This window comes from Nanorana parkeri, unplaced genomic scaffold (genome assembly GCF_000935625.1).
Source record: "Nanorana parkeri isolate BGI_ZX_2015 unplaced genomic scaffold, ASM93562v1 scaffold9, whole genome shotgun sequence".
NCBI lineage: Eukaryota > Metazoa > Chordata > Amphibia > Anura > Dicroglossidae > Nanorana > Nanorana parkeri.
The window spans coordinates 4,517,401-4,586,217 of NW_017306277.1; the positions used below are offsets into that span (position 1 = coordinate 4,517,401).

The 68,817-nt window shown below is 43.2% G+C and overlaps 1 protein-coding gene across 1 annotated transcript; it reads left to right on the forward strand.

The window, feature by feature from the left end:
* Positions 1–16,447: 16,447 nt before the first annotated feature.
* Positions 16,448–58,861, forward strand: LOC108785484 (monocarboxylate transporter 2-like). The gene is made up of 5 exons (XM_018554568.1): positions 16,448–16,520; positions 26,302–26,547; positions 52,959–53,102; positions 56,122–56,958; positions 58,427–58,861. The coding sequence occupies exons 2-5, from the start codon at positions 26,331–26,333 to the stop codon at positions 58,732–58,734; spliced, it is 1,506 nt and encodes a 501-aa protein (XP_018410070.1). The 5' UTR covers positions 16,448–16,520; positions 26,302–26,330; the 3' UTR covers positions 58,735–58,861.
* Positions 58,862–68,817: the final 9,956 nt, after the last annotated feature.

Genomic DNA, 68,817 nt, shown 5'->3' on the forward strand with positions numbered 1-68,817 from the left:
TGCAAGTACCCTAACTATTAACAAGAATGTGTATCTTATTTGTGTATCACTCGGCTGTAGATCCTCAAATCATCTTCAAATTGGGGCAGACACTGTCCTTCTGGAGGGTGGCTGCTTTGGTTCCCCATGGTCCCTGTGTGTGTCTGTAAAGTAGCCACCGCTCCACGCTCACTCCTGTGGTGGACTACAATCTCATGTTACATTCATATGTAATGAGCTTATAGTCCATCCCAGGAGTGAGCTTGGAGCAGTGACTACTTTACAACACCCATAGGGACCATGGTGAACAAAAGTAGCCCCCCTCCAGAAGGAAGGACAGTGTCAGCACCAATGCAGAGATTTGAGGATCTACAGCCGAGTGATACACAAATGAGATACATTTTTGTTAATAGTTAGGGTACTTAAATGCATTTTTGAGTTTAGTCACTTTTAAAGCAGTTTTTGTAGAAGCTTTTAAGTAGGGATGCACAGATATCGATACTAGTATCAATATTTGGGCGAGTACTCGTACTCGCCCAAATGCTCCGATGCCTAGCCCGATACTTGCTGTATCGGAAGTGGCTTCTTGCTCTCTCGTCACTTGTGATGAGAGAGCATGGAGCCGACTTTCAGGCCAATCCGGAAGCCATGCAGCGTGTAATGACGCGCTGCCCGGCTTCCTAAGTGGTCAGGAAGCTGGCCAATCGGGAAGCCGGGCGCTGTGTAATGACGCAGCGCCCGGCATTCTGATTGGCCGGGAAGCCGGGTTCATGCTTCATCTCATGATGGTGCATGGAGCCGGCCAATCGGAAAGCAGGGCGCCGCGTCATTACACGGCGCCTGGCTTCCATGATTGCCGGCAAGACTGCTCCGGCTGGGTACCGGAGGAAGGCCGCGTTCTGGCTGGAGAGGCCACGGGGTGACAGGCTGGACATGCCGAGGTAAGAGGGGACAGTCTTGTTAATCAGGAAGCCGGGTGGCGAGTCTTTACACGCTACCTGGCTTCCTGAGTAGGACTTCCGTTACTCAGTAATTGGTATCGGCAAATACCGAAAAATTATCAGTACGAAAATACCGGTATCGGTGCATCACTACTTTTTAAGCATCATTCTACTCCACTATGGGGGAGGTTTTACACAGATCTTCAAGGGAGCGCTGACTGTCATTTTCAACAAGCTGTTAGCTGGCTCCTGTAGGTTTCAGCACTACTTGAAAACCTGAAAAGACCTACTAACCAACTTTCAACAGCTTGTTAGAAGTAGAGCAGAATGGTGCTGTGAAAGTGACTGTCAGCACTAGGTTGCTTTTTACCTAATGGGTCACATATAAAAGAAGCATGGATATACTTTTCAGAGCTCCATGCATTGAGAAGCCACTGCTTCTCTTCTCCCTAGCCTCTGCAAGTATTGGACCGGTCAGCTGTGTCAAAAAGGTGCTCCCACTGCCGGCCAAGTCTACTGGCTCCTATGTGCTGTAGTCAGGTACGAGCAAGTATTCGAAACATCCAAAGTGTAAAATACCTGCAGCGGTTGGGGTTTGGAGAAGTGGTGGGTTTTCAATATATGGGTCGCCGGAAAGTATGTCTCGGCTTATTTCACAGGGAGCTCTTTGGCAAAAGTGACCCTGTGGTGATGACCAAGCTTGCGATGAGCATTTCTGTTATACAAGCTGAAGCCCATATGACCAAGACCTAAAAGATTTGTGTGAAGAATGAGACTTTTAGATGAAAGTGACTGGAATGGGAGATCTTAACAGGTTGGAAGCTTCTCCCTCTTGTTCTAAAAAAAGAAACAAAACTGGAACTTTTGGAATAGAATCTGGACAGCAATCCTAACATCAAATGTGCATTGAGTGAATTGTATAATGTTAACTACTTTTTCATTGATCTCTCTGCAGATGAAAGCCTAACTCCGTAAGAATTTTTCTTTCCACTTTAAATAGGGAAGATTTTACTCCTGTCTGGCCCCGTTGGGAAAGGTCTCTTGTTTTTATTCACTGCAACATCAGGTCAAGAACTGAGAAAGCTCAGATCATTCTTTAAAGCTGAAGGCACATATAAGAAGCTCTTTAATCATTAATGCATCATAAAAAGTATTTTTAAATGCAAGCAGTGTAAAGTACCAGCATTTGACCTGACAGCAGCCTCTTGCAATCTCTGTACAGCTGGGCTAGAGTGTAAAAGAAAGGAGCCAATGAGTTTGTGTGCTGAGCAGAAGCATGGGGGAGGAGTGATGGAGAGATGAGCTCATTACTGTGCTGCTCCTGATTTCACTGTCCAGTTCTGGGCTGGGTCCATAATGACCCATGTTCAGAGGAAGTGGGTTAAACGATGAAGGCCATCAGACTTAAAAGTGGCGCTTAACTCAGGCGTTAAATCTTAAAAATGCATTCAGGTACCTTTTTAACTATTACCAAACAATCTCATTTGTGTATGACTCGGCTGTAGATCCTCAAATCATCTCTGAATTGGTGCTGACACTGTCCTTCCTTCTGGAGGGGGGCTACTTTTGTTCCCCATGGTCCCTGTGTGTGGTGTAAAGTAGCCACCGCTCTAAGCTCACTCCCGTGATGGACTACAATCTCAATACAAATTAGTAAACTAAACATGAGATTGTAGTCCATCACAGGGGTGAGCTTGGAGCGGTGAATACTTTCCACACACATGGGGAACAAAAGTAGTCACCCTCGAGAAGAAAGGACAGTGTCGGCACCAATTCAGAGATGATTGGAGGATCTACAGCCGAGTAATGCACGAATAAAATACATTTTTATTTAATAGTTTGGGTACTTGAATGCATTTTTAGGATTCAACTCTGGAGTTTAGGGTCACTTTAAGACATCTAGGGGCAGGAAAGAATTGCTGTGAGGAAATCTCTGGATTGAAGTTTGCAGCAAAAGTTGGTTTTTGTTTTTTTATCTTTGTAATGGGCTGATCATTTTTACTTTGGTTTAGCTGGAGTTCTAATCTTTCCTCACCCCACCTAAAAATAGTGTTGGTTGCTGTCCCTTTCTATTTGAAGGGTTTTCCCATGACTTCCTGTTCCTTTGATCCCCCTATCACTGGGATAGGGAAGGAGGAGAGATATTCGGCAATAAAAACCTGGCAGAGGTTTTACCGCTTTTCCAAACTATTATAAAAGTAAAAATTCTGCTTTTGGTTGGGCTTTCAAGTGACCCCATCACTATTCAAAGCATACCCAGGGAGGGGGTTTGTTGGGTATCCTCTGTATAGCGACAGGGTCACTCTAAAAATAAGATCAATGCAAATGCATTTTAGTGCCACCTCCTTTTCAGGCAATCTTTTCCCGAAAGAAGAATACCATGGCCAATAAATATACACACCTGACCCAGCTTTAAGAAAGCTGACCTCCAGTGAGGGTAGTAGTAATTACAAATATTTTAGTTTTTCATAGCGTGTACATAACATTTGTATTGCCCAAATCTTGCACAAATAATACTGTGAAAATTTAGCGGGGGAAAAAAAAAAGCCTTGACAAATTGCATACCTCATCTCTTTATTTTATCTTTTGAACGTTGTATATGCATATTGAATTCTCTGTATTTGTTGTGTAAAATGCCCGATTTTTCGTTTTCCTTTGCTCTATTTAGTGGCATCTGCATAGTAGTGTTTGGAAACGACCTTCATCATTTCTTTGCAACAAAGTAGACGTAATGCTTGCAAGATATGCCGTGTTTTGCTGAATCTTTTAATTCCATTGCTTGTACAGTTTTCACAGAATTAATTTTGCTTCTGGACAATCATCGATTCACGGTCATAACTCCCATCTGCTTGTTCTCTCCAGTCGTACTTGAATTTTGTGATTTTATCATCTGAGACTACTTTGTAGCAAATGTTTTTATATACATTTCTTTTTATCGCAGCATGATGTTATAAATAAGAAAAGGAGTTGACTGTCCATCGGTGGTCTGGAGTGCTTGCGATAAGTTATCCTTTTTATTGCTGGTCATACATATGCAGGTCTTATGGCATAGGATCTAAGAGTAGCTTAGTCTCTTAAGTTGCTCCCAAACAAGAGGCAACATGCGCGGTCATCTTTTTGATACCTGCCGGCAGCCTTCTTGGTGATGGACGCCGCAGGGAGTGGAGGTTCACCTGGCCGGATAAGGTATGCCGCCGGTTGCCCTCTCTTCTGCAGCTGTCGGGCTCTCGCTCCATGACTGAGTGCCCGACTTTTCAGAAGGGGTGACGCCAAAATGACTCATTTTGATGTCACCTGGGTGCGGACCGCACACCCCCCCCCAAATATTCATAGTGGCCACAGTTACCACGTCCATTTATAATTTCATTTTTCCCTTTTACAGTTTTACCTAGTGCTTGACTATCATTGGTTGAGTGGTGTAAAAAAAAAATCCAAAAAACACATAGAGCATTAGTTGAATGATGCTGCTTGATGACCTCCTATGGTAAACGCTAAATTGTTAGGCTTTGATCTTTTGCCCATAAGGAGTAGTAGTTGTAGAAAGTTGATGGGCCTGTAGATAATTGCTTTGTTGGGTGAGTTTGAGTCACCTGAAGGTGTATGCAGCAAATCAACACATAACAACAAAAGGATAGATGGATTTTAAATTTGTGACATTATCTTAAACTTGTGTAGCCAGCTGTTTCAAAGTCAAGATTGTCTTAATAAAAACATAAAAGAAAAAGCAATGGGCTTATGTATGGGCAATCACTACTCTTTGGCATGACCAACATGACTGTATATGGCCAAATGTTGACGAATACCTGACCATCACAGCTATAGCAGCTTGTCGGAGATTCCATTCTAAAACCATGGGCACTTTTATATGGAGCTGCCTCTCTTCTGGGGAAAACTTCCCACAAGATTTCGGAGTGTAACTGTGGGAATTAAATGACAGGTCTGCTGTAATGTGAACCCAAAATCTATTTTCAGTATGTTTTGGTATCACGCCTCACTGTATACAGATTCGTAAGCAATTTTATTTATTTTTTTGTAAATCTGTTGCAAAGTTTCTAAATTGGAGAACCTTCCTGTAATGGCACTTCATGTTTTAGGCTGACGGTGCTAAGCTACTGCCTTGTATTTGGCAGCAGCCTTGCCAGCCTGCTATTTGCACTCCTTTCGTTAGCCATTGGTCTGCATATCTGATAGACCTGATGGGCAGCCCAGTTGCCTACCGAAGGGAACATACACGGCAGGCTGATATGCTGCTGCTAAGTGGCTTAGCATTGTCAGCCTCAAACAGAAGTGCTGTTATTGGCAGGACCTCCAAGTAAGAAATTTTGCAACATATTTAGCAAATATTTGCTTAATATTCTGTATCCAGTATGTCTGGCATCATGCTTCACTAAAGAATAGGTTTAGGCTTTACATACACATGTAGTTTAACAAGACTTTGGCAGCTGCTCCATTATTTTGCTCCAGGTTTCAATAATTTGTTCTATAGGGCTGTTTTACCATTGTGTCCCTGCAGCTGAAACAAATTTGGGGTAAGAGGATGTTCATGTGACCATTTAGAGTAAAGGCAGGCAGTTACTTGGTAGCTGCATGGGTGCTGTAGAGCAAATTCATCTCTATGGGGAGTCCCCAGTCCTAGATATACTATCTTGTCCATACACTGTTTTAATCCAGTTGCTAGATAACCCGATTTTATGTGAAGAAAAATCAACGAAGTGGACATTATGAGGTTTTTGGTAGATGCACCCCTTGATGGTGTCTTCCATCTCTTGGGAACTCGGTGAGATCTGTGTGTTGAGTTCCCAGCTCTGCACACCTACTGTGGTCACTAGGAAGGGTTCCCGCTCTCCCTGTAGGAGCTGGAACACAAAAAGGTGGTCAGGAACCCCTAAAATGCCCAAGAAGACTGCAACACAGCTGGGAATTATGGCAGTAAGATCTGTTGGAATGTCCAAGATATACAAGAAGCCAAGGTGCCTGTAAGTGGACTGGTCCAAGAAAAAAATTGAGTTAAGGATGATTAATTAATGACTAGAACATGTTCACATTGCATGGGAATCTTCACTTGGCTTACAGAATGGTGAAAATTCACTTCGGAAAGTAAACATGCTTCTAAACTCTATTGTGTCCACCATCAACTTCAATGTATACAGGTTTATGCAGTTTCCATACAGGTCGAATCTTTCCTTGGTGCCCACGATGATGAGATGCCAACAGAATAACACCCCATAGGTCTCTATTTACTGCCCTGAGCCACTTCAAATTTATAACACGCCATTCTTAACTCTCTGCTCTCAGACTCCCTGTACTTCTAAAAGCAGATATATTTCTGAAGTAGGTAGACATCTTTTACGCTAGTGAACTATATTACTATGTAAATGGCTTGGCTTCTTTTTGCATTTCTGTATATAATTTATTCTTTGTTTTTAACTTGTGATCTGTTAATTCCTTTACACTTCCAGAATTCTTATAATACAGTTTAACAAGTTGTATGTACTGTTCTGTACTCAGGTATGTTGAAAAGTACTGTAGTGCAGGTACATTTTTTTATTTTGTTTTTAATTTTTGGGCCGTTAACTTATTTTACCGTGTTTTTGCCACCCTTGCACACATTAGCATTTTACTTGATGTTTTTGAGGTTTTTTTTCAATAAATTGTTTTGACCTTTTGTACTTTGTGTACTGTGTGTCTGTTTTAGATATTGTGTGTATACACAACCCCAATTCCCAAAAAAGTTGGGATACTGTAAAATCTACATAAAAAAACAAAATGCAATGATTTGCAAATCATGAACCTGTATTTTTATTCACAATAGAAAATAGAAAACACATCAAATGTTAAAAAAAAAATTAACTTAATTTTTTGTTTTAATTCTTTTTCAAAACTTTTTTATTTTTCACACTTTACTTTTATTGCGATCACATTGCAGGCTAAATGCCTAAGGATGTGACAGGTTTTCTTAATGTAGACAGGGGGCTTTAAGACCCCTAATGTCAACACCTAGGGACCCCCCAACGAAGCTGATGAAGCAGAGATCTGCTTCACCAGCTTATCTCTGGCTACAGAAGCTGGAGACGGACAGGTGAATGCGAAAGGGATGTAACATACATCACTCCTGCATTCGGAGACCAAGCAGTTTAAAAGATGAGCATTTTTCCCGTCCAGCCGTTTTATATATTGTCGCCGGACAGGAAGCGGTTAAAGTGGAACCACAGCCATGTTTTACAATTCCACTTTGAATGGAGAAGTGAAGAATGAGGGAATGGTCCAGGTTTTTTATTTTTTACTTGTGTTTCCATTGGGAGCATTTTACCCCTTTTCATATGGGTGCCAATGACCACACCGGAAGTGAGGGCGATCTCTCTTAATCGTTACACAGAGAGCAATAATGCCGTTATAAAGGCTGAAACTCTCACGTACTAGCAGTTACAATATACTGAGTGCCTAGATTCTACCGACAAATCATGCCAAGGCCCAAGCTACAAAAAAAAAAATTTGAATTGTTTAAATAGTCCTATTTGTCTGTAGCACATATTTGTCATGGCTGGCTCATTTCTGCCACCCCTCCTATATTTCTGTTCCACAAGCCAAACACTAAACCAATCAAACCAAGGCAGCAACTAAAAGCCATATAATAATCCATTGAAGTGCTTTCTTTCTGTTGGTACAAATCATCTGTGTTGGGTTGAGATTACTTTGGCATTGCATTTCTAAGCAGAAATGTATCTTATTTGTGTATCACTCGGCTGTAGATCCTCAAATCATCTCTGAATTGGTGCTGACACTGTCCTTCCTTCTGGAGGGTGGCTACTTCTGTTCACCATGGTCCCTGTGTGTTGTAAAATAGCCACCGCTCACCCAAATTCTGCAGAAATGTATATTTCCGCAGCCATTTTCTGCAGCCAATCCAGGTGAAATGAGAAGGTCAGCAAGTGAATACATTGCTCATAATCTCCATAGTCTCTGTCCTGTCTACTGCACAGAGTGCAAACTGTCGTGGATGGGGATGGTTTAACGTCTACAGGAAGTGTGGAAGAAGCTAATGGAAAATGGGGATGATACTAAAGGATTAAATTGATACTAAAGGAATAAAGACTGTTCACTGAACTTGGTAAACCAGCTGAAGTTGCATTCACTTTAAAGCAGAATGTTGGGGAATTTTTTTAAATTAACCCTGTGCTAGCTATAATCCAGTTTTAATGTTATTTACTGTAATGTGGACAGTGAACATACACTTTTAAAAGTGAATATTCACTTTGCTATGTAACTACTATAATGTGTCACAATATCTATACAAGAAACAATGGGGTTGATTAACTAGAAGAGTAGAGTGTTCACTTACCATAGTGAATAAAGTAAAGCTTTTTGTGATCATCCCATCACATGCGAAGAGCAATCCTGTTTTCTGTCCCTTGCACATGATTTGTTATTAAAAAGTAACGCAGCTTCCTTTTATTTACTAAGCTAAATGAACATTTACTTTGCTATGTGAACAGTCTCAATTTAATTCTCAATTGTCAATATTGTTCTCTTTTATTGGTATTTATACAGCGCCAACAATTTACACAGCTCTTTTACATAGTGCACTTTCACATCAGTCCCTGCCCTCAACGAGCTTACAATCTAAGGCCCCTATATCGTACATGCATGCATACATACAGGGCCGATTTAGAGAGGAGCCAATTAACCTTCCAGCAAGTCTTTGGAGTGTGGGAGGGAACCGGAGTACCCAGAAAAAAAAACCCACTCAAGCACAGGGAGAACATGCAAACTCCATGCAGATAGTGTTCTGACCGAGATTTGAACCGGGGACCCCCAGTGTTTCTTTTCCTTCCCTGGCCACCTCTGGGATTAAATGCAAAAAAAGAACTGCCAAAAAAAAAAAAACTGCTGAGAGGCAGTGCAAGTGGAGGAGTCACCAGATTCACTATAGATCAGCATGAAACTATTTTCCCAATTCATGTGTAGACTGTAGAGTCCAGTAAATCAGTAAATGGCATATAGAACAGGAAGCTTGCAGATTCTTTTATTTTTTTGCACACCAGTTGAAGGGCTGCAGGTCACAACAACGATGTTGGGCTGTCAGCTGTTCCCATCGCAATAGTCTCGGTCAGGCTGCCAATATTATAAACCCTGAAGAAGGGAACAGTAAGGGGGGGTTATAACCCTTGTTGGTTTTTTTTGCCATCTGTGTCCCATTGGGGACATTTTCTTTCACTTCCTGTCTGATAGCCACAACAGTAAGTGAGAGGAAATTCCTCAGAAGTGAGGGAAATCCCTGATGGTCAGCAGGGTCAACAGGACTAGTGTCCCTGTCAGGATGGGCATCACAAAAGGGAAATGCAGGATGTTAGACAATATTTGATTAAAAGAACATAAAATGATTGTTCCAATTTCCCCTTCATCCCTATTGAAAGATTTCCCATCTTACATAGTTACATAGTATTTGAGGTTGAATAAAGACACAGGTCCATCAAGTTCAACCTTTGTATGTCTGTGTGTGATTGTGCATGTGTATATGTGTACACGAGTCCCTGTGTGGTCTTGTTTTTAAGCGTACCTGTACCCCTGTGTGTTGCGGTCTCTGAGGAAGGTATCTAAATGCTTTTTGAATGATTCAATACTCTCTGCTGATACTACTGCTTGTGGCAGCGAGTTTCAGACTTTAATCGCTCTAACTGAAAAAAAGCCCCTACGCCCCTTGTGGTTAAATCTTTTCTCCACCAGTTTTAGGTGGTGGCCTCTAGTCCTTGTTTTGGAGTTTACTGTAAAAAGTTTATTGCTGATGTTGCCATCACCACTAAACATTTTGTACATCAAAATCACGTCCCCTCTTAATCTCCTCACTTCCAGCGTGAGCAAGTTTAACTTTAGTAGCCTTGTCTCATAGCTTAGGTCCTCCATCCCCTGAATTAGTTTAGTTGCCCTTCTCTGGACTCTCTCCAGCTCCAGGACATCCTTTCTGTGGATCGGTCACCAAAACTGGACCGCATACTTCAGATGAGGCCGAACCAGCGATCTATAAAGCAGCAAACTCTATTCTGGTTCTGATGAGAACCCAACATTTTGGATTTTCTTTCCCTTTTTAGTGGTCACAGTCCCCAGGACACATAGAGGGGGTAAATCTCCAGTGAGGGTGAAACAGGAACACAGAGAGCAATACAAATCTGACAGGTGTTCTAATCCCTCTCCACTCCATCCAAAACTAAAAACAAATTGGCTTCAGTTGAACTTTAATATTTGTGGCTTTTACTAATAGTTTAGTGCTTTTTTGTTGTAATGAGTCCCAATCTCTCTACGCACCATTTAACCAAAATAATACTGTTTATGTTTTACTATCACTCTTTCTGCCAACTTTACTCGGGACCTTTGTAACAAGGCTGTTTGTATTCTTGTGATAAGAAGGTATTAATTAATTTACTGTTAATGGATTTACTTGTAGGTATTTGTGTTCATTAATCCGTCGCAGCTGAGGTCAAAACTGCTTGTTAGGAAAAAAATTAAAACAAACAAAAAAGTAATATGTTGCCTTTGTTATTATACAGGATTTATATAGCGCCAACAGTTTGCGCAGCGCTTTACAATATAAGGAAGACATTACAATCACAACACAATTCAAGACAAGATGGTAAGGAGGGCCCTGCCCCTGAGGGCTTACAATCTGTTGTTACAGGAAAGGATAAAACTCCTTCCGTGTACAAAAAAAAGTTGAGAAAAAAAAAAGACACTGCAAGGGTTAATCAAATTTTTACCCGGAGGTCTTTAAACAAAACCTCAATCATTCCAAATCAAACCTGAGATGTATGGAAGAGCTGATTCCTGAGAGCTGGCGGGTGACCTCTCTACTTGCTAGACATGTGCGATTTGTTTCGACCCGAATCAAAATTCGTACGAATTTTCGGATATTCGGACACATCCGAATTTCCCAATCCCAATGCATCCGAATTTCCGTTTCCAAAATTTCGAATCCCGCCCGAATTTCGTTAAAAACGAAATTGAATATTTTTTGGTTTAATGCATCCAAATGGGTCTTAACACGAATTTTCGTTATGGCTACATGGGAGCCATATACAGTATATACATATAACACTGAAGCTGAGGCTCCTAGACCCGAATGGCATCCGGGACCCAAATTTCCACATTGCATTTGGGAGCTCCCTAATGCCGTTCGGGTCTGGGAGCCTCAGCTTTAGTAATATATGTAAATGGCTCCCAGACCCGAATAGCATTCGGGAGCTCACGAATGCAATTCGGATCCCAAATGCCATTGGGGTCTAAAAGATTCAGCTTTAGTATTAATAGCTGTATATGGCTTCCTGCGGTAGTCCCACCGAATATTCATGGATACCTTTACATGGATAGAGAACTGGCTACAGGAACGTGTCCAGAGATTATTGATAAATGGCTCTTTCTCAGGTTGGCCTATGGTGAAAAGTGGAGTGCCCCAGGGTTCTGTGCTAGGCCCAATACTGTGTAACCTGTTTATTAACAATATCGGGGAGGGCGTGAATAGCCAAGTTTCTGTGTTTGCTGATGATACTAAAAGTGGGAGGGTAATAGACACGGACTTAGACACTACAACATTACAGGAGGACCTGGATAAAATAGGGGAGCGGGCAACTACATGGCAGATGAGGTTTAATGTTGAAAAATTTAAAGTAATGCACTTTGGGGTTAAAAACAGGCAAGTGGAAAACACATTAATGGGAACTCCACTAGGGAAGTCAGAAATGGAAAAAGATTTAGGGGTCATTGTAGACCACAGATTGAATAATAGCTTGCAATTGCAGGCTGTGGCAAACAAAGCTAGTAGAGTACTGTCTTGTATTTAAAAGGGAATGTACTGTAGAGACAAGGCGATCATTTTTGCCACTTTATAGGCTGCTGGTTCGGCCTCATCTGAAGTATGCGGTACAGTTTTGGTTACCAGTCCACAGAAAAGATGTCCTGGAGCTGGAGAAAGTCCAGAGAAGGGCAACTAAACTAATTAAGGGGATGGAGGACCTAAGCTATGAGACAAGGCTACTAAAGTTAAACTTGTTCACGCTGGAAGTGAGGAGATTAAGAGGGGGCATGATTTCCGATGTACAAGATGTTCAGCGGTGATGGCAACATCAGCAACAAACTGTTTACGGTAAACTCCCTAACAAAGACTAGAGGCCACCACCTAAAATTGGTGGAGAAAAGATTTAACCACAAGGGGCGTAGGGGCTTTTTTTTCAGTTAGAGCGGTTAGGGTCTGGAACTCGCTGCCACAAGCAGTGGTATCAGCAGAGAGTATTGAATCATTCAAAAAGCATTTAGATACCTACCTCAGAGACCATAACATGCAGGGGTACAGGTACACTTAAAAACAAGATCACACAGGGACTTGTACACACATGCACAATCACACACAGACACACATGTTGAACTTGATGGACCTGTGTCTTTATGTAACTATGAATATTCGTTCGAAACTAACAAAAATTCAGATTTCGTCCAAATCCGAAACCGGATTAAATTTCGGACCCGAATCCCGAAAAACAAAATAATGAAAAGTCCGAACCGAATTTTTCCGCAGCTTACATGTCTGCTGCCTGCTTTATTTCTATAAACAGAGGTTGAGTTTCTTTGCAAAGTTTTATATAGCATTCCGTTTTCTAAGCTTTGTATAAATTCGGCAATAGCTAAATCCACGGAGGAAGGAAATCTGCAAGATTAATGCCGGGCTGGTTTCATCAGCTTAATTCACATTCCTTTTCTCCCAGACACAATTGAACAATTGTAATAATCATTATCTATTATTATTAATATTATTGTTGTTATTATTATTATGTATCCAGGAAAAGATAAACATATCGCACTCATACACTATAACAGCAGCTTGGGAAAAGTCATTACTGTGTCGATATTCAGACACACGTGTCATTGTAGCTACATTTGGCTACAGAAATGTAACAAAGACAATGATCGTTTGTATTCTCCAGATGTTGTTTTTACGGCAGAAGTTCAAATGATTATTTCCCTTTCTTTATAGATTTACTAACATAGAGATATATAAAAGAAGGTGAGCGGCACTGAGTTTGTTTACGCAGAGCACGGAGGTGGAAAATGTTTAACCGGGATTGTTGAAGATTGCACTGTAAATTTAACCCTTTCCCTGCCATGGTCTTTTTTCAAAAAAAATTTTTTGGTACACATTTTAATCCACCTTTTATAGGCCTGAACATTACTTTAAACCCCCGAACATTATATATTTTGTGAAAGCCAAGATCCTGTAGAATAAAATGGGGGCAGCTGCAGATTTTTACACTGCATGATATTAGCACACCTTCTTATGCCCCAGAGTGAGAGCAATAATTCATGGATAACTCTAAACTGCTGACCTGTACAGGCTTTTAAAGCATCACCTATGGACAATTTGGGGTACCGTATATTGTTCCTATTTCACAGACGCACGCAGTTTTTAACTTTGGGTATTATATTGTGTTTTTGGGCACTAAAATATTTTTACTCAAATTTTGGGTTTGATAAATAGTTGCGATATTGTTGTGTGACGTAAAAATTAGCAACTAACGCCATTTTATTCTACATTCGGGAAATGCAGTCAGGGGCATCCTGAGACCGGCAGTGCGACGTTACCTTGCGCGCGCGCGCGATGACGTCATCGCGAATGCGCGGCCATCTGATTGACGCCTGCCGACTGCCATCTTGGTGATGGACGCCGGCAGAGAGAGGAGGGGACGTTCACCCGGCAGGATGAGGAATGCTGCCGGGTCCCCTCCTCTCTCCGCACACTGTCGGGCTCTTGGTCCATGACTGAGTGCCCGGATTTTTAGAGGGGGTGACACCAAAATGACTGTCAGTCATTTTGGTGTCACCCGGGTGCGGGCCGCACCTCCGCACCCCCCTTGTGATGCCACTTAATGCAATATATAACTATCGGTAATTTCCAGGCCTAAAATGTGGATTATAACGTGTGCAAAAAAACCCCCAAAAATATAGAAAATACGCCCTGGCAGTGAAAGGGTTAAAGTGTAGAGGCGGACTCTATCTGACTCGCTGCAGCATTGAGGAGAATTTATCAAAACTGGAGCAGACAAAATCTGGAGCAGCTGTGCATGGCAACCAATCAGCTTTTCTCTTTCATTTTCAAATCTTTAAGTGAACCACCTGAAGAGAGAAGCTGCTCCAGCTTTGATAAATCCCCCTCATTGTGTGAGGCTCACAGTGTGCAGGGAAATCAGAGGAAGCCATTGCAGTCCGCTGGAAAGGTCACGTCGGTGGTACAAGAATGTGAAACGCTGCCGTAGATAATATGCTGGCCGCCTTGATACAAAAACGAGGGTTAAAAAACAAGTGTAAAGATCAATACTCAGACTTGTTAGTAACTAATCAGATGTTTGAACAGTAGCAGCGGCCGGCCGGGCGGCAGGAACACAGCGAGCTGTCACTCTTTAACCAACTGATTGCTTTAACTTCCACTTTCTGCAGCCGTATAACGAGAACAATGTAGACACACCGGGAAGTTGTTCTATAGATCAGACTTAAAGGAGAGGCAGCCGTAGTATAAAGATTGACCAGAGCTGACCGTGCACTACATACAATCTGATTGTACAATCTCATTTAGATCTATCATACACTATAGTACAAGGGTCCCATCAAGTGGATACTATTGGATGTAATTCATTGGGGGCAGCACTTTTTGCGTTGCAGCAAGGGTCCCCGGTTCAAATCCCGACCAGGTCACTATCTGCATGGAGTGTGCATGTTCTCCCTGTGCTTGTGTAGGTTTCCTCACACACTCCAAAGACATGCTGGAAGGAAGGTTAATTGGCTCCTGTCTAAATTGTCCCTCGTACATGTGCATGTGAGATAGGGACCTTAGACAGGGTGTCACCTGGAGCGGTTAACGGGTGACACCCCGTCGTGACGTCACCGCGCTCGTGTGCGATGACATGTGCGGCGATCTTATTGATACCTGCTGGCGGCCATCTTGGTGATGGACGCCGGCAGAGAGAGGAGGGGACAGTCACCCGGCGGGATAAGGTATGCCGCCGGGTCCCCTTCTCTCTCCCGAAACTGTCGGGCACTCGGTCATAGACTTTTCAGAGGGGGTGACACCAAAATGACTGTCAGACATTTTGGTGTCACCCCTCTAATGGTGTCACCCAGGTCACACCATTAGAGGGGTCACCCCCGCACCCCCGCTTGTGACGCCACTGACCTTCGATTGTAGGCTACTTGAGGGCAGGGACTGATGTGAATGTGTAGAATTGTAAGCGCTATATACATACCAATAATAATTGTTGAGGTTTGTCCTCATATTACATACTTTTGGTAAGAGACTGTAGACAGATTGTACAATCAGATTGTGTAGTGTATGGCCAGCCTTAAGCAGTCTTATTGTACAATCTCTTGTAGTGACCGCACGCGTTACAATCTGACCACACAATCTCTCTACAATCCACTTTCAGTTTGCCAAAACTATGTAATATGAGGACCTGTCTAAACTATCCAATCAGTCTGTATCCAGTCAGGCAGGCCCTCGCACTACATCATTGTGAGGCCCCTTTCACACAGGAAGGGACCCCATGCCGGAATCAGATGCAACTGGACATCTGTCCGATCCGACATCATCGACACAGAACTCTGATCTGTTACTTTTTCCGGACCTGGACGGGGGCGGAGGTTGCTGGATCTAAACGGACGCCCGTCCATTTACACCTGGCTGCCCATAGACTAGCATTGGGTATCCAATCGAGTCTGCCTGAAAAACTGACAGGTGGACCCAATTGTACCGCCGGCCAGCGTGAAAGGGGCCTCAGTAGATGTAAAGGAGATTGTACAATCAAATTGCAGCATGCGTGGCGAGCTTACCAATACTATGTAATACAAGGACAAACAAGCAATCTGTTCAGTTTGTTTCAGAGCAGACACTTGGATGGTAGATCTAAAGGAGATTGTACAATCAGATTGTACAGTGTATGGTCAGCTTTAGACTTAAGTGATAACACTCCCTCCATTCTGGGTACACACAGATTGAATTGTGCCCGATTGAGCAGGAATTGGCCGAAATTCCATCCATGGGTGGCCCTATCTTCTCGACAAAAGTTGTTCATTAGATCATGCTGGGAAATGGTGAGGCAAACGGTGCTTGCAGCCAATCAAAAATCTTTCCCTGTGTACCCAGCCTGAGGGTCACGTGCACAATTTTCATTCCATGCGATAGTCTTGGAGGCTTCACAGGAAAGTCGGACTGCAGCCAGGCTCCGCAATCCAAGAGGTTCTGCAGCAGCAGAGTGATGCAAAGTCCCCCCCCCCACACACACAGTATAAATGGCTCCTCTTCCCATGTGTCTTCATTGATTCAGAGAACAGCCTCACATGGCTCTGGCCCCATTTCTATCTGTTGTCCGGGCCCCTAGGTGTGCAGAGAGAGGCTTTGGGACCCAGACTGTACTCATTATGGTGTGACTGTCCCAGACTCCGCCCCCCATCCTGCCCTCTCCCCTCCCCTGCCAGATCAGAGCTTTGTTCAAAAGTATTCTCTGCTGGCCCGGGTTCCTCATTCTCAGTCCTTCTCTGTGACAGCTGGAGCACCACGTCATCCAGGAGAGGGTGAGTGAGCCAAATCAGGGGAACTTTCTGCTCAGTCAAAGTTTGTTCTCCCGGGGGGAGCACAGCACTAAGTGCATATGGGAGGGGGACCGGATAGGATGCTCGGGGGCGACCGGACAAGGTGCTCGGGGGGGACCGGACAGGGTGCTCGGGGGTACCCAGGCTATGGGACATCTACTGCAACAAAAACTGATCACCTACACTGGCCCTTCTATACAACCAAAGACTGATCACCTGCAATGACCCTTCTATACAATCAAAAACTGATCACCTGCACTGACCCTTCTATACAACCAAAAACTGATCACCTACACTGGCCCTTCTATACAACCAAAAACTGATCACCTGCAATGACCCTTCTATACAACCAAAAACTGATCACCTGCACTGGCCCTTCTATACAACCAAAAACTGATCACCTACACTGACCCTTCTATAGAACCAAAAACTTATCACCTGCACTGACCCTTCTATACAACCAAAAACTGATCACCTGCACTGACCCTTCTATACAATCAAAAACTGATCACCTGCACTGACCCTTCTATACAACCAAAAACTGATCACCTACACTGGCCCTTCTATACAACCAAAAACTGATCACCTGCACTGACCCTTCTATACAACCAAAAACTGATCACCTGCACTGACCCTTCTATACAACCAAAAACTGATCACCTGCACTGACCCTTCTATAGAACCAAAAACTGATCACCTGCACTGACCCTTCTATACAATCAAAAACTTATCACCTACACTGACCCTTCTATACAATCAAAAACTGATCACCTACACTGACCCTTCTATAGCACCAAAAACGTATCACCTACACTGACCCTTCTATAGAAATAAAAACTGATCACCTACACTGACCCTTCTATAGAAGCAAAAACCTATCACCTACACTGACCCTTCTATACAACCAAAAACTGATCACCTGCACAATCCTTCTATAGAACCAAAAACTGATCACCTACACTGACCCTTCTATAGAACCAAAAACATTTCACCTACACTGACCCTTCTATAGCTCCAAAAACTGATCACCTGCACGACCCTTCTATAGAACGAAAAACTGATCACCTACACTGACCCTTCTATAGCTCCAAAAACTGATCACCTACACTGACCCTTCTAAAGAAATAAAAAATTATCACCTACACTGACCCTTCTATAGTATCCACATATGGGAATACACATTGTCAGTTTTGATAAGGGTCACCACATGTTGCAATCTTTCTACTTTCGAAGTTAGTAGGAGGAGGAGATGCAATCATAAAACACTCATTTGGCATGTCTTTCAAATACTCCCATTGAAGTCTGTGAGGCCAACAATGCGACTCTGCCCCCAAAAAACTAATGTGCTTTCTTGAGGTACAAGTGACCCAGCGCTTAATGCGCATGATGGGATTATCATTTATGCTGAGCATTGAGGTGTGAATTGGGGGCTTAGTGCAGTTTCCAACTCAATTCGATAAGGAGAAATGGAAACACGTGTAAAATTCCAAATACGCTCTACACACGACCGGACCACATAAAAAACTGTGCGGTGTGAATGGCCAGAGAGAAGCATAATATGGATAGTATGGTCACGATTTAAACACCAATGTGCGCTCACCTTGTGGCAGCGCCTTTTATTCAAGTTTGTAGTTCTTTCCGTACCGTTAACGGATGTCTTTCACCCTGTTGGAATAGATGGTAAATAGTAGACCTGTGCGATTCGTTTAGTTTGGAATCGAAATTTGGACGAAATTTCAGAAATTCGGAGATTCGGATGTATTTGAATTCCGAATGACAGATATAACGAATGCAAACGGATCAGAATTTCCGATTCAGAAATTAGTTAGCGGTAATCTGTACGTAATTTCGTTTGTTGGACGAAATTTCGTTGCAGCAAAGTGACATTTGAGAAAAAAAATCCCCCATCAAATGTCACTTTGTTGCAACGAACGAAACGAAAACGTAACAGAAGTTCGTACAGATTACCGCTAACAAATTTAATCCGAATACGAATCCCAAAAACGAATTGACTTTAGGACCCGAATCCCGAAAAATGAAATAACGCAAAATCCGAATCAAAACGAAACATTTTTTTTGCCGGTGCACATGTCTAGTAAATAGATTCGTTTAGAATGGCGGTTAAGGGACCTTTTACACGTATGCTCATGCAAAAATGCGCAATTTAGATTAATGCCTTTGCGGGGGTTTTCGGTCATGTAAAGAAAGGGATGAACATTAGAGTTGTGCACCGTCAAAAAAATTGTTTTGTTTCGGAATATCCGTTATCGTAATTCGTGTCCGAAACTCAATTCGGATTCGTACGAAATACGAATTTTCATTAGTTTCGTCACGGAAACGTAACTTGTTGACCAATCAGAGGTTTTCTTCTGCTGCGGGTTGCATTACAGGCACGAAATACGAAATTCCGTTAAAGTTAACGGAATTTCGTGCCTGTAATGCAACCCTCAGCAGCAGAAAAAAAACTCTGATTGGTCAACCAAACAGTCACGTTTCCGTTGTAACGGAATTCAGATCTGAAATTCGTCAACAGAATTTCGTATTTTGTAAAAAAAAAAAAAAAATCAAAATCTTGTCATGTTGTTCAACCTCAGTCACAGGGGCAATATTAGTCCCCGTTTCAACGAAATTCGGATCCGAAATTCGTCAACGGAATTTCGTATTTCGGATACATTCGGAAGCATAGTAAATAGTAAACCAGGTGCGATTCGTTTAGTTTACCGCTAACAGATTACCGGATGCTTCCGAATTAATGAATTTCAGGAAATTCGTACGAATTTCGATTCGTAACGAAACGAATGGCACATGTCTAATGAACATTCAGAATTGCAGCTTGCATTGCAGCTCGATGTGCGAAAATGCTACTTTTTAAAAACAGGGAACACATACAATGTACACTGGCTGCATAGGAATGAATGGAGTTTATTGATTTGTTTATTACAGGTATTTATATACCACATTCAATGTACGCAGCGCTTCACATACTATTCATTCACACCCCTCCCTGCCCTCAAGGAGTTTACAATATAACCCTTATGTCACGCGCACACATAACATTCCAGTGCCAATTTACAGCAATCATACACCACACACCACGATCTGATTGTACAATCTCCTTTAGATCTACTATCTCAGGGGGTGGGCAACTCCGGCTACAAATCCCAACATGCCTCTGGGAGTCATGCCTGTAACTGTCAGTCTTGCAATGCCTCATGGGACTTGTAGGTCCGCAACAGCTGGAGGGCTGAAGTTGCCCACCGCTGCCCTAGACTGAAACGAACAGAGTTCATTTTTTTCTTTTCCTGGAGTTCCTCTTTAACGCAGTGCACAATGATATGTGAAATACCACTTTAAGGGCTTGTGAACACAGTCAGCTGAGCCTGTATATTGTACATTTGGCGTATTTCCACCACTAGGGACCCCCGTGCAGGGGAATCCCCAGGTGTGGTGTCACCCGGAGCGGATGCAGTTTCCTGCACAAAAACTGAGAATTTCGTTCGTTCAAAAAATTCTCATTGCTCCTTCAATAGAAAGGATCCATTGACTGCGGTCACAACTGATCCTCAATTTGACCCGAAAATCCAACCGAATAATATTTTTTTACATGAAATTCTGCTGGTGTAGTGCTGAATGGGAGAAATCATTAGAGTCCCCCATGCATGCTAAACAGCAGGAATGGAGGAATCCCCACCGCCTCTGTCTCTGGGAGTCATGCCTGTAACTGTCAGTCTTGCACTGCCTCATGGGACTTGTAGTTCCACAACAGCTGGAGGGCCGGATTAAGGGTTGATGCCTTTTCTTCAAGTGAAACCCGAACACTCTAGCAACATGCCGACATTTTTTGGGAAGAAAGAGCCGTGGCTTAGTCAGGGGCGACCTGAGGCTGGGTGACACCCGGTCTCCAGACCGGGCGGCACCCCGCCATGTCTTCACCTCGTGTGCGCGCGTGACGTCACCTCGCGCCTGCACGATGATGTCATACTGCATGCGCGACCATCTGATTGACGCCTGCCGGCGGCCATCTTCGTGATGAATGCCAGCATAGAAAGGAGGGTACGTTCACCCGGTATTTTGATAGCCAGCGGGGCCGACAAGTAAGATACTGAAGCTTGGCCCAACGTATGGTTGCCAGCTGTCCAGGACTCACCCGGACAGCCCGGGTTTTGAATGCTGTGTCCGGGTTTCATGGCAGCTGAAACCCAGACACCAGATGTCAGGCAGACAGGGGCAACCAAAATTAAGATAGGGGCTACTGGCCCCCCACTGAAAACAGTCTCCACTGTGATATTTACATATAAATGGGCGGCGCTATTTACATATGAATAAGCCACGACTCATTCTCCCAAAAAAATGTCCGTGCGTCGCTAGAGTGTTCGGGTTTTGCTTGAAGAAAAGGTGGCAACCCTAGCCCAACGGGAGACTCCTCCATCTACACAGATTAGTGTAGCTGGAGGAATCTGCTGCACTTTTTCTAGGGATGCACCGGTATCAGTATTTCGGTACAGAGTACGGGTTCTGATTTTTTTTTTTCCGGTACTGGCCGATACCGAATACTGAGTACCAGAGTACCAGAAGTCCCATTCAGGGAGCCAGGCGGTTTGTAATGACTCACCATCTGGCTTCCCGATTAGCAGTGAAGCTGTCTTCATGCTTCTCATCACTAGGTGACGAGAAAGCATGGCTTTCTGGCCAATCAGGAAGCCGGGACCCTGTGTAATGACGCAACGCGATTGGCCGGGAAGCCGGTGACGAGGGAGCATGAAGCCGGCTTCCCGACCAATCAGAAAGCCGGGCACCGCGTCTTTACACGGTGCATCGCTATCTTTTTCCATCTGACCATAGAAAGTCTGCAGATAATCTATAGGTGTATGGCCAGCTTAAGGGAGGAAACTGATGCAAGCACAGGGAGAACATACAAACTCCATGCAGACTGTGTCCTGGTTGAACCAAGATTTGAACTGGGGATTTTACTGCTGAATAATGGAACAAGTGTGAATGGGCCAGTAGTGGCTGGTACTTGTCCCTTGTAAAGCTGGCCATGCACTCTACAACCTGATTGTACAATCTCCTTCAGATTTACCAGAGCCCTGTAATATAGGGAGCTCCCTAAACTCTCCATTCCGTGTGTATGACATCAGGCCGGCCTTTGTACTATGTAGTTGCCCTTGCACGCTATAGTAGGTTCATTGGCTTCTCTCCTAGTTGGCTCTGACTTTTATAAAGACATTAAATTGCTTTACAGGCAAAGGCAGATACGAGGCGCTCTGTAAAGCGGAGTGGAAAAGTACAATATAAAATAAAAACATGTATCCAAATAATGTTTTGGCCTCCTCACTTGTGCGTCGCAGAAAAATGCACTTTTCGCCATGTGTCCCCGCAATTTACCATAACGTGCGGTGCTCGGTATGGTGTGTTGGCATTCATTTATATAGGCCCTGAAGCATAGTGCAGTGGGTGCTGACATACCTGCACTGCAGCACCCCAAATGCACGTGGGGGGGTGGGGATGGTTGGGTGGTGCCGCCTTTAAAAAAAGATGAACATCCAAGTTTTATACCGTTGCTTGTTTATACCGTATCAGCAGGCCATTGTAAATGAATTGGCCTTAAGGAGGACCTCCAGCTAGTACACAAATGTAACTCTTGCAGTGAGGCTACTCCTGCACTGCAAGGGTTAACTGCTCATTTTGGTCCAGAATACAGAAGATATACACTGAGTGGCCAGATTATTATGACCAGGGGCTGACTGGCAACTTTTAGCCCAGGGGGCAAGTACAACCCAGAGGCCCATGGTGCAGCAACTTGGCCCCCCTCCCGCTCTGCCTCTTCCCCCGCCTTCTCCCCGCCCCTGTCTGACACTTTTGCCATCCATGTAACAGTAGTGTGAATGTATTTATCGGTTTAGGAAATTAAAGCACACTGGTAGTGGAGGGATGCCTCGTCAGGGCTTTGCGCGTGCATGACTGCCCTGGTAGTTCTGCCACTAACTCAGAAATACATTGTACAGCGTTGCAGAATGGCATTGGCTATAGAGAACTACAATTCCAAGCAATACATTATACAGCAATGCAGAATACCATCAGCTATAGCGGACTATAAATCCCAGCAATAATAACTACCAACAGCTATAGAGAACTACAATTCCCAGCAATAACATTATACAGCAATGCAGAATAGCATCAGCTATAGAGGACTACAAATCCCAGCAATAGTACATTATAGCTGGCGGTATTCTGCATTGCGCTGTATAATGTATTATTGCTGGGATTTGTAGTCCCCTATACAGCGCAATGCCGAATATCACCAGCTATAGAGAAACACAACAAATCCCAGCAATAGTACATTATACATACAGTGTATAATGTATTGCTGGGATAGTGGGATTTGTAGTCCTCTATACAGCGCAATGCAGAATACCGCCAGCTATAATGTACTATTGCTGGGATTTGTAGTCCCCTATACAGCGCAATGCCGAATATCACCAGCTATAGAGAAACACAACAAATCCCAGCAATACATTATAGAGCACCATGTGTGGGAAAGTGCAGGCTTACCTGAGCAGTCTATCAGAAACTTGATTCTGAGATCGGGCCTGTCTGTCGACGGCTGTCATCCCCTCACGCCTGCTCCTCCTTACTTCTTCTTCTCTCCATGTCCCTGCGCCGATCGTGGATGTGGGGAGGAGGTATGGCGTGTGGATGCGGGCTGGCAGGTCTGGCAGCAGCAAGGGTGAGGCAGGGAGGAGGTGCGGCATATGGAGCGTGGATGCGGGCGGGCGGGTCTGGCAGCAGCAAGGGTGAGATCCACAGGCTGCGAGCATTTCTGCTGACCTAATGAAACAAAGTCAGAGGCAGGAATATCGCTCTCCATGGCAGTAAACAGTTGCCGGTTTATAAACTCGGTCATAGTGCAAACATCAAGATTTTACATAATCACAAAGTAAACATCGCAGACTTTAAGAGGATTTCCACTTTTAGCAAGAAAAAGGACTAAAACTCGTATTTGTTTAATACACAAGACATGACCACCGGCCAGCTGAGGACTTCCGGGTCTTGTCTTATCCTGCTGATTCCTTATCTCTGGGGTCATTTGGAGCCGTTCCGCCTCCAATGCACTCCGCTGCAGTTTATGTGTCCACAGTTGGTCATACACTGGTGGACCTTCATATGAACGTTCATCCGAAAAATCTCAGCAGAACGTTTGGTATAGTCATCAGCGACTTGACCAATGTCGTTCCAAATTTCGTTTGATTTAACATTCAATTTTGGAAATTGAATGGAGTTTCCTGAACAAAAACCACATTCATGGTTAGAATTTCGTTCATTCAAAAAAACATTTCATGGCTCCTTCAATGGAAAGGATCCATTGACTGCGGTCACATCTGATCCTCCACTTGACCCCATGAATTATTCGAAAATCCAACAGAAGTTGAAATTCTGCTGGTGTAGTGCTGAATGGGAGGATGCATGGTAAACAACATGAATGGAGGAATCCCCACCGCCGGAGATTGTAACGAGCAGCCATTGCTCCCGCGGCTGCTGAATATCCGAATAGTGCCTCCACCTGATTGGACGCAGTCATGATTCGGTCAATAATTTGCCATCTGGCTCCTTTGACAAAAGTTGAAAAATTGTTGAACCAGATGGAGCCGGCGGGCCCACCCACCGTCCGTCAGTTTTCCAGGTGGACCTTATCGGAAGTGCAATGTTAGTCTACGGGCCAGCATATCTGTTTACATCCGATTACCTCCGAGTCCAAAAAAAAAGAAAATATGGAGTTCCATTTGGTGGACCTGATCATGATCGTGGTAATTGGATGAAAATGGACGCATGTCCGCTGACATCCAACTGCCCACAGACCTAACATGGGCCCAGTAATTCTGATTTTTCCTCCAAACTGAATGGACATAGAGGTCACAAGGTCAGCAGCAGATCTGTCCATATATCCCCTGCTGATTGGTACAAACACCGCCCGTGTGAAAGTGAATGCCACATGGGGCCTTACAATTGCCTTTTTTTGTTTTTACAAAATACTGTTTTTACCATTGTTCACCTTTTTTTGTATCTCAGTGCTACCGATCTCCTCCAGTCTCTTTCAGCCACTTCCTGTGTACATGCAGTCGCTCCATTGTCAACTACATATTATTACTCTGGATAGGCTTCCTGATAGTGTCAGCAGTGAACAATGCCTGGGCAATGTGCATCAACACAGCTTGTAATCCCACCAGGGAGGCACGTGACAGGGTGACAACACTATGTGTACCCAGCCGCACTCCTTACCAGTCTGCCCCTTGGAAATGGGTGCTGAAGTGGCTGTGAATGGCACCGCTTAAATCCAAACAAATGGGATATGTCACGGGCACACCAGAATGAAGCTGCACATCATGTCACAAAGAAAGCAATGTTTTAGGGCCACTACAGGCTCCTTCATCAGGCTTATTATGATGCCATAAATAGCTTGATAAAGGGGCCCACAGTAGCCCCAAAATGTTGCTTTCTATGTGACATGATGTGCAGCTTCATTCTGGTGTGCCCGCGACATATCTCATCTGCTCGGGTGACAATGCAAGCAAGCAATTGGGACCCAGTTGTCACCCTGTAATAAAAAGTGCCTGAACGATGACCTTCATGGCAGGATCATTAAAGGAGAACTATGAGGTGACTGATTTCCACTCATCCTCATAGTTAGAGCCGACGTGTGACAAAGAAGCTGTCACAGGTCGGCTCTATCGATCGGGAAGTGAGCAGAAACATGCTGCCGATCCGCGCACTTCCCGATCATCTCCCTGCAGAGAACGGTGACTGTCAGTCACCGCTCCCTGCAGGGATTCCCCCTCTCCGATCCTCCATTGTTGAGTGGAGGAATGGAATGGTAAGGGGGCGGGCACAGCTAGATCTGCCTCTAGATAGGCAGAGCCAGCTGTCACTCACGCAGCTAGGTGGATCCAGACAGTATTGTCGGGATCCGTCCCGGCTGCGGCGCTCTCAGTATATCTATCTATCTATATCACTCACTATATACTGAGCTTTGGGTCATGGGAGGATGTTAGTATATGTCTTCCCATGACCCTAAAGAGAACTATGGGATAAAAAGGTTACCCCATAGTTCTCTTTTAAATATTTTAATGTAGCTGCAGATTTTTGAAGACTGGGGGCCTGTTAACACTATGGGGCTGATTCATTAAAGCTTCGCCGAGCCTACAGCTGGTATAACTGATCATATGATTGACTTTGGAGATTGTTGGATGTCGAAGCTTTTGAGCTTTTACTGATTAAATTTAAATCTACTTTGAAGAAGAAAAAATCTTGCTTGCTACTGAGATTCCTAATCAGAGTTGGTTGAACTCGCTCAAGTTGAATGGTTTATTTTTTTAGTTCCGCCTTATTATTGACCTGCGGCAATATTTAGTAGCGAAGAATGAAAAAGTAGAAATTGATGTATATTATAACAGGCGCGCCTTCTTTTTAGGATTGTTTAATGAGGCCATGTACAGAGTAATCATGTGTTGTAACTGAGAAGTTGAGAGTTCAACTTCTTGCCCGTCCCTCAGCGGGGCGGGCTTGCGTGTGCTTTGTGCTTTGGAGGAACTATGAGTATGCTTGATCCTGGGGTTCTGGTTGAACTTTGGGTGTTTTATGATAACCTTGACACCACACTTGGGACACCAAAATTGGAATCAAGCCTTTTCGCTCACCATTTACTTTATATGCTTACATGGAGACTGTTTGGACTGTGCACTTACAAACTCTTCTTATTATATCCTAGGTCTATGAGAGGTCTGCCCTGATAAAAGAATGGCTCCAGCAGTAGGAACAGACTTGGGTTACACCCCACCAGACGGAGGCTGGGGATGGGTGGTCGTTTTGGGGGCCTTCATATCCATGGGGTTTTCCTACGCCTTCGCTAAAGCCGTCACTGTGTTCTACAAGGAAATCCAAGAGTACTTTGGGGCCTCAAAGAGTGAAATAGCCTGGATTTCCTCTCTGCTGCTAGCCTGCATGTACGCTGGAGGTAAGTACACTTCAAACAGAAACCCCAATGACAGTCTGCAGCACATTGATAGACTCCATTGACTTGTACAGTTCTCTTGCAGATATCCATGCCTGTGCTACAAATCCATTTTGTTTTTTTCTTTCCTAGAAATGTTATTTCAAGGTCAACTTCACCCACAGCTGATACAGTATTTCAGCTTTGGGTGGGCACTGGTGGGTTGAATCTCCTTACAATAAATTGACAGCTTCAAAACAATTTGTTGAAAGGTCGAATCCAAAAACAAAAAAACACAATGTCAATTTCCTTAACAGTGGTTGTATTTTTCCATTAGGTTCAGTTGAGGTGATTTCGATCCCATCTTCTTCGGAAAAGGCACCATCTTATGTTTTTGATTGCTTCATGATTTAACAAAAATGGAAATTAAAGCTTGATCACTGTATCAAATTGGCACAAGTATGTCCACCTTAAAGACTAATTGCACCTTTAATACCATGTTCCATATTACACCCATATTTAGTTTGTAACATGGTAAAATTGCGCAATCCCCCCCCCAACCTGCCACCACCTCTCACCTGAATTTCAGGGTGCTTCTCTCCACAGGCTCTTGTGTATTTTTGAAGAGGATCTGTGAATGAAAAAAGTACAAATCCCATCTGCCACTGCGGCAGAGAGACTCTTGGCTCTCAGGGGAGTTCAGGTGCGTTGATGTCACCCCAATTGTAGTCCATTGATTACTTCCTCTGGTCTTATAATGTAAGGTCCATACCTCGGGACAGAACTGGGGCCAGGGGAGCAGTATGCTGGAGCCTGTACATTACACCCATGATCCACTGATCACGGTTGCAACGTTACACAGGCTCCAATGCAAAAAATAATATATACACATAAACATTTCTTTTTGCAATTTGGTTTGATTTATTAATATTTTTCAAAAAGTTAAGACTTTCAATATTGACATATTTGTTCTGGACTAGTAACTTAAACAATTGAAGTCAGAGGGTCAGTATAACAATAGTAATTACTAACCTTGTCCGACTTGTGCAGACCTGGTTGTGTCCGGTGGGGAACGGGCAGTATAAAAGGATCCTTTGTATTGTAAACTACACTTCAGCCCTTCATACATTGGGACCCACCCAGGTTGTTTACCCCCTTCTCACTGATATCTGTGAGATCTGTGGATATTTACCATAATGGTCTTGTGTACTGGATACACCCTTGGCGCCCAACCTGCAGCCCGAGGGCCCCTGCAAATAATAGTCTGTGTTTTCTTTACTCAGGTGTTTATTCAGGTCAGTGAAGGAAAATATTCTACAGACAGGATTCTAATAGTTAATCAGTTTGTTTTTTTCCATTCACACTTCCCTACATTTTCTCTGCTTTCCATCCCCTTGTAATGAGGCTGTAATAGCAGTAAACTCTAGCAATCTCACATAATGTGTCGCCAGTCTAGGGCTGTCTCTTTAAGCATGCCCTCAGTCCCTCCTACAGCTGGGGTAGGCAAACTTTGACCCTCCAGCTGCGGTGAAACGAAAAAATCCCATCATGCATCTGCCTCTGGGAGTCATGCCTGTGGCTGTCAGAGTCTTGCAATGCCTAACAGGACTCATAGTTTTACCAAAGCTGGAGGGCTGAAGTTTGGCTTCCCCTGCCCTACAGCATGTTTTAGTCTATGACTGTCTCTTGTAGCATGCCCATACTCTTTGACCATCTGCAGTCTGCAGGTGCATGTCTGCTGTCTCTGACCATCTTTTGTACCATGCCCATAGTCTTAGACCATCTCCTGGTGCATGCCTGTATTCTATGACCATCTCTTGTAGTATACCTGTGGTCTTTGACCATCTCCTGGTGCATGCCTGTAGTCTATGACCATCTCTTGTAGCATACCTGTGGTCTTTGGCCATCTCCTGGTGCATGTCTGCAGTCTCTGTCCATCTTTTGTACCATGCTCATAGTCTTAGACCATCTCCTGGTGCATGCCCGTAGTCTATGACCATCTCTTGTAGCATACCTGTGGTCTTTGGCCATCTCCTGGTTCATGTCTGCAGTCTCTGTCCATCTTTTGTACCATGCCCATAGTCTTAGACCATCTCCTGGTGCATGCCTGCAGTCTATGACCATCTCTTGTAGTATACCTGTGGTTTTTGACCAACTCCTGGTGCATGTCCGTAGTCTATGACCATCTCTTGTAGCATACCTGTGGTATTTGACCATCTCTTGGTGAATGCCTGTAGTCTATGACCATCTCTTGTAGCATACCTGTGGTCTTTGGCCATCTCCTGGTGCATGTCTGCAGTCTCTGGCCATCTTTTGTACCAAGCCCATAGTCTTAGATCATCTCCTGGTGCATGCCCATAGTCTATGACCATCTCTTGTAGCATACCTTTGGTCTTTGACCATCTCCTGGTTCATATCTGCAGTCTCTGTCCATCTTTTGTACCATGCCCATAGTCTTAGATCATCTCCTGGTGCATGCCCATAGTCTATGACCATCTCTTGTAGCATACCTTTGGTCTTTGACCATCTCCTGGTTCATATCTGCAGTCTCTGTCCATCTTTTGTACCATGCCCATAGTCTTAGATCATCTCCTGGTGCATGCCCATAGTCTATGACCATCTCTTGTAGCATACCTTTGGTCTTTGACCATCTCCTGGTTCATATCTGCAGTCTCTGTCCATCTTTTGTACCATGCCCATAGTCTTAGATCATCTCCTGGTGCATGCCCATAGTCTATGACCATCTCTTGTAGCATACCTTTGGTCTTTGACCATCTCCTGGTTCATATCTGCAGTCTCTGTCCATCTTTTGTACCATGCCCATAGTCTTAGATCATCTCCTGGTGCATGCCCATAGTCTATGACCATCTCTTGTAGCATACCTTTGGTCTTTGACCATCTCCTGGTTCATATCTGCAGTCTCTGTCCATCTTTTGTACCATGCCCATAGTCTTAGATCATCTCCTGGTGCATGCCCATAGTCTATGACCATCTCTTGTAGCATACCTTTGGTCTTTGACCATCTCCTGGTTCATATCTGCAGTCTCTGTCCATCTTTTGTACCATGCCCATAGTCTTAGATCATCTCCTGGTGCATGCCCATAGTCTATGACCATCTCTTGTAGCATACCTTTGGTCTTTGACCATCTCCTGGTTCATATCTGCAGTCTCTGTCCATCTTTTGTACCATGCCCATAGTCTTAGATCATCTCCTGGTGCATGCCCATAGTCTATGACCATCTCTTGTAGCATACCTTTGGTCTTTGACCATCTCCTGGTTCATATCTGCAGTCTCTGTCCATCTTTTGTACCATGCCCATAGTCTTAGATCATCTCCTGGTGCATGCCCATAGTCTATGACCATCTCTTGTAGCATACCTTTGGTCTTTGACCATCTCCTGGTTCATATCTGCAGTCTCTGTCCATCTTTTGTACCATGCCCATAGTCTTAGACCAACTCCTGGTGCATGCCCGCAGTCTATGACCATCTCTTGTAGTATACCTGTGGTTTTTGACCAACTCCTGGTGCATGTCCGTAGTCTATGACCATCTCTTGTAGCATACCTGTGGTCTTTGACCATCTCCTGGTGCATGTCTGCAGTCTCTGGCCATCTTTTGTACCAAGCCCATAGTCTTAGATCATCTCCTGGTGCATGCCCATAGTCTATGACCATCTCTTGTAGCATACCTGTGGTCTTTGACCATCTCCTGGTGCATGTCTGCAGTCTCTGACCATCTCTTGTACCATGCCCATAGTCTTTGACCATGTCCTGATGCATGTCTACAGTCTCTGATTGCTTTCTGTACTACTGTGTTTCTCCGAAAATAAGACACTGTCTTATATTTTTGGGGGCTCAAAAAACACACTAGGTCTTATTTTCGTTCCCCCTTATGCCACCACCGACCCTGGGAATGGTCACAACTAGGTCTTATTTTCGGGGTAGGTCTTATATTTTAGCAATTCCCAAAAATAGTACTCGGTCTTATTTAAGGGTAGGTCTTATTTTCGGGGAAACAGGGTATAATGTTTACTGAATATTATGTGCGGTCATTTGGCAATGTCAGGGGCCGCACTGGAGGCCCTCCGTATAATTTAAGTTGACCTGCACTGGGTTCCACTGTGTTTAGTACACAGAGTTTTCTTTTTTTTTTTGCTTACTGTCCACAGAATTCACTGGCTTGTCAGATTTCGTCATGTCAACAACACTGACCCTGTATCCAGAGGCCATGACAAACATACACAATGTTACAAAACAAAATTTAAAAACTTCCTACTACCAGAATCTAAACATTCTACAAGTTTTAAAGCGTTCCATAAGGCTGGGTCAAAGTGTTGGACAACTTTTTGAGGCCACGTAGAAAACACTTTTGCATTCATTTCAAAGTTGTCAATCATTCGTCTGTGAACAATCTGGGGGGTTTTGGTGTGTGTTGGCAGTGCACCAAATTGTCCCAAAAATGGAAATTCACAATTTTGTGGCAATTCAGCACACCGCTATGTACAGTAGGGCTTTATCATATGTTGCGTGTGCTGCAACATATGTGCGTTGGAGATGAGTTTTCTTAGTGCGTTGGGCATGCTATTTAGAATGAATGCCACCTCAATGCACTAGCGCGTGTAATGGTGGCGCACCACAGCACAAAAGTGTGTTTTGGCCCTTAATGTCCTGCTGTATAGCAGAAAACTGATGTCTTTGTGGATAATTTTGCAAAATCATATTATCTACACAACCTTTCATGACAAATTCGCCTTAATAATGACAGGCTAGTGGCACAAAGTACTAGGTGGAAGAAAGGAATGGCAGCCCGCATATTTCTATCAATGCAGATGTTTTTGGAAAGAAGAATTATTATAAATTACTGCATACTTTTAATTTTTGAAAAAGAACTTTAATTCCTTGGGTAGAAACATTTACACTTTGCAGGATCTGTGCATTTTTTTTGTTTTGTTTTACAGCTAGAAATAGATATTGCAGTAAGTGTTGTCCTATGGTGACAACACTTACTCACTGTGCTGTATTTAAGGAGAAGCAGTGTTGTCACCTTAAAACAGGGCAACAGAAAACCTCCCCTTTCCTCAACCCCATAACAAAGAAGGTAGGTGCTCTATAGTCCACACAGAGAACTGGGAACAATGCTACTCAATAATAGTATAGCAGTGTCGTGTAGCAGAGAGCACAGGAAGTTATCAACTCATGAGATTTCAGGCAGGATAAACAGGTTTTTTTTTTTGCTTTTATCGAACAGATATAACAAAACCATTTTAATGGTATACTTAACAGACCAAAAAGTAGCAAATAAAAGAAGTTCATTGTTAGGGTTTATATACACTTGAATGGCCTCTGAGATCAGTTCAAACCAATGAGCTGCGTTGGTGTGTGCTCGGTAGATATGGAGCATGCAGCATTTAAGCGCAGGGCAGTGCATCATAGTGTACTGCACCACATATAAGGCTGGGCACACACCTTACAACCATCGCAAGACTTCTTGTAAGGTACTTAAAAAAACGTACGATCTGCCTATGTTGCATAGGCAGATCGTACTTGCGATGATTGCAAGCCACGCCCCCTGAGGGGCGGGCTTCCGATGACCGCAATGCCGAACGGGCAGTGTGCGCTTGCGCACACCGGCCCGTGCGGCTGTTATCGTACGGACATGCCACAAACCCGCCGAACATCGTACGATGCTCGGCGGGTTTTCGAACATGTCCGTAAGTTTAAAGTCGTGCGACCTTACAGTAGTAGAGGTCGCACGGCTTCCACACACCTTACGATCATCGTACGATCGCGGGATTTCCCGCGATTCTCGTACGATAATCGTAAGGTGTGTGGGGACCCTTAGGGAAAGAAAATGATTGTATTTTGGCTCCTGCTGTGAAAAAATCAGTGCAATATGTTAAAGAAAATGGACATCGACACAACACCTTACAAAAAGGGATGTCAGCACGCGTCAACTCAAGTGTATTTAACATGGGTCAATGTGGGCTTTCTACAACAGATGTGGTGTAAATCCAGGCCAAGGAAAGAAAAACAAAATGGCTCCTGTTGTGAACAAAAAACTTCCACATCAATGCAATGCGTTATAAAAATGCACATCGATGCAATGTGTACAAATTGTATATCTACACTAGTCAATTCAAGTGCAGCGTGCATCAACATTGCTACATACATGGTGTGAACGGGCCCTAAGGCCTGGTCCACATCTTGGCGGCCTGGGACTGTTCACACGCGGTTGCGTACTGTGGTTGCTGTGCGGCCCCGTTGATTTCAATGGGGTCATATCTGCACGGCAACCATGGCAAAAAGGCTCATGCACCTTTTTGTGTGATGAGCGACCCGCGTTTTTCTATGGTCGAGATTGTGTGCGATTGCACCGCGGCACGTAATCACGTGGATTGCTATCTGTGATTGGGGTGCCATTAGAAATGAATGACACCGCAAGCGCGGATTGCATTCCTGGGTCAGGCGGCAATTGCGTACAAAACCACACAGATCGCCCAGATGTGAACCGAGCCTAAAGGTGCCCATACACCTTATGACCATCGCAAGACTTTTGTCTTGCGATGGTCGTATGCTTCTTGAAAGCCTGTACGATCTGCCCACCTTGGACGGGCAGATCATACTTGCGATCATCGAAAGCCCGCCCCGCTGAGGGGCGGGCTTCCGATGACGGCAATGCAGAACGGGCAGTGTGCGCGTGCGCACACCGGCCCGTTCCGCAGCTATTGGGCGAGCAGGCTAGAAACCCGCCGAGAATCGTACGATTCTCAGCGGGTTTTCGAACATGTTGGCTCGACAAAAGACATGCGACCGTACAGTAGAAACAGTCGCACGTCTTAGTTCACACTGCTCGATTCTCGTACGATCGTGGGATTTCGCCCGATTCTCGTACGAGAATCGAGCAGTGTATGGGCACCTTTAGAAGTTTTGAAGCCCAGGAGTCAGCATTACAGCCAGGCAGCTAGTATTTCCAGAAGGAGATTCAGCAAGGGTGGCCTTCCTATCCCCCCCATAGGAGAGGTTTACTTTAAAACAATGACCTACTTTCCCGAGATCTTCTCTGCGCAGTTACATTTTCACTAGTAAGCGGTCTCGCATGAGTTTTCCAGACTAAACTATTATCTCCGCGGTCAGATTTACAGTTCTTTATTAAATTGTAAGCATAAGTTCCAGCAGACGCAGAGCGGCTCGGGTTGGTGGAAAGTTAATCAGCCGCCTGCATTGTGTATGTTTGCACAGCTGGAAGTAATTGTGGATATAGAGGAGTTTAATCCACTTAAAGGGATTACTGCACATAATGAAAAAAATATTCAGCTCCACACACTGGACCTTATTGTGCTCCGAAGAGCTGAGCTGTGACATTTTATTCTAGTAAAGAAGATAAAATATATTTGTAGCAAAATATTTCTCATACTTGCACTCTCACGGAGCACCATTTGGCCGATCTGCTGGAGGGCTGCTTTAAAGTGAAACTCGCATTAAAGTAGTATTAATATAGCAAACTTTTTTCAATAATGAATTCAGATCAAACAAATATACATCACCCAGCAAAATATGTCTTTAGATTTTTGACCAAGCACTTGCAGCCCTCATGTTTCTGAACAGCTCCAACTCTCCCAGCTCAGCTTTCCTGAACCTCCTGTCTAGTACAAGATCACAAGGGACAGAGCAGTCTCCAGCAGCTGTACATCTACTAGCCTGGAGAAGGGAGAAGGGAGGAGCAGGAAGGAGGGAAATGTCATGCCTTGCTGAGTCTGTGTGTTTGTGGAGACACACGCAGCTTACTAGCACACACAAGGGTGGCTCCGTAGCAACCCCCCTAAAACAGGCCAGTGCTCAGGTGACCATCTGATTCAGCAAGAAGTTAAACTTTTAAACCTCAAAATGCAGCACCAATTGTAAGATTAAGTGATTTAATCAGCATTTGAAATATCTTAAAAACATTTTCACTTTAAAGGAGAACTATGAGGTGAGTGCTTTTCACTCACCTCATAGTTCTAGCCGACCTGTGACAATGAGACTGCCACAGGTCGGCTCAGTAGATCGGGAGGTGAGCGAACATATACCGGCGTTCGCTCACCTCTCGATCCTGTCACGGCTCTCTGCCGTGACAGGGGAGGGGCTGGATTCCCCCCTCCCCGCTCCGATCCACCAGCGCTGACTGGCGGAACGGACGGAGGAGGGGGCGGGTACAGCTGGTTCTGCCTCTAGATAGGCAGAGCCAGCTGTCAGTCACGCAGCTGGGCAGATCCCGGCACAATTGTCGGGATCCGCTTCAGCTGCGGCGTCTCAGTATACCGCGAGCTGCAGCTCGCGGTATACTGAGCCTAGGGTGACGGGAGGACGCTAGTTTGTGTCCTCCCGTTACCCTAAGGAGAACTATGGGGAAAAGCCTTAACCCCATAGTTCTCCTTTAATATAACTTTAAGGTACAGTACTGAGGAAAGGCTTTAAGATGGCCATACACTGGTCAAAATGTGACCCCTTTGGGACCTCCCTACCAGTGAGTCCAATCACCTGCAGTAACTCTTCAGGTATTCTGATAGCAGTAGGCCTTCCACTGTCAGAATACAATAGGGTGGTTTAGGGGATTCCCCCATCCACGCTGTTCCCCATGGCCAGCTTTAGGCACTTCTGAAAAAAAGTAAGCGTGCTTTACAAAATCAAAATGCAAATCAGGACCTATTCACACTGGTGCCGTCCATTCCGTCTCAGCTGGAGATCCAGTGGTATCCCATCGTACTCCAAACCGACGTATCCTCACGTGTAGCTTAAATGGGTGATGAAATGGCCAACGGATGGCGTTGTAAGATAAAAGGAGATCATGAGGTCACCAGCACACCAAAGTCCATTTCATCGATCCATCGTTTAGTGACGTTTAGGTACACATGGTGTCACAAGCAAATGCAACGTTTCAGAACCACATGCGGTCCCTTCAGTAGGCAAAACAACATAACATTGTCACACTGACACCATGTTTATCTAAACGTCAATAAAAGACGGATTGATGAAGTGGACCTTGGTGTGCTGGTGACCTCATTATCTCCTTCAGCTGGGGATCCATCTAGTCGGGTCAGAATGGAGACAGATGTCACATATGTGGCATACATGTCCGTTCTGATCTTTCCTCCATCCATGGGATAGAGTAAAAATGAACCCATGCTTTACTTTGGATGGTCCAATGTAAATGGACTTGCGTCCACCTATATCTACTCACATCCATTTTGTGTGCAGTCAATGAACGCACACAGACCCAGAACTGGGCAGATATAGGCATGCCCGCTTGAATGCAGCTGCCCATAGGTATGTATTGCGGTCTGTTTTTGATCTGTGTAGTCACAGGTCAATTAATAACCTACAAAGTGTATAAAACAGAAAAACATCCTAAATCAAATCAATATCTGGTCAATGAAAAAAAAATATTTACTAGGAGGAGGAGGCGGTTGCTAGATGAGAAATCACATGAACAGGGATGTGTGCGGGCTGCTGCTGATCCATTCATTGATTTCCTGTTCATGGAATACTACTATATCCTCCTTCCACTACTGTTGTAAGAGGAAGGTGAAGGGATAACAATGTTGTTTGGTTATCACAGTTATCATGTGCAACAGAGCTGCTCAGTCTCTGTACCGAGCCATTCGCTACATAGTGATTAGCGAGCGCAATGGCCGCCCGACGGCTATTTCTACAGAGGTATTTATAAACAGCGGTGGGTAAAAAGTAAACAGTCCACCACACCGCCATTTATAAACATACCGTCATAGAAAAGTGGTTCCATTTTTGTTCTTGGGCTTAGATATTATTATTATTATTATACAGGATTTATATAGCGCCAAGTGTTTGCACTGCTATTTACAATATAAGGAAGACATTACAGTTACAATACAAATCAAGACAAGATGGTAAAGAGAGCTTACAATCTAACTCTAGATATCCTTTGAAAGAAAGTTTTTCACATTTGACTGAAGCATATTTTTCATTTAGGGAGATAATTTTCTATACAGGGTTAAAGACACTGAGAGGTATGGATGGAGCTGAGATTGATCATAAGCAGGGAAACTACATCATGACTCAGCAGAAATTACCAGAATGAATGGGAATATAATTACATAAGGTCATCAGGAAAGACACATGTGGCCATTGTATCTTATATAGCTTACCTATGATATCATCAATGTGGATATTTATGGCTTATAGCTCATATGAATCAAAATGGAAATTGATATAAATAGGGTATGGCTCTCGGATCCCTTCTGTGTCATTTCCTGCTCTGTGTACAATTAAACACAATATTTTTGCCCCAAATCATTACTGCTGAGCTCCAGGGAGATATTAAAGCACAGTTGTTATTGCAGATGTGTATTCATTAAGAAATCATTAAATGCGCATTTTAAATGAAGCTAGTGCAGGTACCTAAATCTGCCTTTTCATCCTCTTATAATTCCTTGCAAGTATACAGTAACTTGGGAGGGCCAGTGACACCATCAGAAGGGGGGTGACACCAAAATAACTCACAGTCATTTTGGTGTAACCCCTCTGAAAAGTCGGGCACTCGGTCATGGACACGGGATACACGGTGGCCGCTTCAGGAGACCCCTGGCCTGGGGATGCCTCTGGGTAGATGTCCAAGCTATATTGCTTAACTTCATTTCTATGCTATGCAAAAGGAAAGATGACAACTGCATGTTGCGGGACAGGCTGGAGCAGAGTTTTTGTTTACTGGTTCTTCAATAATAGAGTTGTTAAAACATTCTTATGTGAAATGGTAAACACTGGCAAAGAAAATGGATGCTTTTGTATGTTTACATTGTCTTAATTACATTATTTACATTGCCGCAGGGGCATAACTAGAACTACCATAACAAACGTTTTATGGGCCCCCTCACCAAAAAGATAAAAACACCATTAAACAACACCCTAATTATTGCGGTCATGTGGAACAGGCCCTGGGCTACAGCATATATTGTTTTTTACCATAACAAATTGTGTTTTTAACGTCACCTTACACTAGTGGCCAGTAGAACAAAGAATGTTTGCATTGATGGCTAGTGTGCGAAAGAATGCCCCTTTACATTGGTGGTCAGCAGAATATTCCCTTTACCTTGGTGGTAAGTAGAACTAAGAATGCCCGCTTACGTTGGTGATCAGTAGAAATAGCTCTCTTTAATGTTGGTGGTCAGTAGAAGGAAGAAGGCCCCCTTACCAGGGTGGTCAGTAGGAATAAGAATGCCTCCTTGTGTTGGTGGTGAGTAGAGGAAAGAATGGTTCCTTACATTGGTAGTCAGTAGATGCAAGGATGCCACCTCATGTGGGTGGTCAGAAGAAGGAAAAAAGGTTCCTATACATTGTTGGTCAGTAGGAGGAAGAATGTACCTCTACATCTGTGGTCAGTAGGAGGAAGAATGTTCCTCTACATCTGTGGTCAGTAGGAGGAAGAATGTTCCTCTACATCTGTGGTCAGTAGGAGGAAGAATGTTCCTCTACATCTGTGGTCAGTAGGAGGAAGAATGTTCCTCTACATTGGTGGTCCATAGGAGGAAGAATGCCAATTTACATTGGTGGTCCATAGGAGGAAGAATGTCAATTTACATTGGTGGTCCGTAGAAGGATGAATGCCCCCTTTACATTGGTGGTCAGTAGAAGTAAGAATGTTCCTCTACTTTGGTGGTCAGTAGGAGGAAGAATGTCAATTTACATTGGTGGTCCGTAGAAGGATGAATGCCCCTTTACATTGGTGGAGAGTAGGAGGAAGAATATCCCTTTACATTGGTGGTCAGTAGGAGGAAGAATGTCCCTTTACATTGGTGGTCAGCAGAATATTCCATTTACCTTGGTGGTAAGTAGGACGAAGAATTATCCCTTTATATTGGTGGTCAGTAGGAGAAAAAAATCTCTCTTATATTGAAGGTCAGTAAAGGGAAGAATGCTCCCTTACTCTGGTGGTCACTAGGAGGAAGAATGCCCCCTTACATTGGTGGTCAGTAGGGGGATATATCCCTCGTAGTTTGGTGCTCAGTGAGAATCCCCAAGGTTCTTTCAGCATGTGGATATGACCAGTATACTGCCTCTTGTCCTCCCTACAGGTTATAGCAGGGCGCTTCCCAACCAGGAAAAAAAACTATCACCCAATGACCTTAAAGCAGGGAGGGGGCATCAGGGGACAGCTCTGAAAAAAGCAAGCAAAGCTCTGCCTCTACCATGATGGCCACCTTCAAACAAAGACACGGTGCAAAACAACGCATGGTACATCAATAATGAGGAAAGGGTCAACTGCAAGGAGACCACAAGCAATACTGATGGCATGTCTTTTTCTTCTGCTTGCCTTTTTTGCCTACTGCTTCCACAGTAGATGTGCTCTTTAATAACACTATATAATGACCAAATGTTGTGCAGTGAACCCAGGTAGCAATCGGTTTTCATTTTTTTGCCTGCTTGGCTCTAGACAGTTTATCATGAGGGTGAATCCTCCAGAACACCGGCTTTTTGAAGAAGATTATTCAGTTTACTGGCATGTATTCAACACATAGATACGTTTTGGATGAAAGCCTCCAGTTTTTATGAAGCAGTGGTTATCTGATCATCCATCATTGTCGAAAGACTTCTGAAAATTTTAGTTGCTTGGCTGTCATGCTGATCTACTGGCTTCAACACTTTTTGAATTATTGACCGGAATCAAGTATGCAGACGAGGGAAGTCAGAGAGAAGTAAGAAGGTCTTATCTAAATAAATATAAGTTCCTGGTTACTGACCCAGCATGACTGCCAGCATTTTTGGAGATATCATATATAGCACCCTCTGTATTTTTCTGCTTATGGATTTTCTTTAAAGACCAGCTCCCTTTTACTTAAAAATAGCCGAGTCTATGCTAAAATAAAAAAAAGCAGCCTTCCAGGCAATGCTTAGCCTATCTCCAGTGCTGTCTAGTGCTGTCCCCCGTAGACTGACCACTCTGTAATACTGCACCGACCCTCTTCTGCGTAAGATTACTCCCACCGTCATTCACCCACTTCCAGTAAGCCCGGGGTCTTCAAGGACCTGACCATGAAGCTGCTCTGGACTCAAAGTACTGCAGAAAGAGATACCACACATCTTTCAGGACACACCACCAGAGGAAGCAGAGGAGCAAGATGACTTGTGACATCACGCAAATCGGATGAAAGACACCTGAAAAAAGTATCTAAGTATATCAAGTATATAAAGATTAAAAATAAAAAAAGTGGGTGTACTTCAAGGGGACCAGGGGGAGGTTAGAAGTGAGGGGGCTTTAGCTAGGCTTTAATGTGTATGGAAAGCCAAACCCTTTTTTTAAGTTTTGGATTGAATAGAGAATAATTAAAACCCCTTTCAGGTTTTTGGCTGTCTGTATCCTGTTGCCAAGATTTCACTTCACTTCCTGCCCTATGGATGCAACAGAAGGTGAAAGGAAATGTTTACAAAGTGTGGGGAATTCCTCTCTTAGACAGTTGTCACCAGAAAAGGTGGCCCCATTAGAAGATTCCCTCTGATCTCTCTGGTGACAACTGTAACATTTTGGGTTTCTCATCACTTTCTGTCTCAGTGACCATGGTCATTGGTCACTGGGACAGACAGTGGTCACCGGGATAAATGGAGAGGATGAAACTAGCTAGTGGGGACAGCAAAACAACTTTACTTAAGTTCTTCCCTTTTCACTACACCAAAACTTTAAAAAAAAGTGACATTAAAGTCAAAAACTTTTTTCCCTTCCCCCAATGTTAATTAAAGCACTTACCTTAAATGATGTCTCTTAATCCGATCTTCCTCTTCTTTCCTGTCCTTTTCAGCCTTCTCTCCAGCGCTGCTGCGGGTCTCCGATCCAGCGCTGACTCCTCTGTCCTTGCTGGCTTCTCGTCTCCTGGCCAAAAATCTGAACTGCGCATGCGCCCGCCCCAAGATGCTTTGCGGCCGCCCGAGCATTTTCGGATTTACGGCTGGGAGCACGCGGCGAAGACAGGGGTAAGTTTAAACCGCCTTTAAAGCGTTTAAAAAAAAAGAAACCCTTTAGAAACCCTTTAAAAGCTGAAATGTAATCTGCTTCTCGGGTTTCTCCCTTTCCCCCTTCATTAAAATGCTAATCAACCTTTCTATTTTCATTACATACAAAATTTAAGACCTGGTGATGTCATATGCAATGCAAGCACATCATTGCTGGGGAACAGGGGTGCCAAGGTGCTGTACATAGCTTCCTGAAAAAAAAAGCATAGCACTCTGTATTTCTCTTAAGAGTCCTCAGCCGTGAATATCAAAATCCCTCGATGGGTGAATGCCTGAATGGATAGTAGGCGTTCTTAGGCAGACTATACTTGCATATAGACTGACCTGGGTACGGACCACATGTGATGCGGAGCATCCATGTTTGATAGAACTAGAATTCAATGAAAGAAAGGGGAGGGCCAGGGCTGTCAGACTAGGGTGGAAAGATGTAGATGATGTGGGCATCCTTTAGCCAGGAAACGAGATGGCCTCTATCTGACTTGCTGCAGCTTCTAATGCACATTGTGAAAAGCTCACAGCGTGCAGTGAAATCAGAGTAAGCAATTTCAGTACAACCGAAGACTCTGTACAAGTGTGCAATACTGAAGGGCCGGCCTTAGGCCTTTAGGCGCCCTGTGCGAGAAAGCTTTACAGCGCCCCTCAGTGACCACACCCCTCAGTGGCCACACCCTTTCGTGGCCACACCCCCAGTAACCACACCCATTTATTACCCATATTTTTGGTAAAATATAAAAAGCGGGGTCACGTCGGGTAAATAGACACCAAACATGTCATGCTTTAAAATTGTGCGCACCCGCGAAATCGCAAAAAATTACCATGCCCAAAATTAACCATAGGCGAAGCTTTAAAAGCTTTTACCGCTCATCAGTTTAGTGTTATCAGTGATTGATAGCCCTAAAATTATTGCTCTCATTCCGACGTTCGCGGCGATATGTAACATGTGCGGCGTAATGGGCGAAATCGTCGTTTTCACATGTATGCGCACCCGACGCCTGTTTGCATGTGTGTAAGTATGGGGGGGACTTTAAAAAAAATTTAATTCTTTTTTATTTGTAACTCTACATTTTTGGGGGGGAAACTTTATTGTTATCACATAGGGGGGTTAGAAAACCCCATTATGTGATAGCAAAATATGTGACAGGTCCTCTTTATGGAGACATCAGGGAGACATCTCTTTTACAACGGCCGGCCGTGAAGTGGTTCAAATCATTTTTTTTATTTTTTATTTATTTTTTACTGTTGGGGGGCTTTGGGAAATATTAGGGGTCCAAACAGACCCCTGACATTTCCCTTATCCACGAGATGTTGAAAGGTGATGCAAGGATAATATATTGAAGGCGGGGAGGGTCTGTGGATAACCTGTATTGGTGCAGATTGGTATGACTATATATATATTGGAGGGCCAGCCCTTGTCCGTGCTTCTTCTGTATAGTATATTGAGGGTGGCAAGGCTCTGTTGAGGACCTATTATAGGGGCAGACTTTTATGTCTATATACACAGGAGGCACAGCTTCACAATATACAGACACTTTTCCCGCTATTACCTTGGCCTTGCACACTGCCTGGTGATCCTTCTCTCTATATATTTTATTGCAGATGGCATTATAATCTGAGAAGCCAATGAACACATATGGGCAATCCTTTTAAACAAGAATGCCGTCTCATTCTAATTAAGTTGGCACGGTCACTTGGAAAATCTCTGTGCTGGGTTATATTGAGTTTAAGACAAGAAGTTTATTGCCATCTGTAAAATGTATAGCTTTACAGCATCAGTTTCAAAGTACTATTCTCTTTATTGCTGCTTTACATAAAAATGCCCAAGATATCATCAAAGTGAAGTAGAGTTGCACGTCCCATCCCTTATTCGCTTTCCTTTTCTTTTTTATGGCACCTGCCCGACATCTTATGTCATGCCATCTCTTATGTCATGTGAGAGTCTTTGGGTTTGGCAATGCGCTGCTAGGCAGAAGAAGTTGCCCTATGTCCAGAAGAAGGGCTGAACTGGGATAAAATAGGCCCGGCATTTTAGACTGAGCAGCCCCATCACGTGACCCCTGACAGGTCCCACATAGGGCTGGGTTCACACCTAGGCGTATCGAATATGAGCGTTTGTCGTGCTTTTCGTGACGCGCATTTTTTTTTCGCAGTAAAAAAAACGCGCGACAAACGCGCGTTTCCAAGGGCTACTTGGCTGTATTCCAATGGAAACGCGCGACAAAAACGCCGCAATGAAGCTCGTGTACCTTTTCAGGCTTAGGCCGTTTTGTAGCGCGTTCAGACGGGCTGAAATACGGAAAGGTGTGAACCATACCCATAGAAAACAATGTAATTTTCATGTTTGAGCGTTTTGTAGAGCGTTTGTAGAGCGTTTGTAGAGCGTTGAACGTGCTACAAAACGGAAAGGTGTGAACCAGGCCAAGAAGTTGAGCCAAACACAGAAGCACAATTGAGAGCCACGGCCAGACACTAGTAAGTACAGGAGGGGTACAGCCGACACACAAGCCTTGCTACAACCAACATTCAAACCTTGCAACAATATAGGAAGCTTGCTAACGAGAAGTTTTGTGATATCAGTACATAGGCCGGACGCTTCTTTTTTCTAGTTGTACCACATCCATAGGCAACTTGCCTCTGTCCCAAGAGGCAGCTTAGTATGCACTAATTATGTGACTAAGTAGATAATCCTTTTTTTTCCTACATAACTTCAGTGTTTCCTTTAAATTTTGTGCTACCTGTACTTCTCCTTGATCTCTTAACACATTTAACAGCCCGTGCAGCATAATCCAGTTTTAATAAGAGGCCAATTCCATCAAGGCAGATATTACAAACGATTTACAAAGTGTGAAATCTGTAATGAGCTTGGCCAATGATACGTGACATGTTTTCCTTATGAATAATTATCTGGAAAAGTCAGGGTGGCCAAACTAAAGAAAGGCAAGAGATAGGTTCAGCGATTAAAACAGCATTCCATGCCTAAATAGCATGTCCATTTTATTAACTGGAAGGAGCCCCTATATGGAGTGACTGGTCCACTTAGCTCAGGCTTGGTGATTGTTGCTGGTTATGAATCCACAAGGATTATACACCTCAATAAACAAGATAAGTAGTGTTACACTTAAATCTAATGCATATGCTCTTGAGCAATGGAGAACAACACTCTGTAGCCTATTAACAAGATGCTCAGCAGCAGCAAATGACGGTTTATGAAAGGTAAAAGGTTAATACGCCCGAAGAATTAATCTGATCATTACAAGCACTCTGCCTGCCAATTGAGCACGGAATGAATGGTCTGACCTTTGCACTGTCAAATAAACCTATTTCATTGCGTTTGACTGGGCACCAAAGGCCAAGCAGAGAAAACAAATGCGGGCTGTTGATTAGCAAGGTGTCTGACCCCGCATTGGAGAAGATCAACAAGTAAATGAGGCCGTTATTGAATAGTAAATTGTACCTGGCAGTCATACACAATGCATTCAACTATTTCTTGGGCAAAGCCAACTCTTAGCAACAAGCAATGAGCAACATGATGGATTCAGCTATTTCACGGGCAGAACCAACTCTAAGCAATGAGTGACATGATGGCAGCCAACAATCAATAGAGCCACTAGGTCAGGGGTAGTTAACCATGGCACACCAGGTGTGCTGAAACTACAAAGCCCACCATGCTTATGCCTCTGTAGGTCATACCTGTGGGAGTGTCAGGTTTTCTTACTCTTCCTTGTCCAGTTGCTTGCAGCATGGCTTGTTTGACTGGCACTGTTTGCTCCTCTTTGGCGCCCTCTTATGACCAAACGCATTAACACCATCATTCTGCAACTGCTGAAAAAACTTCTAACTAATTCCTGTCCCAGAGTGATGATGCAACCACCAGTTCACTATTTTTCCTAGCAGCTTGTCCATTTAGTCTCTGCGCTTGCATTTGTTCTGATCAACCAAGTGCTGTGCAGCTGTTCCTGTTCTCCGTGTATGACCCTGGCTGACTGATCTCCTTGCTATTGTTTCCATACATCCTGCTCTCAGTGTTTCCTGACCTGGTTTGGCTGACTACCCACTTTGGCTTCTGACCTCTGGCTTCACACTCACACAGTCCTGGACTTTCTCCTTTTATTTGTTTAAACCTGCACTTTAGGTTTCTGTCTGGTTTCTCGGTTCCCTAACAGGCTGTCAGAGTCTGGCAATGCCTCATGGGACTTGTAGTTCTAAAACAGCTGGAGAGCTGAGGTTGCCCAATGTATTTGAGCAGCAGAGATCATGAAACAGAAGAAGCCAACATTAAAGTGGACCTAGCTTCAGATCTATTTTTTCATGTTAGAGAGGAACCCCCCCCTCTCTTATGGCCTCTTACTTGTGACGCTGTGTTCTCTTGAATAAACACACTTACCTGGCCAGCGAATCCAGCGTTGCCCTGCTGGAAGATGATGCTCTGCTGATGCCGTCTGGGACCACGGCCACCATCTTCCTTCACTCAGTCATTGGGGTCTGTGGAGGCTAACAGAAGCCTTGCTGTTGAAACCAAACTCCCAGGCTGAAGTGGTAAAGGAAGTAGAGCAAAACTTGTTTTATGTATACAAATGTTACAGTCGCCCTGCAAAAGACAGCAAAATTAACAGAAAATAACATTTTGCTCATTAAAACGTTTGCGAGGATATTATTCAGAACTTTTACACAAAAGCTGATACATTTGCCCAGCGACTTTTTTTGTAAATAGACCCCTTTGTGTATAGGCCTAACGGAAATCAGTAAAGCAATGCAATATTAAAATCACTCATCAACCATCATGACTTTCCCATTAAAACCTTTTCATTCCTAAGTTCATTAAAGCCAAAATGCTGATTTAACGACTTACAATGAATGCTGTTCCTTGATGTTTAAAAGTTTTAGTTTCCTGCAGAATCAGCTGTTCCCCTGAGCTTTGGCCCTAATATCCTGTTTAGGGTGATTACTTTTGCATGCAGGGACCTGTGGAGCAACCCTTGTGTGTGCTAGTAAGCATCCACACAGGCATAGCATGGCAAGCCTTTCCCCTATTCCCTACTCCCCTTTATTCCGTCCTCCTCCTCCATTCTACCTTCCCCAAGCTCGTAGATGCATGGCTGCTGGAGACTGCTCTGTCTATGTAATCGTGTACTGGACAGCAAGTTCAGAGAAGTGGATCTCAGAGAGCTAGAGGTGTTCAGAAACATGATGACTGTATGTGTTTGGCCAAAAATGTATACAAATACTTTGCCATGCAATGTATATTTGTATAATATTCTGCAACTTAAATCATTTTGTTATAACAAAATAATATTTAGTAGAAAAATCTTTTTTTTTTAAATGTTTTTCCTAAAGCACCTAAAACATAAAAGTAAACATAATGCACAAGTTATGTTACCTTGAACCTTGTCAAGGTAATACTGTGACGGCTCGCTGGACTTTCCATGACATTTGACTTTGAAAGTAACAGTTTGATTTCTGTAAAAGTTTTACCTCTGTAACAGCGGATGAAAGGGGAATGCAAAAGACACAGACTCATTACATGGATTTTTGTGGGTGTTTAGTGCCTGACTGTTATCTGTAAAATTATTCATGCTAGAACTCCAGTCTCTGGAAGATCACAGAGATGGCTTGGATTGGCAACTCAAAGCCAACCTGTTCTTCGCCCGTGTAGGACAATGCACCTGGTTCACGAAGGTTCACTTTTCCAACCAGCAGCACATACTCACTATTTCTTTCAGCAGCACATACTCACCATTTCTTTGCTGTTCTGGTTTTCTTATAAGGAGAGGCAAAATATTAATACTGTCAGGTATGGGGGAGCATGTGACTTACTCCCCTTTCTCTCACATGACATCAATGGGACGAGGTGATTGGGCACTCAGGCATACAGTGATGTCACATTTATTTATTCATATAATGCAGACAATTTACACAGCACTTTACGTAGAGCACATTCATATCAGTCCCTGCCCCCAAGGAGCTTACAATCTAAGGTTCTTATCTCACATGCATACACATACTAAGGCCTATTGTGACAGAAGCCAATTAAGCCTCCAGCAATACATGGCAGTAGGGAGTCCTTAACACTGTTTAAGCTCCAAGTTGTGACTTGTAGTCTAATGGGGCTCATTTTCTTAGATCCTGGGATATGAATGGGTCACTGGGGAAGCTGAGGGTGTTAAAATAATTAGCACAGCAGGTTCTAAACATTCAACTATGGCACATATTCTCAACAAGCAGTAAATAAGCTTTAACACAACCCCTCACTGACCTATATATCTCAATTACTCTGGAACAAGTTGGGTCTCAGCAGTCTGCTCTCTCCTCTCTTCCTGTTTTTTCCTTGTTTACATTAGAGCTTAAAGTTAAATTCAGGAGTTAAATCTTAAAAATATATTCAAGTACCTTAACTATTAACAAAAATGTATCTTATTTGTGTATCGCTCGGCTGTAGATCCTCAAATCATCTCTGAATTGGTGCTGACACTGTCCTTCCTTCTGGAGGGGGGCTACTTTTGTTCCCCGTGGTCCCTGTGTGTGTTGTAAAGTAGCCACCGCTCCAAGCTCACTCCCATGATGGACTACGATCTCAATACAAATTAGTAAACATAATGTGAGATTGTGCATCGCAGCAGCGAGCTCAGAGCGTTGACTACTTTACAACAAACGCAGGGACCATGGGGAACAAAGACAGAGAAAATGGGGTGCAGGGGATGTTGAGAGGAGTCAGAAGCAACATGATATAAAGGGAATATGTTGATTCAGGGTGTCCATTGCTGCAGACTGCAAAATGACTGCTCATCTTCTTGTATTAAAAAGCAATTCTCTTTATAATAAGTCTTGGCATTACTGGCATTGTAAGGGCCTCTTGGCGGGCCCGGAATGAGGTATTCATTCTCTTTTCCTAATGTCTCCTTTTTCCGTATCCTTGTTAACTTTCTTTCTAGTCTTTACCTTTTTTTCTTGGACTCTTTTTTTTATTCTTGTGGTGCTCCAAGTGATCCATCTTTGCCTTCCCTCAGTGATTCCTCCTCTCCATTTTTCCTTTTCTTATCCTTGGAGTCAATAGGCAGTTGTAGTTCACTTATACTTTTCAAGTCTTTATTTGGCCTTCCTCTCTTCTCTGCTATTCTCTTTGCTTTCTTTCTTCTTTTCTCTTACCTTTTGTATTATTCCTTTTATGTTAAAAATATTATTCACAAGTGGTGGATTTCTGCTATAGTACCAAGCATTGGTCTTCATGCCCTCTTGGTTAGGCATTTGCTGCTGATAGTGCTGGGGTGGTGCTTTGTAGTGGATGCGATGGGAAGGGTGGAAACAACTGTGTAGAGCTGTGCTGTTAACAGCTGTCCAGTCCTGCCCAGCTCATTGACGTCACTGGTTGCCAGGAACTTGGCGGGACAGGATCTTGTCTGGACAGGAGCTGGGTGGGGGCGAAAGCCTGACAGAGCATCACAGGTTGCTAAGAGCTCTTAGCAACCTGAGACGCTATGGGCCGCCCTCTGCTGCCCCCTTACACATGCTGCCCCCCTAATGGGATGCCGCCTGAGGCTGCCTAATTATGAGGACTGCCCATATTAGGCTAGGAGTAGCCCCACTGCAAGGGTTAATAATAATTTCCCTCAATGTTCTGGTTTAACTACAAGCTTGCCATGTATATTGCAAATTTCACATGTCTGATTGCTAATAATGGCAGATCCAAGGAGTGAATTGCATTGGAAGGCATTTCATAATCCAATATGAAAGCATTGCATGTGAGAGATAAAAGCAAATGAAATATAGAAATGAAATGACGCCCGCTGGGATCAATAATGGCCCTTTTTTTTGTCTGGCGTGCTTTTAGTAATTGTTTACTAAGTGTGTGACAAGACCAGACTGAAAAATGGTTTATTTGACTCACGCTGATACGGAGAAGAAGCCATGGCTTTGATAAAGTAAAGTAAAGTAATAGCTGAGATTGTGGCCAGAGACAGACAAAGGGACACAAATAGCCGCTATTATTTGTATTTGGAAATTCATCAATGCGTTACATCACGTCTGTCCGAAGACGCTTTTGTGTGTGTATTGAAGCTTTTGGGTTACAAATGGCAAAAGACTCTGTGAAATATTCAATTTTTTCCTTTAGCTAAAATGTATGCTAAGCTAAGAAGTCAATAGCTGGCACTGAGAGGTACCCTAGTATACCCATACCTACTACCAACATGTACCTCCAAAACAGATGCTCCCCGGCCACCATCCGACTAGTTAGCACTGCAGCTGGACAGTCACGTTGCCGCAATGCTTTGCTTTGCCCCATGGCAAAACGTACACAGCATGACGCATTGCCACCTACCAAACGCAACCATTCATGTGTATAGGACAAGGCCAAATGCCTGTTGTATGGTCGCAGCATGATAGTTGCATGTAAAATCACTTGGGATAAAAAACAAAACAAGCATTTAGGAGGCGGCATATCACATCCTGAACGCCTGGGAGTTACTGCTCTTCCGCCCTCCGAAAATACATCCACCACGGAGGGGTGGTAAAGTCTGCCATTCATGTGAATGAGGCCTAAGGGCATAGGATGTAGGCAAAGGACAATCACATTTGCTTCTCTTAGTTCTGATTTTGCTGTTACAGGGATATAATCTCTCTATCTATCTATCTATCTATCTATCTATCTATCTATCTATCTATCTATCTATCTATCTATCTATCTATCTATCTATCTACCTATCTATCTATCTATCTATCTATCTATCTATCTATCTATCTATCTATCTATCTATCTATCTATCTATCTTATAGATAAAATATAGGAGCCAGTAAGGCCATTCTTGAAACCATTAAACATGATTTTATTGATAACAGTATCAATGTTTTTCTATATTTCAGTATGTCTTTTATCCCAGAATTACCTGTCTGTCAGTCAGCCTACATACATCTATTTTAGAATTATCTGTCCCGTGTCCATAGTTATTCTGTTTCCATCCTTCATGCAATATTTTATGTCACACTTATCAGAATGGAGAATACTTTGTCCTCAGCAGAGAGACATTTCCGCTCTGACATTCTGCAGAGTTTTCTCCTGGTAATCCTGGAAGTTTTATTTTTACATTATACACGATTAATCTGGATTTATGCTTCACCGCGTTCCGCACCTTTCATTTTTTTTCTGCTTGTTATGGAAAATATGATTGCTTTGTTTTTTAGGTGTAATGGTTTCCTGCAGTTGTTTTCAGACGCAGTACAGTCCAAAAACCGAATGAAATACAATGGCGGTATAATGCCACAGAAATTAGCCTCTGTGTTGTTTTCTCTCTTCTCAGAGAAATATTTTTACCTCATTACTTGGAATGGTTTCACCTTGGTATGGAAATCTCCTCGCTATATATTTTTAAACTGTGCTTTATTTATTGAAGATGCCGGGCGGGCATTTTTCTTCCTGTGTCGGTGTATTTGGGCCGCTCTGGTACAAATTGCTGAACAGGGAATGGAGAAGCTATTTATTCTGGGGGTAATGATGCTCGGCTCCTATCAGCGGAGCGCGTACGAAGAATCAGAGAAAACTAAAGACTGAATTGATTTCTTCAGCCTTCACCCCGCAAATTTTTTTGGACTGTTTCAATCTTTCACGATTTGATTTCCTTTCTAAAGTTATAATGATAAGGTTGGTCATAAACTGCTCAGTACATCCACCAATGCAATGTCCTGATCCCATACTCAACTGAGAATAGGGCAGGCGACCCTAAACTGCAATAATGATAATAATGTAAATATGTTTCTGCTAATTAATGCGGTCGTAGCTGTGCATTCATTAGGCCTTATCTTTAAAGGATAAGTTCACCTTTTACAAAAATTAAAGAAATGCATAATTAATAATATATATTAAAAAAAATAAGTATTTCCTTAATATTTGCATTTAAGCCTGGAAAGCATTACAATTGTGATCACTCGATCACAGCTGCAAAGCTCAGGCTTCTGCACATTCTCTCCCAGGCAGAGCTCGTACGGAGGTACAGAGTTTCAGTTAGGAGAGATGGGTGAAGAACGGCTGGACTTCAAACTGCATCCAGCCGCCTTCGCCCTAGGTAGTTGCGGGAAGATGGGCAGCTCTACCTAGAGCAGTGGTTCTTAACCTGTGTAATCTCAGGATCCACATTTGTCTTCGGTCATTAAGTCGCGACCCAAGTCACACTGCAATGGAACGTACGGCATTAGATTAATGCACTGTACCAGTGTGAACGGGCCCTCAAAAACACTGACATACATACACAGACACAATCTCACTTTTTTTTTAACTACCTCCCGGCCAGCCGCTGTGTATACACTGCCTGCCGACAGGTAGGGGATCTAAACACCTGGTCTTCAAGCAGTTAAGGTCCACCGAGTCTGCCTGCCTTACTAGAACTGGAATGGATCCTCAGCCTGTGATAAAGTGTGGGCTGCTGTGCTGTGACAGAGCTCCATCCATATGTGCATTGCTGGTACAGCTCCCTTGTGTACCCTGTATAGATGCCAGGATCCAGAATGTGATATCACTCCGGTCCAGGCACCTCTACAGGACACGTGAGGGAGCTGTAAGCAATGCACGTATGGATGGCGCTCCCTCGCAACCATACCTCCATTCCACCTCAGCTGACACTCAGCGCTGGGAAGCATATTTTGAATGTCTGGTGGCGCGAGAACTGACAGTGCTGCGCTAGGGAGAGGCAGAGAAGCCTCTCACCTAAAAAGGTGGAAAGCATGTGGAGACCCACTGATCACGGGTCGCGACACACTTTAGGGTCAAGACCCACCAGTTGAGAACCTAGAGGATGTCCATGCTGACCTGTGCCCACCACCTACAATGAGTATGTGTGCATCAGAACTGGACCACAGAGAAATGGAAGAAAGTGGCTTGGTCTGATGAATCACGTTTTCTTCATCATGTGGATGGCTGGGTGCGTGTGTGTCACTTACCTGGGAAAGAGATGGTACCAGGATGCACTATGGGAAGAAGGCAAGCCGGCGGAGTGATGCTTCGGGCAATGTTCTGCTGTCATGATAGACTACAGTCTCGCATTTAGTTTACTAATTTATATTGATGTTGAAGTTTATCATGGGAGTGAGCTTGGAGCGGTGACTACCTTACAACACACACAGACTCCATGAGGAGCACAAGTAGCCATCCTCCAGAAGGAAGGACAGCGTCAGCATGAATTAAATGAGAACTCTGGACAAACCTTTTTTGGCTATAGCTCTCTTTGAGGTCACAGGAGGACATATACTAATGTTCTCCTGTGACCCAAAACTCAGCATATAGGGGGATATTGCGGAGAGCCGCGCTGCAGCCAGGAAATATATTGTTGGGATCCACCCCACCAACTGATTGACAGCTGGCTCTGCCTCTCTAGACTGCAGAGTACACAGGAACTTGTACGTTCTGCAGTTTTATCTCAAGCAGTGTTATCAGCCCTGCCCAGGTTACCTCTGTGAACTACAGAACACCTCTCCCCTATTATGTTATGGAGATGAGTAGAGAGGGAAGTGTTTTGTACACGAAACACACTTCCTATGGTGACTATGCTTCTCCTCCATAGGTACAGTACAGTAAGGGGCAGAGGCATAACTAGAAACCTCAGGGCCCGGGTGCATGAAACCATGAAGGCGTAACTAAGCCTATTGCTACCAAAATATATCCCGCAATTACGGTAAAGCCTGTTCCCATCACTGGCAGACCTACCAGGGTCGCAGCGGTCGCATTTGCATATTAGGAACTGCCTCAGGCTTCCATTTATTATAGGGACCGCCCTGAATGTACAGTAGGCAAAGCACCTGTAAAAAAAATAAGTTAGCAGTCCTTCAGTCCTCACTCCTTCCGTTGACTGTTTAGTTGCCTATCATGGAAATTAACAACTTAATGGCCAACTGAAGGAGTGCACACGGCAGGCTGACAGCGCTTCTACTAATGCCGAAGCAGTGGCTTAGTGTTGTTACTGGCAGGATCTCCAAATAAGAAACTTCACAACAGATTCCCAAAAAATTATGTATACAGTGAAGCAAGATGCTAAACATTCTAAAAATAGGTCTAAAGGTCATAAACACTTTAAAGATTGTTTAGTTGTAGAAAGAGTGGACTACAATGTACAAAATATTAGCATATAAGGATCACTTAATAATTTCCAGAATTATTTTCACTTCTGGTGTCTTTTTCCTGTGTGTATTGTGATGAGTCCACCATAGCATGACAGCTGAAGCTATTAAAGTAAGAACACATGAGTTTATTATACACAGCAGAACAAAGAGGAGCCAATATCACACTTCATCATCCGTTTTATGATGGCCGTTTGTGTTGTATTTGAATTTGCTTTAGTAATATGCAATTAATTACATTTATCGTTTTCATGTTAACAGCATTTTGCAGCCTTGACAAAGTCTAATGAAAGCAGCTCATGTAATCGTTTTCTTCTCTCGTCGATCCAGGTCCCATCAGCAGCATCTTAGTGAACAAGTATGGCAGCCGCCCGGTGGTCATAGCAGGGGGCCTCCTCAGCGGACTGGGCATGATCCTTGCCACATTCAGCACCAGCATTTTACAGCTTTACATCTTTGTCGGAGTGCTTGCAGGTAATGAACCATTATATCCTCAATTCCTCTATGTAATCTGTTGTAACATATGGATTTGTCAGTGAACTGTTGACAGGACAATCGATCGGCAGATTTATGACGTACGTTTTATGAAAAGAGTCAGATGCTGAAAAATTGTATTGACATTAGTCAGAATATTACATTAACATGTGACAAATCGGGTATTATATGGTGCGTTTCTATATGTTCATTAGGGTAATGGTGTTGATTATATAATAAATGTTAGCAGTTAATGGCCGGGGTTATTGTGTTCATGAATCTGCTATTTGCAATAAAGTGAAAAAGATTTGGATAGAGTGGTGAAGGGTTAGAACCACCACCTGGTTTACTCTCTCTCTGATTGTCCTGATTACCAATGTCACTGGGAAGGGAAGGTAAATCCCAAGATTTGAGGTTGCATTCAGAACAAGAAAGCGTCCATTAAGAGGATTTCCATCACATTGAAAGATATTCACCTCCACAGTAAAGAAAATCTGGCCGTACACCACTTGTTACGCTCAAAAACTCAGTTATTCAGACTTGCACAGCTCGGCTCAGGCCCATTCCTTTGTCCACCCCACTAATGCATTTTGCCCTATTCAGGGCTTAGACGTAGAGAGGTGTGCATGGAGCCGGCTTTCTGGCCAATCAGGAAGCCGTGCGCAGTGTATAATAACGCAGCGTCGGCTTCCTGATACCAAAAGTATTGGGCTAGGCATCGGAGCATTTGGGCGAGTACGAGTACTCGCCCAATTACTCAGCATTGGCACCGATACTAGTATCGTTATACGTGCATCCCTACTAAATTGCATACATGTGAATCAAGACAAGATCCTTATCAGCTTATACCAGACTTAGAACAAAGACCCATGACAGGATCCTTATCAGGACACCAGACTTTGGGGGTTAACAGTCTGTTCCAGTCACGAGAAACTGTCAGCCCTGATAACAGAAAAATGTATGTCTTTTAGACAGTCACAATGTATGTACAAAAAAGGAGGGGTATCAGCCTCTCCTCATATGAAATTTAAAATGAACTCATTATAATATACAAAATGGAGGTTATAAAACAAAATGGAACCTAGACAATACACTTTTCTACTACATCACCACAACACACTTGACTGCCTCCTTCTGCTGCTTCTCACTTTCCTAGTCTGAGTTCTTCTGTATTGCTGCAAGAGGTTGATACCAAGCCCAATTCAAGTACTTACACTGCTTACACTTAAGAATACATTTAATAATCTTAATAATAAATAGAGAGCCGCGTTCAATTGTGTCTTTTTATATCTGCTTGGAGTTCAGCTTTAACTGAGAAAAGGAGTCAAATTAGCAAAAAAGAATTTTGTTGGTGACTTCAAATCATTTTAATGGCAAGTCAGCAAGACAAGAGCCGAGTAGGATGCGAACACATACTAATTAATGCTAGTAAAATGAGATGGTAATACATTAGATTTGTGTCAGTGGAAAATTAATGATGAGATAATAGGGAGCTCTAATTGATTATTTCCTAAATGGGTAGTTGGCATTCAACCTGGTGGTTGGCATTCAACCTAAATTTGCATAACATGTTACATTTCATAAATCCAGAGCATCTCCAAAAAATGTGATAAATGTTTTTTTTCTAAATGTCAAAAGTTCCATAAAGTAAAACTCCTTTAAATACCATTTGTTCCATAATTCACATCTGTACACAACTCTGGATTGCTGGCTGTGTGAAATAAGCAAAATTGTAGGCTGGTGCTACAACGGAAAATTTGAGTAGTTGGTGCTATTAATACAGCTAGCAATTAGACCTAATAGTAGCAATAGAACTCTAACCAGGTGGGAGAATGGCTCCCCGTTGAATAAACTACACAAGTAGCACATAATAGGCATAATTGTGCAATGCCCCAATGAGTGTGGGTGATCGGTACTACATGCTGATAGTGAAGCTTACACCATAGAAGTCATTTTTACATCTATTTTATGATTGATCACCACTGGAGAATTGCCTGTGCAGCTCTAGACTGAATGATTCAGTCTATCAAGGCCAGTGGTTCTCAGCCTGAGGTCTGATTAAGGTCCTCTGTGTTCTCAAGAGATTTAGGAATCTTTTGAGGCAACCTAGAGTTATTTGTCTGTAACTGGAGAAGAATCAGCTTGACCTATGCTTGTAGAGACTCCTTTACAAATAAGAGTAAGCAAATAATGTGCTTACTGGTGTTAAAAATATAACTGTGCTGGTAAAAATAAAATTTGGCAGATGTGCGCTACCTCGCAAACTATAACCAGGTACCTGCTCATCAGCACAATGTCACTCTAGTTCTGTGTCCTATGCTGAAGGCAAGGTTGTGGGCCCCACTCAGGGTAGCCACCATACTCTATGAGCCAACCTGCAGAAGACCTCATTCATTTATCTTCAGCTTATGAAGTGCTACAGCGCAGCACTTTATTATTAGTGAAGTCGGAGGCACAGTGTAAACACTGTGTGCAAGTCACTTTGGGCAATGGTTTCATTGTGAGAGTGAGTAAGTACAGGCAGTCAATTGCAAGGGAGTCCATATCTGCCTGTTGGTAACTAAGTTTTGTTATACCAACGAAAAGTTATTGTTTAAAGAAGAACTCCAGAAAAATTAAAAACTCCCTCCACACTGCAAGGGTTAAGTGCTCGTTTTGTCTAGGGGACTCAAATTAAGCAGATTTACTTGATCATCCGTCCTGCCAGCTCCCTCTAGACCGGTCCCCTCAGTCTCTTCTCCCCTAGGCTCCGGCAGTCTAAGGACCACTGACATCATCACGTCTTATGCAGGTTCCACTGACCTTGCAAAGTGAACAGCCTATTTCTGGGGTAATTCAACCCGTTGTGTCATATAGATCAGAAATAATTGCAGCATTTATATTATTAACAATACATTTCTTTGGGTTCTGAGACCTGTTTATGGTGACGTTATTCATCAATTTTATTATATATTATTATATGATATTATTCCTTGTGCTATTATTCCTTATGCTAAAGTTATTTGTTCATATTGTGCAGGGTTTGGCTTCTCTATGAACCTTCAGCCATCCGTCATCATTGTGGGGAAGTACTTTCTGAAAAGACGACCAATCGCCAATGGCTTGGCCATGGCTGGAAGTCCAGTGGTATTATCAACTCTTGCTCCGCTGAATCAGTTTCTCTTTGACAGGTATGGATGGAGGGGCAGCTTTTTTATCCTGGGTGCCATGCTGTTGAACTGTTGTGTAGCGGGTACACTCTTTCGTCCCATTGGACCAATGGCTTCTAAAAAGAAAAAGGAGAAAGACCCAGAAAAGATTAGCAAAAGTCTAACGGAGCCTGGAAAAACAGAAGATTCGGACAAGAAGGAGAAGGAAGGTTGCCTAACCCGGTTTAACAAAATCTTGGACTTGACTCTTTTTAAGCACAGGGGTTTCTTAATCTACCTCATCGGAAACGTCCTGATGTTCATTGCCTTTTATGCCCCTATTGTGTTTCTTGCTCCTTATGGAAAACATTGTGGTGTTGATGAATATTCAGCTGCCTTTCTCTTGTCCATACTCGCCATCGTTGATATGTTTGCCAGACCGTTAACTGGTGTCATAGCCAACACCAAATGGATAAGGCCGAGAATCCAATACTTCTTCAGCCTTTCTGTGATTTTTAATGGCACATGTCATCTTCTGTGCCCCTTGGCTACTACCTATGCGGGCCTTGTCACGTACTCTGTGTTCTTTGGCTTAGCCTTTGGCATGGTGTGTGCCCTGCTCTTTGAAACCCTTATGGATCTAGTTGGAGCCAAGCGGTTTTCAAGTGCCGTTGGATTGGTCACAATTGTAGAGTGCGTTCCTCTGCTACTGGGCCCACCGATTGGAGGTAAGTTGACAATCTTGCACCTAAAACACAGTTATAATGATGACAAAAATGTATGTAACTAGATGAATAATGGGAAACAGAGCTCGACATTAGTGGGCACCAGGCCTAGTAATGCCAACTTTGTTCCATGGATTTATTTTTATTTAGCATTGGTCAATTGTAGAGCAGCCTTCTCAGAAACCTAATACAGCTCATATATCATGTTTGGCTCTTATGAGAGTTGTTCACAGGAACATGACATTTCCTATACTTTTGGAAAACGTGTGAAGACACAGACTACTACTGAATTCTGCACATTAGGGCAATCACATTTAAAAAATTATCCATACCAGACAGCCAAGATGACCAAACAGGGTACAAATTTGTTCAGCGTTGAATATAAGAAACATATAAACATTGTCCTAGTAAGATATTCTGCACCAAGGACTTATACAATGTCATTTTTCAACACTTGTATATTTAGTCCATAAAACAGCAATACTAAGTACAAAGTTAAAAGCCTTTGGTGCAAAACATAACAAGCCATAACAGCTCTTTATCAAACCTAAAGTATACTTTTTACTTGTAACTTTGTACTGCTGTTTTATGGGCCAAATAAACAAGTTGAAAGAATGACGTAATTACTCCTTGCTGCAGATTTATTTGCTGTCCACACATTGAACAGAAGGTAGCTTATGTGAAATGATATGTTACTGTTGCATGCAGTTAATTTTGAGTTGATGTCTATTTCCTAGTACATCAGCAAAATGGAAAACAGAAAACCCTGATTTCCTGTTTGTGTTAGGCCTTCTGCACAGTTTTTATTCACTCGTCATTACACAGACATTCCTTATCATGTAGAACCAGAAATTAAAATTGTCTGTTCAGCCCATCAGAACCCCTTTGTTGAAGGTATTATTATTATTTATACAGGATTAATATAGTGCCAACAGTTTGCACAGCGCTTTACAAAATAGAGGAAAACAGTACAGTTACAATACAATTTCAATACAGGAGGGCCCTGCTCGTAAGAGCTTACAATCTAGTAGGAGGGGCAAGTGATACAAAAGGTAATAATTGTGTGGGATGAATTAATGGAAGAAGTAAAAGGACAATTATTATGTTGAGGTGGGATAGGCTTCGCTGAAGAGATGAGTTTTCAAGGATCGCTTATAGGTGGACAGGAGTAATTAGGGGATAAGAGGAAAGATTGGGGTAAGGAGTTCCAGGGGATGGGAGACACTCTGGAGGAATCCTTGAGGCAAGCATAGGAGGAGATGCAGAGCAGGTCGCGAGAGTAGCGGAGAGTATGATTTGGTTGATATTTTAAAATGAGGTTGGTGATGTGGCTTCCAAGAGCTATCCAGTCAGTAATAATGTTAGCAACTCACTGATAATTGATGAGCATTACTAAGAAGTTATGTACAATATAAAGGAAGGTAACCCCATAAAAATTATTATTCTGAATATCTATTTTATTTCCTTGCAGGTGCCATTGTGGATGCCCTAGGAGATTACAAGTATATGTTTTTAGAGTGCGGAGCCATCATGGTGTTTGCTGGTCTCTTTCTGTTGGTCGGCAACTTCTACAACTATCGAATGCTCAGGAAGGAGGCTGAAGCAGAAAAGAATGGAGACAAGAAAGATTTGGAAATGAAGGAAGGCGTTGGACTGAAAAAAGACAACTACAGTCAAGTGGCCACTGAAGAAAAGCCAAAAAATGGCAGTGAAATCCCAACCACAAAATTTGAGGCGGAGAAACTAGAAGAAGCCAATGGATCAGGCCACACGTGTTAGAAACACTTGAGGACATTTAGCAAATCCATTTTTTAGGCTTGATGTGCCTGTGTGACTTATTGAAGCTGCATCTGGCAGCCTATATATTACTGTAATATAAGCCGCACCCCATTGTGTGATGTCATGGAATGGGAATGGCCAGAAGCAATAACTTCACAATAAGTACAGGGGGGGAAGCAAAATTAAATATATCAAATGCTGAATTGGGTTTATTTCAAAAGGCTTTCAAAGACAGATAAAATTTTGCAAAGAACAGTAACCCACAGCAACAAATCAGATTTAAAGCCCAACTGTACTTCCACTTTACGTCCGCCACATTCCAGGTACATCAAAACAAAAGGTGTTAACTGTCCTACTGTTTGCTTTTGTTGCAAAGCAGCCTCATCCTGAGTAGAAAAGCCTGTCCCATGCCAGCATGCTGTAGTGAAGAACCCTTGCTCTCTGTGTGGAAGCAGTGGTCTCTCTGCTGAGATCCAACAACACCCCCAACACACACACACACACACTTAAAGCTAGAGCTCTCCAATCAGCAAGAAATATGAGCTTTGCTGACTGCAGAGCTATAGCTCTGACTTAGCAGGGGATGTGTCTACTTTCTGCAGAGAGATCACTGTTTCCACATAGAGAGCAAGTGTCCTTCTACAAAGCATGGTGGCAGGGTACAGGCTTTTTTTTTACTCAGGATGTGACTGCTTTGCAAAGAAAATGAACTGTAAGATATTGCACACCTTTTGTTTTCAGGCACGTGGAATGCATTTAGCTGGTTTAAACTGAAATTTCAGTTAGGCTTTAACTGTACTACAGTCTAATTAGTGCGATATACAGTCTATACTTTGCTATTTGCCGTACTGAACAAGCCAGTGTGTCTGTGTGCCACATTTTACTACAGTTGGGAGAATCAGTGGTCTCCAGAAAATTCTGTAAACAACAAAAAAATTTGAAAGATTCGAGAATCCCGAAGGAAAAGGGAACAATATTTCTAGGCCAGGTAGGAATAAGAAAAATAAGTTTGTAAAATCATTGTGATATATGTAATGCAAAAGGTGTGTGTGGGAGGGGGAGGACGAACCCTCCAAAAATGTAACTATAAATAATGTAATATGTGTAAAATTTTATATTTTAAAAACAAATATTTTTAATACATTCAATATATGATTCTAATGTATATAAGAGTTGCTATTTTTTAATAATCAATGTATTTCCATTTTAAAAACACAATGCTCAAAACAGTGAATGTACATTATGTGAATGAACATTAAAAGAGAATTATGGGGGTATGTGTTTTTCCCCATTGTTCTCTTTAGGGTCACGAGAGGACATATGCTAACCTCCTCCCGTGACCCAAAGCTCAGTATATAGTGGGCTATTGCCCGCTATACACTGAGAGCGCCGCAGCCGGGATGGATCCTGACAATACTGTCGAGATCCTCCCAGCTGCATGAGTGACAGCAGGCCCTGCTTATCTAGAGGCAGAGCCAGCTGTGCCTGCCTACTCCCCTGTCCGTTGCTCCAGTCAGCGCTGGAGGATTGGAGAGGGGAGGGGGGATCCCTGCAGGGAGCGGTGACTGATAGTACCGCAGCAGGAAGGAAGGCTGAGTCTAGTCTCAGCCTCCAGTGCAGGGGTCTCCAAGTACTGGCCCACGAACAAGTACCATTTGGCTCGCAGCTACATGGTCTGCATCTCTTTCAGATGCAGACCGCATAGCTACTCCTGTCAGCGCCGGCAATCACTAGCTCCGTTCGGCCCGTAGCTCAGAGCTGTCAAAGCTCGACAGCCGGCTTGATGCTGATTGGCTGGGAAGTCAGCTTCCCAGCCAATCAGCATCGAGTCAGCCAAACAGCATGGAGCCGACTTCCCGGCAAATCAGGAAGCCAGGCGGGGGGTAATGCCCCGTCTCCCAGCTTCCTGAATTAGCTGGGAAGCTAGCTCCATGATGTTTGGCTGTGAAGATGGCTTCCCTGCCAATCAGCATCGAGCCTGCCAAACATCATGGAGCAGGCTTCTCGGGCAATCAAGAAGCCGGGCGGCAGGTAATGACATGCCTCCTGGCTTCCCGATTGCCCAGGAAGCAGACCCCATGCTAGCAGAAGTACCGGTATCAGTCTACGGTATCGGTGAGTGATAAATATCAGTGCTCGTACTCGATACGAAAAACCGGTATCAGTGCATCCCTAATATATGTATATTGTGTGTGTATTGAGTGCAGGAAAGCATCAAAGTTCAGACAATACTAGAAGAGATGGACACAGTTTGTCTTTTTAAATTGGAAATTGATACCATGTTACCGCCAGACAGTATCAATGTGCCATCTACCTCTTTATCATGTATATGTTGTAAGAAAATAAAGCTATGAGATGACTTGCACAGGGATCTATTTATATTTTTATTGCTTAAGTTTAATTTGTCTATTGATATCCATTGGCTCTGGAATCTGGAACTTTTCAATAACAGGTCTTCATGAATAAATTCCTGACAAGTCACAATATACAACATTATGTAGCTTTTATCATTAGAAAGCTGACCTTGACCTCCAGTCCAGTGACTTTGCCTAGGCTAAGACTATGATGTCATCAGTCTGCTGCAGGCAGGAGGAAGCATTTTCTGAGTCTCCTCTCCCCTAGTAATCAGACTGCAACATTGCAACTTTGTAGCAGGTGAACAGGGGCAGACATTTGCCAAACATTTGTGAAAACAGCCACACTTAAAACATGTAAAGAACAGCATTAAAGCAATGCTGTTTTAAAAAATGACAACATATGAGCAGGATCCAATGCTCATGATCCATAATTCAATGCTCACTCCAGCGGTACTAAAGTGAATTGCTGAAATATATTGCCTGTGTTATGTTCTGCTGCAAAAAAAAGCCTGACCCTGCCCACTTCATGATGCTGAGGCATTAAGTCAATGCTAAACTGATACTACAAGCCAAAGCTGACAGGTTCTGGTCTATATGGGATTTTTAACAATCTCTTTCCACCCTGGACCTAGCATCATAAATATGTCCGGTTGTCCTAAATCTCAGTGGATTACAGGGGGAAGTGAGGGTAACATTAAGTGTAATGCAGACCATATTAACCATTAAAATCTAAAAACTAAAAACGGCTTTTGCTGCAATGCTCACTTTAGGGGCCTGTTCTCACCCAATGCGTTGGGGATGAGGTGGGCGTTTTTATCAGCACAGCCGCGATGCAAGACAAGATAATTTGCCTTGTACCAGATGGGCTTAGTTCACACCACTGTGTTGCAGTGGTGTGCGCTTAAGAAGGTACAGCATGCAGTAAGCACAGTGACGAGCTCATCACTCCAATACTCTGCTTCTTCCTCCTATCAGCAATATCCCTGTCAGCACATAACTGATTGGCTCCTAGTGCTGCTTCTCCCTTCCCCACTTTGATCTCTGGTGTATTGAGACTGTAAGAGGCTGACAGCAAGTCAAAATCAAGTACTTACACTTCCAGCTTCACTAATTATTACCTTTTACATCTGCTAAAGATGTACTTTATATATGGCAGCCCCAGAATACAATTCACACACTAAATACAAGGATTATATGGACCAGTCTGGATTACTAGTAATTTAGATATAATGTGATATCATTTACAGATATGTTTTCATTGATTATAATACAAAGCCTCAGAAAAGCCTACAGGTACTGTCCCCAACCAGCAGTGGTGCCCCAGATGGAGTCCCAATGTTGGCTCATCCTCTGGAGAACAATAATGATCAGACAATTTTTTTAAATCCTATAACAGCCCAATTCATCCATTTTACCTTACCCTATGTATCCTGTTGGGGGGTGCATGGCTAAGGGTGATACCGTATTATACCTCATAGAAGCACGCCAGAAATGAACCTCAAAGGACCAAAAATGTGGCAGTTTTTGAATCTGGCAAGGCTGTGTGTGGCTCTACTCCTACAGTCATGCCATCCATTTACAGATCCTTTGACAGGACCTGGTGAAAGGAGAAACTACAAGTCACAGACAGGGACTGGAGGAAGAGTCTGCAGGAGCCAAAGCATTGCAACATTGAGCCACTGATCACGGTTGCATTGCTTTACTGGCTCCAATGCAAAAAATAATAAATGCTCACGGGTGCATTTAAGAGTTGTTGAGGACTTGTAATGGTAAATCTTTGCCTAAGCTGGCAATGGCCTGTAACATTTTGGCAAATTCTGGGAATTCCAGAACACAAGAGTGACCTGAGTGGTATCTTTTCTATCAAACAGCAAATTGAATTAGGTACAGAGCACTATAGAACTTCTTGTTCCAGAAGCAACAGATTTGCCTCCGGTCATTTCCAGCCCCTGCCCCGGCCCAGCCTTATCGTCCACTGACTGCAGAATACAAGACTTCCCTTTCATCATTCATTCCAATCACATGGTAGCAGGGAATTGAGTAATGAAAGTAATTAAACATCCATCTATAATTCATTTCACACTCTTCCTTGCTTCTGACAAACTGGCTGCCTGTATCATTTCTGACACTAATAGGTAGTATACGACTTCCGTGTTTGTTAAAATCACCAATCATTTCTGTAAAATTTTGCTTCAATCAATAAACGCAAACTGGCGTGCCGTTTTATATTCTCAAGATTAAAATTCCTATACAGAGAGGTGGAGGCTTCCTCTTAATGACAATCTACATGTCAGACAATGTAGTCAACTTTCAGCTAAACAAACGCTGTGAGCCATCTAGACAATTATCTTTTTTTTTTTCCAGGAAAGTCTTAAATCGAGATAACTCAATTTGACATTTTACAATATAAATAAATAAAACATAAATTTAAAAAAAAAAAGTGTTCACATGAATGAAAACGATTATGCAAATAATATTTACAAATTGAAAGTAGACAATGTGAATTAAAATAGATAATTCAATCTGACAATTTACAACGCTGAAAACCAATATTAACTTATTAAGCTAAATTAATAAATGTTAAAATGAATAAACTTTATAGGTAAATATTTACAAAATTGAAAACAGACATTTTGAATTAAAATTATATTAAAGTCAAAAGGTTTTGAAACTATTTCAAATGCTGATTAAATCGGTTACAATGGATGCTGTTCCTTGATGTTTAAAAGTTTTAGTTTCCTGCAGAATCAACTGGTCCCTTGAGCACTGGCCCTAAAATCCTGTTTTATGGTGGCTGCCTTTGCATTGCAGGGTCCTATGGAGCCACCCCTGTGTGTGCTAATAAGCTGTGTGTGTCTAAGTTCAAGAATGTCACCAGCACACCATTGATCAAGTAAAGTTAATCCATTTAATGACACAACAATGCCATCCAATGCTAGCTTTTTCGGGGCCACACAGGGTGCCCTTCGTCAGGCTCAATCCCTGTCATTAAATGGATTAACTTCACTTGATCAATGGTGTGCTGGTAGGATCCTTGAACTTCATGTATACCCCACTGTGCCGTCCGTGGTCACTACAAGCACCCGCCTGACTTTAACAGGTAAACGACAAAACCGTTAAGGGCTAGTTCACACCAAGAGCAGAGCAGGTGCAGACCGGATCAAAACTGCGTCCAATGTATTCCTATGGTATTTTTAGCTCCAGTTCACATCGCAGCGTGCAGATCCAGAGCAGGTAAAAAAACTACACCAGGCCCTATTTTACCTGCTCTGGATCTGCAAACGCATCAAAAACGCATGCAAATGCCTGGAACGCACTGAAAGCCCATGTTAAACGGGAAAAAAATGTTTTAGCCAAAAACGCGTCAAGAACACATCAAAAACGCATCTAAAAGACTAGCGTGCGTGTGCAGAAACCTGACCTTTATTTATTTATATTTATAAAAACAAAATCATACATTAAAACAGGAATGCACAAATCCCAGGAGCTTCGTGTGCTCCTTACAAATGACAGCTGCCTCCCAACTCCAAATTTTCCTCTAGTTTAGTCTTGGAGCTCGAAAAGTATCTGTACTTCTACTTGTACCGAGTACGGTACTTGGTATCGGTGCATCCCTAATTTTATAAGTGGCATTTGTATATTGCCAGCCATTTACAACGCACTTGTAGTTTACAATCTGAAGTCCCTAACTCAAATGCATACACACACCTAATAGGGCTGGAAGCCAGTTACCCTACCCGCATGTCTTTGGGGTGTGCGAGGAAACCCATGCAAACACAGGGAGAACATGTAAACATTACAAAACACAAAAATTCCCCAGCCTCAACCTGCCAGCCAGCCTGCAACCAAACAAGTAGCCCTGTCAACAGTATGCGTTAAAATCAGAGGTTTTAGTTGCACAAACTTTTGGCCAAAACCAAGGCACATCTGCAAAGTGTGGTCCTAACTCTGTGTATCCGAGTCTCCAAGTGTGGAGACCACACTTGGACCACAGGACCACACTTTGCAGAGGTGCCTTGGCGCGGCAGTGTGGCTTCTACATATTTTTGGTCAAAAGTTTGTGCAACTAAAACCTGATTTTAACGCATACTGTTGACAGGGCTATTTGTTTGGTTGCAGGCTGGCTGGCAGGTTGAGGCTGGGGAATTTTTGTGTTTTGTATTGTTGTAAGCCTTCCCAATGTGCGCCCTGCTATAAAGGCTGGTTATGGATTCATGCATGTACCATCTTTTCTAGAACATGTAAACATACTGCAGATAGTGCACTGAGTGGGAGGAAGATGGCTCAGATACATAACATACTAATGGTGTTTTAGGAGTACATTGTTCAAACTGACAGTACCATATTAAGAATGGATTTTAACATTTCTATGTCGGGGCATTACCTTGCTCTTTAGTACACTATACCAGCACATGCCGCTGTCCCTGAGAAGTAATATAACAACATAAGAATGGAGATTCACATTCTTGCACATGTTTATTTCTGACTTCTTCTCTTTAAGTCTTTGTTCTACAAGGACATCCATGTCCTTCTCCATCAGTGATTCATCTGATACTCCACCTCTTCCACCTCCAATCGCATGATGTATGCATGTTTTTAGTCTTTGCGTGTACTGTAAGCATGTCTTTTGTAACATTACATTTATCTACATTAAACCTAATTTGCCTTGAACCCCCCCCCATAGTTCATTGTGTTCACATCTGCTAGTAAATTGGAGACCTCTTGCAGGGTTGCATTCTACTCCATGTATTTCTGTTATCTACACACCTAGAAATAGTATTTTCAATTCCAAACTTAAGTTGAGGTCATACGTCCAGCAATTTCTTAGTAATTACAATCTTTTTCAACCAGCTTTCAATTGCAAGGAAACCTAATCAAGGAAACCTAATACCACCAATAATTTGTATACATTTATCTAAATATGAAAGATGGTGGAAGTTAACGGTAATCCAAATATTTGTTTAATTAAAAGCTAGTTGAAAGTGATTAAAATTGTTAGAAAATTGCCATGCATATAGCAAAATACACCCCTTCTTAACCAAAGACACCACCAGGATACTAATTCGCCCCCCTTGTTTTCTCTCACCTTGACTATGGCAACTGCCTTCTCATTGGCCTACCGCTACACAGGGTATCCCATTTTCAGTCTATCGTGAATGCTGCTTACCATTCGCTTAGTGTCTTCAACCCTCCCCTGCCAGTCTCTTCACAAATAATAATATTCACAATACTACCAACAACATACAAAGCTATCCACAACTCTGCCCCCAACTACATCACCAACCTCATTTCAAAATATCAATCAAGCCATCCTTTCTGCTAGACATGTACGCTGCGGAAAAATTTGGTTCGGTTCAGATATTTTGTTATTTTGTGATTTGGAGCTTAAATTCAATTCGGTTTGGGTTTAGGATTCGGACTATATCCGAATTTTGTTCGTTTCGGATGAGTTTACGAATATTCATTGCGAATACCACAGAAAACCATATACAGATATTAATACTAAAGCTGAATCTCCTAGACCCGAATGGCATTCGGGAGTTTCTGAATGCAATTTGGAAATTTGGATCCCGAATGCCATTTACGTATTTATAAAAGAATTCCTGACGCTGTACCAGAGGCACAGCGTAACCTCACAATAACACACAATATTTATTGGACTGTGCCCTCAGTAGCTCTGTGGTTTCGGAATGTACGCCCTTTCACTTTTATAGCTACAAAGTTTTATGAGACCGGTCAATGATTTCAGGTTTGTAGTGAATATTAGTCTGAACAGAGTATCACTCAGAGATCTATAAGTGGAAGCTGCATCTTTTCCAGCATAATTCATGCTGTATTCTATACTATTATAATGAAAAACGACCTGTTAGGAGGATGCATGCAGCGAGTAAAGTCGAAACTCATGACTTGCATACTTCTTCCTGGCCAGTGACTTACCCTAATTTTCCCTGTAACATAATCACCCTGTAAACATAACACTAATACTCCCTGTAACTCTAACACCCTCCCTGTAACCCTAACACTAATTTTTCCTGTAACATAATCCCCCCACTCTAACATAATACCCCCGTAACCCTAACACTAACCCTCCCTGTATTCCTAACACTAACCCACCCTGTAATCCAGTGACGTGCGGCACCTCTGGTTCCGGGTGAGGCATTCCACAACCTCGCCCCCAGCACGTCCCACCCCGCCCTCCGCTGGCCGAAGCCCCGCCCCACCGGACTAAGTCCCGCCCCTGCCAGACAAAGCCCCAAGCCGGTCTCCACGCTAGTTTGAAGGAGGAAGGGAGGAGACAAGGAGGAGCCTCCCTGTCCCTCACTTGCTTGTCACTGCTGAGGCATCGAGATTTTTTTTATTATTGGACAGCTTGGACCAATGGCGCTTTGCCATTGGTCCAAGCAGTCAACAGAGCTCACGCATCTAACAAAGAGTAGAGGCTGTGACAGCTCTTTCCTCAATAGTTAGGTTACACAAGCAGCGGGGAAGCCCACTGCTGTGTAACCTAACTACCTGTCAAAAGCCGGATGCAGCGCTGCCTGTAATTACCAGGCAGCGCTGCGTCCATGACAGATTACACAGCGGGAGGATTTCCCTGCTGTGTAACCTGATAGAAGCCGATCTGAATAAAGAAAAAGCTGTCAGCTGCAGACTTGAAGCTGACAGCTTTTTCCTCCATAATACTAGGTGAGGCTCTGCCTCCCCTGACCGCACGTCCCTGCTGTAATCCTAACACTAACTCTCCCCGTAATCCTAACACTAGGCCACCCTGCAATTTTAACACTAGGCCTTCCTGTAACTCTAACGCTCCCTGTAATCTTAACACTAACCCTCTCTGTAATCCTAACACTAGCCTTCCCTGTACTTCTAACACTAACGCTCCCTGTAATCCTAACACTAGCCCTCCCTTAGATCTTACTAATGTAGACACAGGCGGCAATAAAAACCCAACAAAGGTTCTCACTTTTACCCTCCAACACTTTATTATTAAACTAAAAGAAAAAGTTTTGGCTTGCATTGCAATGTAACTTTTTTTCGTATAATGTAATAATATATCGCATATTTAATATATTTTTGTTTGACATGTTTACTAAAAGGAATCTGATCTCCGTGAGCAGAAAGGGCTGGGAGGTCACGAAAACATTTAACATCCCAACACTAAAGAGGCAGAGAGAAATACTCTCAATTAATGGCGTTGTCACATCATATCGCAGTTCCGTGGCCATCACTGCCAGCCAAAAGGTTAATGAGAAAAGTGTCTGTTTGTATTGAAGGAGTGGTCAGATATAGATGTGACTGCTGTCTGGTTGCATCCATCGTCCGTGTGATAGATCAATACAGTGAGGAGAATACACTGCAGATTACACAGCACGTTGGAGGGGATATCACTCTATTAATGCTTCTAGATTTATATGTGACAGCAATCATCCTACAAGGAATCTTCAGCTCTATAATAAGCCTCTGTGGGAAGCTGACTTCTCCTAGCGGTATCCAGGGCTAAGGTAGAATTGGAAAGGCACCCTCGGGTACACTGTAGAGGGTATAGCTGCACCTTGGTACGAGGTGACCACATCATATGGAACAGTAGGCCTGGCTTAAAGGGACAATGGAACCTGAACCTATACACTGCACATATACACTGCACCCCCAACATTTGCAGACACAAAAACCTAAAAAAAGTAAAAATATATACTCTATATACACTATATTACATATAAGAAAGAGG

Coding starts and splice junctions, on each gene's coding strand:
- LOC108785484 (XM_018554568.1), top strand. CDS start 26,331: ATGGCTCCAGCAGTAGGAACAGACTTGGGTTACACCCCACCAGACGGA. Junction 26,548..52,958: donor AGCCTGCATGTACGCTGGAG/GTAAGTACACTT, acceptor TCGTCGATCCAG/GTCCCATCAGCAGCATCTTA. Junction 53,103..56,121: donor CTTTGTCGGAGTGCTTGCAG/GTAATGAACCAT, acceptor CATATTGTGCAG/GGTTTGGCTTCTCTATGAAC.